This window comes from Panicum virgatum, chromosome 2N (assembly GCF_016808335.1).
Source record: "Panicum virgatum strain AP13 chromosome 2N, P.virgatum_v5, whole genome shotgun sequence".
NCBI lineage: Eukaryota > Viridiplantae > Streptophyta > Magnoliopsida > Poales > Poaceae > Panicum > Panicum virgatum.
The window spans coordinates 45540096-45601300 of record NC_053146.1 but is presented as its reverse complement, the minus strand read 5'-3'; the positions used below and the strand labels follow the sequence as shown (position 1 = coordinate 45601300).

The window sequence follows — 61205 nt, the reverse complement described above, 5'->3', positions numbered from 1 at the left end:
TCAAGGTAGTAAGTCCATGAATGACCATATAAAATTCATTTAGCTAAAGAATGCCGCGGACCTCAAAGTGATGCTGAAAGGGATTTCAGCATCTTCAGTAGTTTACTATCAGAAACTACAAAAGTACACCAGAACTATTTAGGTTTACATTGGACATGGCTTTGCTCTCATCGAGTTTCAGATTAAAAAATCAACATTTTTCTGAAATTTACAAGCCAGCTCTTTTTGATCTATTAGTTGTTACTGACAAAAGACAGATAAAATCCACTCCTTCCATCTGATAGGAAATGATCAGATACAGCCATGTCCGAATATGATGCCAAACAATTACAAGAAATATGTGCAAGCATGCTGACAAAAGAAACACACATACTCAAATAGTTTGTCCACATACTCAAATAGTTTGTCCATAAGTTGTCAAAAAGTGTTCTGACAGTGTAAGTACAGGTCAGTTTGCTTAATACAAAAGTAACATATCCCTTCGAAGTTCCAGATCTTTTTGGTACTATAGAAGCTACAAAGCACAAGGATTCTAGACACCTGATCCTACATTAATCTCAACTGGCAGCATTTTCTGCATATGGATCATAATGAACTACAATACTCATTACTGTTGTTGCAAAGAATAATACACAATTACAACAGGGCAGATCTGTGTTTCCAATGATGATTTGGCTTGAACATTTCACAAGATTCATGGTTGTAACATGTACTGAGCCACTGAGGTAACTAGAAAAGCTACAGTTAAAAGGAATACACTAGAGTGAACCTCACTACTCACGTTACAGCTTATGCCTAGCCGAAGTGTTCCAATTCTGCAAGGGCCTATTTGTAATAAACTAAATAAATTAACAAGATTAAAATGAGTTATCATCTTTTCCAATCTTATTTTGGGGGCTTGTACACGTTTTAGAAGGTTGGTCTTTTCGCCTTCATGTGTCAAGTTATTGGCTGGTGTTAACATGAGATGAGACCACCTCTGACTTGCTGAAAAAATTTACAGTTTAAATGCAGTTAATTTTCACTATTTTAGACTTACATGGCATTTTCCTCATGTCTTGGCCTAAGGAAATCTGTTTGAAATTTCGATCAATTTCATCCATCAGAAAAGAACGACAAAAACATAAACGCTGACATAAATTATATGTTCTCACAATAATATGATACATTGTGCTTTGTGCATATGAAATTACGAGTAACTTAAATAGGTAACTTAAATAGAAATAGTAACAATCATTTCCCTGAATAGGAGTATGCATCTTCATCTTTTTACGTACAAAACAAGAAACTGAATGACAAACGACATATCCTAATTTTTTGCATGTAGCACATTGCGCAAGAAAAGATGCAGAATACTGGAGGTAAAATGTACGAGATAGAGTGAAGTACCTCTTGCTACTCATATTCTTATTGAAAAAGGTATATTGAATAATTAACAAGATGTCACAGGCATGGAATTGATGCAGTTACAGGAAAATAACAATGCCATAGTTACATGTGAAGAATATGGACACAGGTACATACAATTAGCTAGGTTACTGTGAAATTGTAAAATTTACACTATGATTGATTTCCTTAGCTCATTTGTCAACAGGAGGCACTTCAAGCCACTTGGCACGAAACCCAGTCCCTTGGCAATCAGCACAACTTGCAAAGCCCTGAGATAGAAGAACATCATATGTAAAATTTTAATAGATTACATCATAGTCATATCAAATGGACATGTTCATGGAACACCAAAGTGCTGTGCAGTATATGTATTTCACATGGTCTGAATTTAGATGTATTTGCAAAATCTGTAAATGAATAGCAAGGATATACAACCTTTCCAGAGCATATCACACATTTTGTATTTCTTGGCGGTACTTCACACAGCATGTTGTTGCCAAGGATAAAGAAGCCTGTGCCTGCACACCACTTGCACTCCACATGGCCAGAAGATTGACAGGAGGAGCAAGAAACTGGTCTTGGTTGCTGCATACCAGATCGTGGATGTTAGATGGCAGCATAAGACTGGGCAACTAATAAAGAGCATTGCTGCAGATAGAATAAAGATCAGATTTGCCCACTTCTGATCGAATTTAACTCTCTTATGTAATCACCAGCCTTGGGTGGTGAAATAACAAGAAACTTGGGATCTTTGTTTAGCTGCCTTTTAGGCAAGGAGTCCACAATGTAGATTTCTAAATAATGCAATTATGACTTTTAAGCAATGTGCATCCTGTAACAAACACTATATCTCTTTTATTAGTAATCAATTATATTAGACAGAGATTTGGACAATTAAAAGCAAGCAATTAGGATAAGTAGCATTTCCATATCCATATCCATCTTCTCCAAATTAGGTTATTGTCACATACATGGAAAAAACATTCAACACCATGCTCTTCCAAAACTTTGGAACACTTCTCTTTATTGTGTATGCATAAGTAATTGGATTAATCAAATGATACAAAAGCACTCCTATCATATCAAATATGCCTTAAGCTGAGGATATCTATTTGTGAATACAAAGCCACTCTATGCAAAGCTATAGGACTATAGTATTATCAATATTCTACATAGCTTAAATCAACTGGTAGCTTAAACTCCCTCAAATGGTGTGGGTCCTTGGGCTTCACAAGTAAACAAAGTCCTCTAAATTTAAAAAGTTGAAGCCCTCTGCTGCCACTCATAGGAGTTAGCTAAGCTCTCACACGTGAGGGTGTGGATTCTCAACTAAGCTTAAGAGGGTGTTTGGTTCACTATCATGGTTTGCCACAACAATAGGCAAGGGACACAAGGTTGACCAAGTACAACTATTGTTTGGTTCATGACTAAATGTGTGGCTTGCTGCAATTTCTTAGCTTTTAGCCCAGCAGCCATACACCCTTTCTAGCCATAACTTACTGCAATATGGTCAAAATTTTGTTTCCCATGAGTTGTGGCCTGCCACAATTTTGGCACGAGGATTTGGCAAAATGTGGTGAGGAGTTGAAGTCCTTCTCCACCAATTTCTCAGAAGAGATGGCTAGGCTCCCCAAATTAGCACCTTAAAGATCTGTGCAGGAATTTGACGTGAAATGGTCCAACTTGTAAAGAAAGTCTTTATAAAAGACAAGGATCATTACATCTGAGTCATTCCTCATTAACACTACGATTCCTAGTATGTCTCAGTCTAACTGCACGCAACACATGCCGGACGGATCGAACGAAGAAACATCACCGAAAATAAGAGTGATTAGGGAGTCTGGGGAACCTTAGAGATGAGCCAGGCGCGTTCCATGCGCTTGGCGAAGTCGGAGGAGCTCCCCGGCGAGTCGACGGTGGAGGCCAGGGGAGCGACGAGCCGGGGCCCTGGCCCCCGCGGAGAAGGCCCAGGAAAGGGCTTCCTGAAGCTCTCAGGAGGGGCTGCGTGGCGGGGGGGGGTGGGGCGAAGGCGGCCGCGCGGGCCCCGCAGGTGGTCGCCGGCGTCTGCATCGGTCGGAAGGGCTCCGCCTCGGGTCGGACGGAGAGGGGGAAGAATGCAGAGGCTGGGGAAGGAGGGGAAGAAGGAGGCTCTGGTTCCGTGGGCCTGACCGGGCTGAAATCTAGTCATGGTCCGTCACTGACAGGTGGGCTAAAGATAGCAGTAACGGGTCGTGTCGTCTTTAGCTGGCTGTGGCGTCCCGGACTCGCGCAGATGGAAATTTGCTGCACGAGTGCGCACCGTAGCGGGAAGAGTCGTCCTCTTCTTCGAAAAATCTACTCACTCCGTTCCAAGAAAGTTCGCAACGGAACGGAGGGAGTAGCGGCCAAGAGAAGAAGAGAAATTCAAACCTAACATCAAAGTGAAGATATTTTTTCATCTAAATCTGGCCAGCTGAAAAGCAAATGCCGAGAATTTAAAGGAACTCCGGGGGCTGTAAATGGCATTTCGGGCATCGTTCTTAATCTGAACGTGCTTTAACTGACTATATAGGAATGTGTGTTTTGGGCAATAATCCCATCAACATGCATGGGTGGAGAGAAATAGATGGCATCTTATTTGCACATTGTCCGGCTATTTAAAATTACAACATAAAACCTCTCTTAATTCAAACATAAAAGTATTTACAACTTCTAAGAGTTGCAACTTGCAACGAGTATATCTCTTTGAAACAATAAGTGCACTAGACAAAACAAAAGACAAACTTCTACCATTGTACTGTACGGAACTGACGGAGCCTAAAGTTAGCTATAAGCTTGAAATGAGTATATGTAGTTAGTCTGTAAAAATAAAGTCCGCATAATTTTTGTGTGTGGATCGGTGACCATAAAAGTCCATATGGATCCTCTTTAGTTCAATAGTTACCGCTCTCTACTATACTGTTTCAAAATGTAAGATATTTTAGTTTTAGCCCAAGTCAAACTTATCTAACTTTGACTATATTTAAAGAAAGTGTGCCAATATCTACTATATTTACATCTGAGTCAATCAATTATATTTTAACAGATACTTATTTGAAACCAGTCTAGAATGAAGTTTTCATATGAGCACAATTATAACATTATGAGTATTTATTATATAAATAAGGGAACATAGTAAAGTTTTAAAGTTGAGAAACAGTTAATCAATAGCATGTATACATCAATACATGCAAATCAAAAGTACAATCACAGAGAAGTAGAGGAATAGAAACCCTTTTTTTTTTGGAGTACGAAATGCAGGCCTTGTACCACCCTCAGTTTATAGATGGAAAAGATAAGCCTTTACATGTTGGGCTAAGCCCCCTTCTGATGGGCTGGGTTGGTATCTTAGGTAGATTCCACTTTATCATGGGCTAAGGCTGTTGTATTTATATAGCCTCATGCTTGTGACCAGCTAAGGTAACTCGGTATATGTTAAATAAATAATAAATCTTGTAAATACCAAAAGAAATAGAAAACACCATATTCTATTTGGATGAAAAGCTAACTCAAGAACAATGACATATCCTCAAGAACGATATAATATTCACCGGTCAGTTTTGAAATGACGGATTGGAATGAGATGATCATTAGTTTCATATGAACGATAATTAATGTTCTAAATAACTTGTATTTGAAATCACAGTACTTTGCATTCACTATAGATTTTTTTTAACGAACCAGCCAGGAGAGCTGCCGATTACATTTAAAAGAAGAAACAACACCCAGATTGGTCACAACCAACAAAGAAAAAAGATGCACCTGCCGGTTGGATTGGGACATCAACACAGCCACACAACTCCACTCAAGCTTTGCTCTACAAGACCACCACTCCACGCGACGACGGAAGCAAAACTGAAGCACTACCACAGCACCCACCCACAACCCACACTCATGTAGTCGTCGAAAACCTCAAGCGTGACCACGCTGCAGTAGAAGTCGAAGGAGGCAGACAACACCACACCAAGAAGGCCACCGCCATGCAAGACCCATCACCGCGATGCCGCTGCAACAACACATTCCACCCGACGGGGTGAAAAACATCGGATCCGAACCACTCGCAGGCTGCCTCGCAGTCGCCACCACGACAACACAACGCGCGGGGCCTCACCGCATCCGCCGTTGGACTCCACCTCTCTCTTGTCGCCTCGAGGAAAACACTGCAGACGGGGGCCTTGCCACGCCCGTCACAGTACTCCACACTCCGGATCCGTTTCTTAAGTCGCCGTCGAGATGGAGAGCAAAGATGCCCCACTCCCTAAGATCTCTAGCAACAACCAAGCCATCGCCGCAGGTCGACCTCACCTCGTTGCTTCACCATCGCAGCTAGCGACCACCGCCAGAGTAGTGAGCCAGAGAAGTCGCTTGCGCCATCTTCCGATGTTGTACCGCACCAAGTGGCCCAGCCATGCTGAGCAACCCGCTGCAGTCCACTACAAGCCAAGTCAACCCACGATGCCATTGCGGCAAGCGCCGTCTTCCGACGCAGTCCCACACCGCACTGACAGTCGCCAAGCAATGCTAGCCGCCGCGGTCCGCTGCAAATAGCCAACCAACAACCATGTGCCAACCCCTGGCCGCCACCAAGACCACGATTGCCGCTACGCGGGCTCGGCAACACCCTTCGAGCTTGTCACGCGGCGGAAATATCGACCCCGGCTCAAGCCCCCATGGACAATGGGCCGGCAATGCCACAAACCGAGCTGGGTCTCTAGAGACGACACCTCCAAGGAGGGCACGACGCCGAAAGCGCCGCCGTCGCTCGTCTAGGATATGGACAGGGTTTTCACCCAGAGAACCCCGTGCGGCAAAGTTAGAGCTCCAAAATGATGCCGCCAATAGGGAGAACGACGTCCAGGGACACCGCCGTCATCCCATCGGCAAGAACGTCGTCAAGGGCTTTCGCCCGAAGCAACCAAACCCCATGCTGCACGTGCACGGCGCGACATTCGGGCACCACATCCACGACAGCCCTTCCGGGGCGATGCCGCCACCGTGCTTACACGCACCATGCCGTCGTAGCTCCACATTCGCTTCGTCAGCCCCAGACGACTTCGGCCGCAGGACCTCCTCCACGCCCCTGCTCCCGCGCAAGGCCACTGCCAACCGGTACCACGCCCACGCCAGCACCTCTGCAGCGCCTCCCGCCGGCAACACCATGCTGTCTCCCCGCCGCCCCGGGCCTCGTCGCAGCTCACCACTTGCAGCCCGCGGCCGGCCGTCGTCGCCGCGAGACCCCAAGCAGCCTCCACCTCCTTTGCTGTCGCGCCGGCCAAGGCTGCAGTCGCTACGGCCACCGCCTCCTTGTCGGTCCTCGCGGCGACCGTGGCCGCGAACCAGCTCCCCGCCACGCGCGCCGTCGCCGCGCTCCATCCCGCGGCCGCCCCCGCGTTCGGCCGCCGCGCGGCAGCCCATGGCCGCCCCTCGCGCGCAGCCCGCAGCTACCGCCGTCGCCGACCCGCAGAGACCGCGTACGAGGATGAAGGAGCGAGGGAGGCCGCGGGCACGTAGATCCGGTCCTGCGGTCACCGGATCTGGACCCCAGGACGCAGGAACCGCCCCCCCAAGCCCGGCGCCGGCCGCCCGGACACCGAAACCGTCGCCCCCAAGCCGACGCCGTCGCGATGCAGCAGGAGCCCTAGGCCGAAAAATGCCCCCCCCCCCCGCCGCCATCCTAGCAGCGCCCGGACTTCCGGAGCCCAGCTCCGGCTGTGGCGAGGAGGAGGGGAGCTGGGAGGGGGGGACGGCGAGGGGGGGGACGGGGTGCCGCCCGAGTCGCCCCAGCAGAGGGGACGATGAGGGGGCCTATTCAGAACTCCTGCCACCGACTACATTCACTATAGATTAAAATGGAAGTTATACTATATAGATGGAGTTGGACATAGAATGATTTGAGGTGGGACTATCCTAGAAAGTAAGATACCCATTGATGAGGACATCAACACCATCGATACATCCACACCGGCACCGCCGCCGCTTGGACCTATTACTCGTGCTCGTGCCCGTCAACTCAATCATCAAGTAAGTTCATTCTTAACCTCTTGTCCATTATATTTAAACAATGAAAACGCGCGTACCCTTGTTTTGCTTAGGAATGATGGAGAGGATAAGAAGGGGAGCGGCTTTGCGTGGGCTGGTTTTGGACAGCAGGACAGTACCAACTTATAACAGTGTCCACGACTTCATCCGGACTCTATCATGTGGTAATCAGAGCAAGGTATTTCGGTGAGAGATTCTACCCATCCTTTACCTATAGTCAAGAAAACTCCACAAAATAGGCTAGATCTGAAATCCCCAAAACAAGTTTGAGCCTTGCTGATATGCTTAGTTCTTTGCTTGTTGAGTTTTCGGTTGCATTGGTTGGACTTGTTGTTGGTTCTTAGTGATTCAATCTTTAGAGTTTTGAGTTCTGGTCACATTTTAGTCACCACGAAATCCACCAAATCCATTCATATTTCCGCTGTCATTTCTACCACCACGAATCCATCTTCCCAGATCTGAGCACTGGAAGAAAATAGTCCTATATCTTGTGTTGCATGTCTGATTCAAGTGTTTAAATACAATCTGGAAAGCTTTATCTTGTGTTCTTTCCAATCGATCTAACTTGCTCCCAAATTCCTTCTGAGCACTTCGCAGTAGCGCTTGAGATTCGCGACCTGCTGTCTGTAACTTGAGATGTTGATCTGATTTCAAAGAAGTTGTGTGAAGTAATCCCATTGTTTGAATAGTTTTAGCCCCTAAAAAAGGAAGAAACAAAGAAAGAACAAAAAAAAGAGAGAAGAAAAAAAGTGAAGGGGGGTAAAGCTGTTGTTTCTTGCATTCCTTGTTGTTTTGGTGTGTGACAACATTTGTGCTTAGGCTCACATCTCTAGCTTGATTTGGCACTAGGACCAGTATAGGACCATCAATGAATCATTATTCAACTTGATTTGACTAACGTGGTTCTAGCTGTACCTTGATTTGTTTTCTTTGCAGCCACCTATAGCTCCACAAATTATCTACTACATCACAAGGTTGTGCTTGTGTAACCATTTGTGTTGTTCTTGCTGGCCGCCAACCCCTCCTGTTTAGCAAGTTGAGAATTGGTAAGAACTTGTGTAACAGGTTGCGAGAGAGGGTCTCAAATTAAGCACCTCTAGTTGTAGGGAATTTGTTCTACTTCACTTCTTCCTGTTTGCTCTTGTCCTTTTACCATAGCAGGTTTGCGGGGGGAGAAGATGAGGATGATGGAGGCTCTCTTACCTCATACCAAGGGCATCACGCAGCATTTTCAGAGGCAACTGAGGGAGTACACTGATGGGATTGATAATGATTTGCATGTGATAAATGAGAAGATTGGGCAAATGGAGGCCGCGTAGATTGCCAACAACACCAAGCTTGCAGGGTTGGAGACAACGGTTGGTCGCATGGACAAGAGTCTTGCTGCTCTTTTGAGACGCTTTGATGAGCTCCACGCAAAGACGAATGATCAACATAGAAGATGTGGCCAAGAGGAAGAGGACGGCCCCAAAAATTTAGGTGCTAATTATGCTGCTGACACCGAAGTTGAGGATCGAGGTCAGCGACGTCTATGCCGTAACCGTCGAGGTATGGGTGGACAGCGTCCACATGAGGTACATAACAATGACACTACTTTTAGTAAGATATAATTTAAGATACCCTCTTTCGATGGTAAATATGATCCTGATGCTTATCTTACTTGGGAGATGGCTGTTGAACAAAAGTTTACTTGTCATTATTTTGCTGAAAATGCATGTGTTAGGGCTGCAACTAGTGAGTTCACTGATTTTGCTTCCGTTTGGTGGATAGAACATGGCAAGAAAAATCCTAATAACATGCCACAAACTTGGGATGCTTTGAAACGGGTCATGAGGGCTAGATTTGTTCCATCTTACTATGCACATGATCTATTAAATCAGCTGCAGCAATTAAAACAGGGTACTAAAAGTCTAGAAGAATACTATCAAGAGCTGCAAATGGGAATGCTACGCTGCAATTTTGAGGAGGATGTGGAACCTACTATGGCTAGATTTTTGGGCGGGTTAAACCGGGAAATTCAGGATATCCTTGCTTATAAAGAGTACACTAACATAACTCATTTGTTCCATCTTGCTTGTAAAGCTAAAAGGGAAGTGCAGGGACAACGAGCAAGTACCAAGACTAATATTTCTGCAGGAAGGAATTTTTCCACGCAGCCCCGTTCAAGCATTCCATCCACTAGGCGTGCTGCTGCACCATATTCATCACCAGCTCGGACAGCACCCCCACCTTCTAGCGACAAGTCTCGTGACAGCCCCACAAATTCAGCAGCAAAGACCACGCAAAAACCTGCTGCAACCACTTCATCAATGGCATCCACGGGTAGAACAAGAGACATTCAGTGCCACCGCTGCAAGGGATTTGGACATGTCATGCGTGACTGCCCAAGCAAACGTGTTTTGATTGTAAAAAATGATGGTGAGTACTCCTCTTCTAGTGAACTTGATGAAGATACACTTGCACTTCTTGCGAATGACCATGCAGGTAGTGAGGAGTGTCCAGAAGAACATATTAATGCAGATGCAGCCGACCGCTATGAGAGCCTCATTGTGCAGCGTGTGCTGAGCGCGCAAATGGAGAAAGTGAAGCAAAATTAGTGCCACACCTTGTTCCAAACAAAGTGTGTCATTAAAGAGCGTTCGTGTCGCATGATCATTGATGGCGGTAGCTGCAACAACTTGGCCAGCAGCGACATGGTGGAGAAGAATGCGCTCTCCACCAAACCACATCCACATCCTTATTACATTCAATGTCTGAATAACAGTGGTAAGAAAAAGGTAACTAAGCTTGTGCGAATCAATTTTGCCATTGGATCCTATAAAGATGTTGTTGAATGTGATGTTGTGCCTATGCAAGCTTGTAGTATCCTGCTAGGACGACCTTGGCAATTTGATAGAGATTCTATGCATCATGGTAGATCAAATCAGTACTCTTTCTTGTACCATGATAAAAAGATTGTATTGCATCCTATGTCACCTAAAGCAGTTATGCAAGATGATGCTGCTAGAGCCAAGAAAATCAAATCTGAAGAGCATGCTAAAGCGGAAAATAAGAACAATGCCAAATCTGTTTTTGATCGAAAAAGAGAGATAACTTTGAAGGGAAAATGCATGCTAGCTACTAAATCTGATATTAATGAATTGGCTGCCTCCAAATCAGTTGTCTATGCTTTGGTTTGCAAAGATGCTTTGATTTCCCTTCACGATGTGCAGCATTCTTTGCCTCCTGTTGTTGTTAACATTTTGCAGGAATATGCTGATGTGTTCCCAAAGTAGGTACAACTAGGGCTACCCCCACTTCGAGGGATCGAGCACCAGACTGACATCATTCCTTGTGCCTCATTGCCAAACCGTGCACCATACAGGACCAACCCAGAAGAAACCAAAGAGATTCAACGTCAAGTACAGGAATTGCTCGACAAAGGTTACATATGTGAGTCTCTTAGCCCTTGTGCTGTCCCGGTTCTTTTAGTGCCAAAGAAAAATGGATCATGGCATATGTGTGTGGATTCTAGAGCAATTAATAATATCACCATTCGCTATCGACATCCTATTCCCCGCTTGGATGATATGCTTGATAAATTGAGTGGCGCTGTTGTGTTTTCAAAAGTTGATTTGCGTAGTGGTTACCACCAAATTCGCATGAAATTGGGAGATGAATGGAAAACTGCTTTCAAAACTAAGTTCGGGCTGTATGAGTGGTTAGTCATGCCATTTGGGTTAACTAATGCACCTATCACTTTCATGAGATTAATGAACGAAGTTTTGCATGCTTTCATTGGAAAATTTGTTGTTGTCTACTTTGATGATATATTGATCTACAACAAATGAATGGATGAACATCTTGATCATTTGCGTGCTGCTTTTGCTACTCTACGTGATGCACGTCTTTTTGGTAATCTTGAGAAGTGCACATTTTGCACATATCGAGTTTCTTTTCTTGGTTTTGTTGTCACTCCACAGAAGTTCAGCAAGCCAAAGTGGAGGCCATTCAGGGGTGGCCTATCCCCAAGACTGTCACCCAAGTGAGAAGCTTTTTGGGACTTGCTGGATTTTATCGTCGTTTCGTGCAGGATTTCAGCACATTGCTGCACTGTTGCATGAATTAACAAAGAAGGGGGTTTCTTTTTCTTGGGGCGAAGTGCAAGAGAACTCCAACATTTTGAAAGATAAGTTGACACATGCATCTCTTCTCCAACTTTCTGATTTTAATAAGACTTTTGAGCTGGAATGTGATGCAAGTGGGATTGGATTGGGTGGTGTTTTGTTACAAGAAAGAAAACCCATCGCATATTGTAGTGAGAAATTGAGTGGTCCTACTCTGAATTATTCTACTTATGATAAGGAATTGTATGCTCTTGTGCGACCATTAGAAACATGGCAGCATTATCTTTGGCCCAAAGAATTTGTCATACATTCTGACCATGAATCTTTGAAACATATTCATAGTCAAGAAAAGTTGAACCGTAGGCATGCTAAGTGGGTTGAATTCATTGAGTCTTTTCCCTATGTCATCAAACACAAGAAAGGGAAAGAGAATGTCATTGCTGATGCTTTGTCTAGGAGGCATACTTTGTTAACACAGTTAGACTACAAGATCCTTGGTCTGGAAACAATTAAAGAGCAATATGTGCATGATCATGATTTTAAAGATGTGTTGCTGCATTGTAAAGAGGGTAAAGCATGGAAGAAATTTGTGGTTAATGATGGTTTTATGTTTAGAGCTAACAAGCTATGCATTCCAGCTAGCTCTGTTCGTTTGTTGCTGCTACAAGAAGCACATGGAGGTGGATTGATGGGACATTTTGGAGCAAAGAAGACGGAGGACATCCTTGCTGGTCATTTCTTTTGGCCAAAGATGAGAAGAGACATGGAGAGATTTGTTGCTCGCTGCCCCACATGTCAAAAGGCTAAGTCTCTACTAAACCCCCACGGTTTGTATATGCCTTTGTCTGTTCCTAGTATTTCTTGGGAGGATATATCTATGGATTTCGTGGTTGGTTTGCCTCATACTAGGAAATGGCGTGATAGCATTTTTGTGGTGGTTGATAGATTTTCAAAGATGGCACACTTCATACCTTGTCATAAGATAGATGATGCTACGAATACTGCTGTTTTGTTCTTTCGGAAAATTGTGCATTTGCATGTTGTGCCAAATACCATTGTTTCAGAACTGGATGCTAAATTTCTTAGCCATTTTTGGAGAACTGAAGCGCCTCGACCCAAAGATCAAGGCTAAACCATGTATTAATTACCGAATTAAGTCTCCGGCACAATACATGTTACATCAAGTGGAGTCCAGAGTCATACAGAGCTTTTATTTAACACGTACACGAGAAGTAAGGTGACAACACAAAGCTACACAGAACAATCATAGGATAATAACTATCATAACGATATGCAGGACTAACTCTTCATCCATCATGGCTCCACTCGATCAGCTTGGGTGCGGACACGATCTACTCGTAGTCTTCCGGCACAAAGTCGGGATCCTCTGGAGATAATCAACAAGGGTTGAGTACAAAAGTACTCAGTAAGTTCCACCTCGCCCTACGGGAGGGGAATGACATGCATGATACACATTAAGCACAATCTAATAGCAATGCAACTAATGGTATGCAAATCCTTCCAGACACAACCCATAGTAGGTAGCTCACTAGTTGTCAGGACCACACCTTAGCTTGCCCATACCGTGGGCACAGACCATTCAAATGGATTATACACTCTGCAGAGGTCGTACACTGTACCCACACGCTCGACTGTCCGAACGGACAACCGACATAGCCGACACCCAGCCGTGGTCACGCCCCAGCCCGGCTGCACAAACCCTCGGGCCCTGACTCCAATGGTCTATACCCGTAAACCATCCATGCGACCGTCAGGCTAACCAGTGGGATTACGCTAAGTCCGGCCCATACTGGAACCTATGGTCGTACTAAAATAAGCTAGGTGAGATGTCAAAACAACTCGGTTCTTATGGTTCACCAGGGCAGCAACCATCCCTCAACATACCAACTCGAGCCTACCACCACGGTAGCACTCACCCGCCAGTTTACCACCACGGTAGCGCCAGCTCCAGCACACCCAGCTGCCCTGATCTCAGCCAGATCCCTTCGTATCATAGTCTCAGCTCTGGATATGCATGACTACTCAGATGCATGCATGAGCACACTCAATCACTCAAGTACTGGTATATATAATCGATCCTAGACCCAGGCTACAGCTAAACGTCCTCACATAGATGCAACCGCTCACGTAGGGGTCGATGAAACTTGTCTTCGCTTACGTACGAGTCGGCGGCTTCCTGATCGCGGTACGGGTCTTCTGGCTCCGGCTCGTAGTACTGCTCCTCAGCGCGCTCCTCCTCGATCACTCCGTCGCCTACGGACGGGAACGACACCACCGGCAAATAAACACAAGCAAGCACAAACATTAAATAAAATGAGCTCAAATGGAGATGAAAATAGGAGTGGATAGTGTATGATTTTATAGGAATTTAGGAAGAAGAATCATTTGAATCGGAGTTTGGATGAGTGAGATATTGTAACTACAAGATTGATGGCTTAAATAAATCCGAAAATGGATTAACAAAAATGAAGGGTGCTTCACGGATTGGGCTGCTCGTGGTTGGTTGAGGGACTGCTTGTTTAATTGTGGGCTGGACTGGTGGGCTTGCACGGGACTATAAGGTCCATAAGCTTTTAGCTGCTCGCTGCTCACGGTAGAGGGGCAGAGACAGGACGTGGTGCCTAGGCGGCGGCGCCGCCAGCACCCACGGTGGCAGCTCACCGGAGCTTCGCCGGGATCAAGCTTCGGTCCACCGTTTCCAAATCCAAGGGCACGAGGAGAGAGAGGAAGATAAGGGGGTTCCATTCCGGCGACTCCGGGCATGGGAGACGGGCTGGGAGGAGGCCGGCCATGGATGGCCATGGCGGCGGCTCTGGAAGCTCGTGGGGGGCTCGCTGGTGGAAGGGAGAGGGAAGGCCGTGGGTTGGGGCTGGTGGAGGATGGTGTGGGGGTGCTCACCTCGAGATGAATCGGACCAAGATGGCCTGGGCGAGGAGATCCAATATGTTCTATTCTTCAGCTAGAGAAGAAGAGTTCGGTATGTGGCTGGTGTGCACGGCGACTAGCTGCGGATGGTGCGAGGCGTCACGGTATTCAGCTATAGAAGAAGAGTTCGGTCTGTGGCTGGTGTGCACGGCGACTAGCTGCGGATGGTGCGATGCGTCATGGTACAGCACCCGGCTCAATTTATAGGCGGCTAAAGTCGGTTCATGGCGAGAAAAATCTTGGCCGGCGAACTGCGCGCGGTGCCGAAGGCAAGCGACGTCGTGGAGTTCCGAGGCTGGCAGGACGGTTCGACCTGCAGTGGGGGCACGGCTCAGGCGTGGATTGCGGAGGGCATCGTCGAGCAGCGCGAGCGACGAGGGCGGGCAGGCCGGCGAGCAAGGCTGCAGCGGAGTGGGGGCACAGCGCTGGTCAGCACGGTGTGGTGCCGGGTGTAGCGTGCGGTCACGTCGCGGGCCCATGTCGTCGGGCGTGCTTCGTGTGGGAGACAGGCAAGCGTAGGAGACAAGCAAGCGTAGGAGACAAGCAATCCTGGTTTGTGAGATCGTACGTGGAGTGGACTCAGCAGCAGCTCGAGCATGTGCGTACTGCAAGGATTGTTTAGCAGTTTAATTATGTAACACCTCATATAAAGATAATATTATTATATTATTTTACGTTGCCTGTTTAATCGCAAAATAAGTTTTATTTTGGTAATAAAAATAGGGATGTTACAAGAACCTTATGGGCTAAGTTGGGAACCAAGCTTTTATTTTTTACCACTTGTCATCCCCAAACTGATGGTCAAACTGAAGTAGTGAATCGAACTTTGTCAACAATGTTGAGGGCTATTTTAAAGAAGAACATTAAAATTTGGAAAGATTGTTTACCTCACATTGAGTTTGCTTATAATCGCTCGCTGCACTCTACTGCAAAAATGTGTCCTTTTTAGATTGTTTATGGCCTAATTCCTCGTGCTCCTATTGATTTAATGCCTTTGCCAACTTCTGAAAAATTGAACTTTGATGCGACACAGCGTGCTGAGTTGATGTTAAAACTAAATGCAACAACTAAAGAAAACATAGAACGCATGAATGCTAAGTATAAGGTTGCGGGTGACAAAGGAAGGAGACAATTGACTTTTGAACCGAGAGATTTGGTTTGGTTGCATTTGAGAAATGAGAGGTTTTCTGAATTGAGAAAATCTAAGTTGATGCCTAGAGCTGATGGACCTTTTTAAAGTGCTGCAACGAGTAAATGAGAAGGCAGCTTGATCTTCCTGTAGTTTTTGGGGTTAGTCCCACATTTAACATTGCAGATTTGACACCATACTTGAGAGAGGAGGATGAGCTTCAGTCGAGGACGACTCAAATGCAAGAAGGGGATGATGATGAGGACATCAACACCATCGATACATCCACACCGGCACCACCGCCGCTTGGACCTATTACTCGTGCTCGTGCCCATCAACTCAATCATCAAGTAAGTTCATTCTTAACCTCTTGTCCATTATATTTAGACAATGGAAATGCGCGTACCCTTGTTTTGCTTAGGAATGATGGAGAGGATAAGAAGGGGAGCGGCTTTGCGTGGGCTGGTTTTGGACAGCACGATAACACCAACTTGTAACAGCGTCCACGACTTCATCCGAACTCCGTTTGGGGCGTTCAAGTATTTCACGGAAAGCTTATGAAGTCTACTTTTAAATGGATCCAGACACATGATGATATCTGCTCGGAGTTGGGCGCAGTCGTCATTTCTTCATAAAGACGGTTCTGCCCATGGTGCTGCGACACCCTGTTTTGGCCCAATGGGCCGTGTATCCTGTTGAGCCCACTATGGGCACGTCCTAGGATTTGTAGGTCGCCCCTCCCAGTACTTGTACCCCCAGCCGCCACTATGGAGGGGTGGGTTTTGTTTTCATGAACTAGCACTTGCTATTTCTCCTGGAGCGCGCGTGCTGATCCAGCCGCCCGTCTCTTTATATTCGGAACCCCACTTTCGTTCAATCCAAGGCTGAGCTCTTGTTATTCCCCTTGAGATTTCAGTTCTTGTTTATTTGTTTTTGCGAGTTTTTCGATTTGCTTGCAGGTTCAAGGTTGTTCTTGGTTCAGCAAGAACAACACAAATCGGAGGTGGTGTAATTGTCGCTAAGACGCAGTGCTGTCCTTGTGGTGTTGTAGTCGGGCAGCACAATGTCGATCCTCCTCAAATCGAGTTATTCCCCACTCTCATTGAAAGATCGGGAACAAACCCAGCGGGTTCTATCACCCATAGCCAATTAGTCACATGTAACATGACTCCCATAGTTTTTCTAACTTCACATTGGCATGAGTGGTTAGGCAGACTCTTTTTCACTTTTAAGGAGCATCTTTTACCGGGTCACAAACTCTTCATTGCAAAAACAAAGACCTCGTTGGTCATGAGCCGGAACCCACATCAAATTCACACGCCTCGCCAACTCCAACGGCCACCGACCGGGTGGGAAGCCACACGGACCCAACCCAACCGACCCCATCGTCGGGGCGAACAAAACCGACGCGCACGGGGCACGCCGCACCCCCCCCCCCCCCCCCCGCGGCTGTGTGGCTCCCCTTCCCCTCTCCCCCACACCACCACCGCCGCGCCCCCGCACTCGAATGTGTTGAGGCTGACCTCCCCGCACCCGCGATGCCCGCGCCGCCCGCCGAGCCGGCGCTCCCGGCTGCCTTCCTCTGCGTCCCGTCCCCGCTCCTATCCGCGCCCCTCCCGGGCGCCGGCGCCGCCTCCGCCTCCCCCGCGCCCTCCCCGCACCATGCCTCCTTCCTCCCGCGCCCGCGCGGCGGGCCCCGCGCGCTCTCCGCCGCCGTGTCCGCCCCGGGCCCTGCGTCCTCCGCCGCGTCGCGCTTCCACCGGATGTGGGGCGAGTTCGCGCGGTTCGTGCGCCTGCACGGGAACCAAATCGCGCCGCTCGGGTTCGCGTCCCTCGGGCTGGGCTTCGGCGGGGGCGACGGCGGAGGGGGTAACGCCGGCGGTGGGGGAGGGGGAGGGGGCGGAGGGGATGTGGATGGGGTAGGCGAGGTGGAGGAGGCCGCGGCGCGGGCCGAGCCCCCCAAGAAGGTGCTGATCCTGATGAGCGACACGGGCGGCGGGCACCGAGCGTCCGCCGAGGCCATCAAGGCCGCCTTCATCCAGGAGTTCGGCGACGACTACCAGGTGCGGTTTCACTGCCATTTTCTGCGTTGATAATTTACATACAATTCATGTTGCTCTCTAGGCTCCGCGTTCTATTATACTAGACATTACACTAGTACCAGTGTTGCAATATATGTGTGTACACTCTTAGTAGTAATCACCGCATTATACGTTGTACAATGTATTATTAAAGTCTAGAGTATTGCTTGAATTATCACGTTATAAGCTGTAAGAACTTGAATGGAGCAATTGATTGGTGATTTGATTTTGCTGTTGTCTGCTTGGCATTTAATAAGGTTGCCCTACCCTGTTAGGTCGATGTGCTCACAACCACTGATTGTGATTAAATGGTTTCCCACGGTATTGTCTGGGTTCCGCTCACAACCGCTACTTTTTCCTGATGCTTAGTATAATGCTCTGTTGGCGTTGTCCTTTTAGTGGAGAAGAAGGATGTCCTTTTGTTTGCTTATGTTAGTGCATTGGTACCACCGAGTCACCTATCTATGTTGGAATGATAAAAATAGTCAGTACTCATATGACACATATGATTTAGCTTAACTTTAGTGCTGTCTTTGCTGTATACAGTAGAATGGGGAGTTTAGGCAGTTGGAACTTCTCCACTTATGGTGCATGTGTCGTTCTGTATTGGCTTAATTCTTAGATGTAGAATAATAGAGGTACAGATTTATGTCTTGTTCAGAACTTTTGTCAACATTAATAACTAATATTTATAGGTTTTGTTATTTGTAATAAAGGAACTTTGTTGCAGGTATTTGTCACTGATTTGTGGACCGACCACACTCCGTGGCCCTTCGTTTTGTTATTTGTAATAAAGGAACTTTGTTGCAGGTATTTGTCACTGATTTGTGGACCGACCACACTCCGTGGCCCTTCAACCAACTGCCTAGGAGCTACAGTTTTTTGGTGAAACATGGACCCTTGTGGAAGATGACATACTATGGTACTGCACCGCGTGTAGTTCATCAGCCACATTTTGCTGCAACATCCACATTCATAGCAAGGTTACTAGTTAAATCACAAACAGTTCTATTTTACATTATGGAAGGGTCTCCATAGTTTCCTCGTTACACTCATGAATTACTAGGCTTGTACATTTGAAGAATAAGGTACATTGTTTTCATATAATTTTACTTAATACCTAGTGCTTACACTTGAAGATGCTGTATGGTGGCACTGAGTAACCACTACAGGATGTAGATCAGGAAAATTTGTTATGTACCTTTTTTTTTTGTCTATTTCTATTCTTTCCCTTCTATATGTTTCTTTTATCTGCTTGAGTATTTTTACCCCAAATTTCCTGCCTCATTTCTAGACTCAAAACAAAAATGTACACGCCTGCAGTTTTTGACCTGTATTGCCCATTATGAACTAATGTTGTTCTCTTAATAAAAATTGTCTGAAGAACAATGATAAGTTGATAACCATGAAGAAGAACGATGGTCCCTTTCGATATTCCAGATTATATTTATATCCTAGGACCTTGCCTTTGATGATTTGCATCAGTTATATGTGATTTTCAAATTCTAGTTGAGAATGTAGACCATGATTGCTTTGTGTAAGTTGTGTCTTTACTGTAACTAGCTCTTGCTGCTTCTCTTTAGATAGCTATATTGTTTTGAAATTGCTACATTTTTCTGCAGAGAGGTTGCAAAAGGTCTAATGAAGTACCAACCAGATGTAATTATCAGTGTACATCCTTTAATGCAACATGTGCCTCTCCGAATTCTAAGATCCAAAGGTCTCTTGGATAAGATCCCATTCACTACAGTTATCACAGATCTCAGCACTTGTCACCCAACATGGTATGCTGACTTCAATGTTTGCATGAATCAACATCATCATGTTTTTTAGTTTCTTGCCAAAATGTGACATACACTCTTACAAAGAAATAGTTGTCCTATTGTTGTCCCTTAGGTTCCATAAGCTTGTCACTAGATGTTACTGTCCATCAACTGAGGTGGAAAAGAGAGCACTAAAAGCTGGATTGAAGCCCTCACAGATTAAAGTATATGGCCTCCCTGTCCGTCCCTCTTTTGTCAAACCTGTTCGACCAAAGGTACACAATTTCTTCAGCTATTGACAGTGTTGCATCCTACTATTTTATGATTTTTTCTTATTTTGAGTACTGACTGCAGTATCTATGTTATCTTTAATAGGATGAACTGCGAAGAGAGTTAGGCATGGATGAAGATCTGTCTGCTGTTCTATTAATGGGTGGGGGTGAAGGGATGGGTCCTATTGAGGCCACTGCTAAAGCGCTTGGTGATACTCTGTATGATGAAATCCTAGGCGAACCCACTGGTCAGATACTTGTGATTTGTGGGCGTAATAAGAAGCTGGCTAATCGATTGCAGTCAATAAATTGGAAAGTTCCAGTTCAGGTACTTCCCTAAAAGCTGATTTGTAACATGCAATAATTTTAACATTATGACTGCTGCCTTTTCAGCTTCTTGATGTTGCTCTTTCCTCAGCAAGAGCATTTCTATCCAACCTTTCCAACTGCATGTAGTTTCAATGAACATAAGCCAAGCCACATTGTTGGCAAGTAGCAATTGCATATTATGAACTTAGAATACACGAGCATGTTCTGTTTACTGTGGCCAAATTTATCTGCATAGATTGAGCTGAAAATATGTCTCTTAACTAAAAGTGTCTCTTGTATTTCAGACCTCCAGCATGCTATACCCAGATTTATTTAATCCTTGTTTTCTATTTAAAATCTTAGGTGAAAGGTTTCGTTACAAAAATGGAAGAATGTATGGGTGCTTGTGATTGTATCATTACAAAGGTATGCCTTACGTTAGCATCTCATGTTCAAATCAAGCACTTTGTATTTTGAATACATGATAGTATGCTACAACTTTCATGATTGGTGGCGATGTGGTAATAGATAATTTATTATGTCGGATTGCAGGCAGGGCCTGGTACAATTGCAGAGGCGATGATCCGTGGATTACCAATTATTCTAAATGATTATATTGCTGGGCAGGTATTTTCTTTAGCATCCATTATAGGGTCCGCTTGATTCCGTTTTCTTTTCATGGTACTGATCTGTATTGTTGTTACCATGTGCCATTTTGGCATTTGGCTGTCCTTAGATATAGGCCATCATAATAATAACCTTGAATCGCCTGGGTCATTGACTCATTTCTATGTTTTTTTTTTCTTTTGAGAATTCATTTCTATGTTAAATATCTTGAGAAGTGGTTAGTGAAAGTCACTTAAATAGCAGAATGCGGTACTGCCATAGATTAATGTACCACCAAGCGCAAGCTTAGCTCCAAATCATGGCCTATGTTCTTTTTATGGATAAATATCCAAAATTTACTTGCCCATCAAAGATTATGATCTGATTGCTTCATCCTTGTGCTTCATGCCACATGACCTTAAGCAAAGTCACAGGTATAAGTAAGCAATAAGCTTGTAAGCTTATACCCTTGGAAGGCTCTTACGGCAGGGTTCAAGGAAAACACCGAAAGCATGTCTATGTTCTGTTGAGACCAGTCAAATTGAGGACATTGGTTTTCTACAAAAGGGCCAATTCAGGACATCGTTAATCCTTATCCTTATCCTTAGGCAGCTAAGATAATTAGTTACAATGTTACTTCTTGGACATAACCCAAGTGGCAAAGCCTCAAATCTAAAAAAGAAACCTTGAAATCTAAGGTTCAGGAAATGGAAAACTTTAGTTATCGCTAATTGCTAAAGATCTTTCTTTGTTCGTTATAGGGGATAGGATCCATCTGTGGGTAGGAATCTTCCCCTTTTTTTTTGCCCGGAATACAACTTGCTATACCATGCAATATCACTTATTTCTGTATGCATCATCAAAGGCTTATTTTTTTATTTCTTTTCCCCAGTGGATGAGGTATTTTATCGTGCCAAGAGTGTCAAATATATTAGCAACCTAGTACATCATCTCAATAAGCCTATGATCATTAATCTTGTGTTAAGCATGATATGTCTAATCACTAAAATAATTTATTCACTCAACAGGAAGCTGGCAATGTTCCGTACGTTGTTGAAAATGGATGTGGGAAGTTCTCGAAATCTCCGAAACAGATTGCAAAGATAGTAGCCGACTGGTTTGGCCCAAAGTCAGATGAATTCAGAGTTATGTCCCAAAATTGCCTCAAACTAGCTCGACCGGATGCCGTGTTCAAAATCGTCCACGACCTGCACGAGCTGGTTAGGCAAAAATGTTTTGTACCCCAGTACGCATTAACGCATGTGCAACATAGAGGTTGATTCTTCCATTTTAGTTTGCATTTTTTTCTCCCATGCGGCACTAGTTATAGCTGATTGTGAGGATTGGAAATATTGATTGATTTCAAATGTCTCCATGAGAGAAATGAAATTGTTTGAGCGCTCTAGTTTTGTTCCCCCCTCTCAGTTGACTCGTGTGTTCAGATCATTATTAGTGTTGTGAAATGTCTACCGGAGCTTGGGAAACTGCAGGAAAAAGGACGCTACCGATCTGAGGGCTCTCAAACTCCCTCCCAGAGAAATTTCCAAGGGCTTATATGGAAGACATGAATTTTCTTCGGATCACCAGGGTAACCAAATTCATTTGCTCTCATAAATTATTTGAAGCTACAGAATCTAATCCTCGAGAGGTCGTGGTAGGATCTGGTCAAGTCAAACATGGGGCCTCTGTCCATCGGCTTCTTACTTGACTGACACTTCCCTGATTCCTCAAGCCCATCACCCATTGACACTATTCCTGCATGTGGCAAATCCTCTGCCCTCTGATCTCAAGTGTCAGGCGCTCATCTTAACACCTCTAAAAAAAATACTAGGGTCGGTCACTTGCTAAGTCCCAGCACTCAGCAGCCGTGAGCTGGAGGATACACGCTGTTTTTGGCACACAGCCTGTTGGTCGCTTGCGCTGTCCGCACCTCTCACCCACCGAAAGGGCGGCTCCGGCACGCGGGTCAGGATGGGGGACACCGTCAGGTCAGGTGAGCTCGTTATGCTTAGCGACTGTGCTGTACTGGTTTCACGGATTGTGCGTCCGTGATTGTACGATAACTCTCTCCCTGTTCCTTGTTCATCTTGTACAGTTTTTGTTTTCTAAAGTATGCGTCTGTTTTCAAATGCTAGGCTTGAAATGGGAAGTACTCCAGAGGCGGAGCTTCGTGAGGGCCAACGGGGTCCATGGCCCCCCTGGCTTTTCCAATTCTACACTATATGAACAGTGATTTTGATACTGTTCATCACTGTAGCAAAAGGTTGCCCCCCCTCATTCTTCCGATTTCTTTGATCAAACTCCGCCAGTGAAGTACTCTGTCTTTTTAACATTCCATGGACTCTCTCCTGTAAAACAACTCTCACTGGACTATGGAACTTCTGCCATGCCCATGCATTGATGTCAAGTTTCACGGCTTTCCGGCACATTCAGGGAAAAATTAAATATACATCTAATATCTATGATCACACATATGCTATTCTACGGAGGTAGCTACATCTAACTAATTACTAAATAACTATTGGGTATGATTAACGTGATTTATAGTACGATAGGCCAGTTTAATAACTTTTATAGTTACTTTGATCAGTTATTTGGTTGATCAGTTTAATAACCGTTGCACCTAAGGTGCATAATAGTAGAGCTATCTACAACCATTGAATATTCTTATGCGAGAATTCATATTATTACTGTAATTCGTACTCCGATTAGCAGTGGTGTCGGGTTGAGATTCACCGATGTGAGGCCAGATTTTTCTGCAGTTTCTTTTGTGATACTGATGGAAACCATCATGCGACATGATATGATCTGTATTCTGTAGCATCACATTCCTGCACAGTGCGTGTGTATATATATTCGGATATATCCCTCCCTGCGCGCTGTTTTCTTGCAGGTGTCTTCAATTGGAAAGCCCGCGACACCCTCCATGTCTGAAATTCTGACCACTAAAGCCCCGGCATCGCCTGATCTCCTTTTCAGTTGCATAAACTTTTATAGTACCGCATCACTCCCTCATGTGGCTGTCGACATGTCTCGTACACTTGTCAGGGCATTGCATAGCATAGCTCCTCTCGTACTAATCTCCACCTTTTCACCAACTTGTTTCTGGTAACAGAGAGGCAGGCTATATAAATCGAAATAAGCTGAAAGCAGACAAGCCGAATTGGATGTTCTTGCAGCACGTTTAGCGGACAATTGCCCACCTACATTACCTACCGGTTACAAACTTAAGGCGTGTTTGGTTTACGGCCATCGGTCACCACGCCACGGCGTGGCTCGCCACAGGTCTGTGGTGGCCGTTTCCTCCCTCATAAAATACTGTTCCGTGGCGAAAGTACTTTGCATGTGGTAATGAATGGCTTCCCATCAAACATCCCTTTAAACCTAAAACTCCACTGGTTTCTTTTTTTTTCGAAGAGGAAACTCGAGTGGTTTCTTGCAAGGCAACTAATCTTAGATGAAGAGCAAAAGAAAAACAAAACATGTATAGGAGAAGCAAACATGAATGCTTGTACATTTGCCAGCAACCGAATACTGTATTACCATTTGCCAATCACCACTTCACCAGAGGTAATCTCGAAACAAATCTGCAAGTATAAAAATATTCACATATATAGCTAGCTGGTGGCTGCCCCCCATCCCAGTCAAAGTCAAATGTACCCACAGGTCTCCTGTGCAAACCCGACCTGAGACGCCGAGGTGTCGAAGATGACCCTCAGGTTCCTCTGCTGGTAGTTGCCGATGATGGAGGTCTCGTACTCGGACCTCAGGGCGGCCATGGCCAGGCACACCTGGGAGGAGTCGCTGCTGACCAAGTAGAGCACGCCGCTCGAGTCCACCTCCACCTCCACGCCGCCGTCGAACACGAGCCTCAGGCTGGGCACCTGCACCTCTCTGAACCCCGTCATGTTGAAGCAGGTGTCGAGGATGGAGAACGCTGGTGCCGGCGGGTACTCGGCCAGCTGGCTCAGGAACTCGGCCTTGACGGCGTTGTAGATGGACGGCACAAGGCTGGTGATCACGGTCCCGGAGTCGACGATCACCTTGTTGCCGGCCGCGAAGCCCGGGGATTCCACCTCCTGGCCGCCGACCGTGATCCCGGTGAGGTTGAGGAAGTAGAATGGCCCTTGCAGAGGGTCGGACACCATCGAGGTGTACACGATCGGAGTCGAGTTCCGGTACACCGACGAGTCGTCGCCGAGCACCAGCGAGCCCGACGAGCCGGAGTCCTTGAGTGGCAGGCAGTACGAGAAGACGCCGCCGAACTGGCCCGCGGTTTGGGAGACGAGCGAGAGCTGGCTCCGGCCGAGCCCCATGAGGCCGGAGGTGCCGCCGAACGGCGCGCCCTGGTTGCTGGTGCCGCAGCCGAACACGAAGCCGTCGATGGCCTCCCCGGCGAGGCTGAGCTTGTCGCGCGCCAGGACGCCGCGGGAGTAGGAGCCGTCGCGGTAGCTGAGCGTGTAGCTGCAGGCGGGCCGGCCGGCGCCGCACGCCGGAGACCCCGACGACATGCCCGTGGCCACCTGCAGCGCGTCGCAGGAGGGCGAGTCGCACGGCACCGCGGCGTAGGACGGCGACGAGGACGGGTCGAAGAGGGGCTCCTGCTGGTCGTGGCACGAGTCGCACGGCTCGCACTGCACCCAGGTCAGCTCGCTGGCCGTGTCCACGATCACCGTGGCCTCGCCGCCGCCCAGCCCGACGGTGGCCACGTAGTTGAGCGTCCGGAGCTTCGCGCCGGAGGTGACGGGAACCTGCGCCTTAGACGCCGCCGCCGCATCCGGCGACCCGATCAGCCTGTACTTCTCGATGCGCCATTGCAGCGACGCGACGCGCGCGGCGTCGGAGGACAGGACGGCGTCGGCCTCCTCCTCCCGGCTCTTGCTCGGCGCCGAGTTGAAGCTGTGGTGCCTCAGCTCGAGCACCGTGGCGCCACCCACTGCTCCTGAACATTGCAACCAAATCGAGAGTGAACACCATGGGGGTGAGAAGAGCCATGAGAGACGCATCTCTCTCTCTCTCTCTCTCTCTCTCTCTCTCTCTCTCTCTCTCTACTTCATCAGCAGCTGAAAAATCTGGGATGCTGTCACCACCTACCACATGGAAATTTAGTAATTTACTATTCTTATGGTTGTTTATGTAATCCGTCCACATAAAAAAGTACTTGGGACGTGCTACTTCAGGCAGTGCCGGAGCCGCGAGTCCCCTGACCCCCAGAACTGAAAAAAGCACCATGGAAATCGCATTGCATTCCTCGTGCAGATCCATCTCGGCGGCCTCCATTTCCATGGCTGTTTCTACTCTACTCTCCAATTATAATGTGCCTTTCTAACAGTAGCACCTGCACAGTTCCAATTAAATGCATTTCCAGAACGGAAGTAAACAGAATCCACAGCACTTCACCAGGAACTGAAAAGTTCGGAACTATCCTGAATCGAAAGGGATTGCCATTGCTGGCATTACACATGTCCATTGGGACTGACTGAATCTTTCTGGTTTCCCCGAGCCCCAACCCATTGATCGATTCCTCCGTGACAGTCCGGAGGAATCAGAGGCAACCGAGCAGAGAGAAGGGAGGAGGAAGGATTGTGATTCATGAGGGAAACTAACTTACTTGACCTCAGGTGGTGCCTCCCCTGCAAGGCTCTCCTGCTCCGGCTCGGGCTCGGGCTCCCCTCCTCCAGGCAATGCACGCCGCTATTACCACCTGCTGCGGCAGCAGCAAGAAGAAGAAGAAGCAGCAGGGGCAGAGCAGCAATGCGAGCTCCCCATGCCATCACTCGCTCGCCCAGCCGCGGTTCTCTTCCACTTCACTCTCAAGAAGAGAGAGAAAGGGGAGGAGGGAGGGAGGTCAGCAGAGGAGGGGGGAAGAAGAGGGAAGAATGAAAGATTCTCGGTGGCGTGAGCTCGAGTGAGAGGTGAGGTAGGCCTGTTGCGGCGCATGGGAACAAAGGCGCAGCAGCTGGCGGCTGGCCGCCGGGTCGGGGCCGGGGGTGGGGGCGCGGTGGTGTACTCGCTGCGGTTTAGGGGAGGAATTATTGGGGGGCTTCACATGCATGTCCTCTTGCCCGGCCGCAGCACCAGACAGTGCTCACAGCGCAGCGCACACACTCACGCTCCCCACTCTCTCTCTCTCTCGCTCTACACCTCCCCATTCTCTCTCCTCCCTCCCTGTCGCTGACCAGGTGGGGTCCAGGCCCTCGCCCGCCGCTGACACGTTTCTTTATTACCAGCGCAGCAGCAGCATAGCAGTTGTAGCCATGTTTGATTTGCTGGCAAATCAAAATTTCACAACACTGAACCGACGAATCTAATGACGATAATTAATTGATGATTTGCTACAGTGATGCTATAGTAATTATTCTCTAATCACGTGGTCAAATACCTCATTAAATTCGTCTCACGATTTACACGTGGGGTTGTGGAGATGGTTTTGTAATTAGATTTTATTTAATATTCTAAATTAGTGATCAAGCCCGTGTTTAGATGCAAAAAATCAAAATTCCAATTTTTTACGGCACCTGCATGGAGACTTAAATCTAGACGAAATAAAAAACGCATTGCGACTGTTGCCTGTAAATCGCGAGACGAATCTAATGAACCTAATTAGACTGTAATCAGACGTTAAATTGCTACAGCAATACTGTAAATAACCTCTAATAACGGGTTAATTAGGCTCATTAGATTCGTCTCGCGATTTACAGACGAGTTCTGTAATTATTTTTTTGATTAGTCTATGTTTAATACTTCAAATATAAAAAAATATTTTTTCAAAAACTTTATGGACCACAACTAAACACGGCCCAAACATATAAAAAGTTTTCACGAATTTTTTTTTGACAAAACCAAACACGGCCCAGGGATGGATGGAGGAGTATCTTGCGGCGAGGAAACAGAGGCGGGGAGTTTAGTCATCAGAGTGCGTGGGTGGACGCATTGAAAACCTGGCGTGAGTGACATTAATGTCCGCGGCAGGGCGAGGCGCGCCGGTCAGCGAGCGACGCAGCCTTGTCTGGGCGGGCCGCCGCGGAGAAGAAGATGCCAGATGCCACGACCCCAGCGTGCGAGCCCCTGGGTCGGAGGAAGACGACCGGCACCCAAAGCCAAGCCAAAGGGCCCGAGGCGTCGCACACTGTAGTACTTGGAGTGGAATTGTTAAGCTCGCATGCAGGGATGAAAACGGACAGAAAAACCTCATTTCCATTTCTGTTTCTATATTTTTTAGTAGAAATGGGATCATATTTGGAAAATACGGGTAGTACAGAAAGGACACCTTCAGTACTGGTTGAAAATAAACTTTGGTACCGGTTTTACAACCGGTGCTACCAAACCGAGACCAATATGACTGCCTATAATACCGGGTAAAACACCCGGTACCTAAGGTACCCTTTGCTACCGGTTGGTTAGCAACCGGTACCAATAGCCCCCACGCCTGTTCCGCTCACATCGCTCGCACCCCTCCTGTTACGCTCCCCGTTACACTCGCATCCTCTCCCGTTACACTCGCACCCTCACAGGTAGTACTGAATCAACCACAAAAATACTAAATCCATCATACAAAATTTACGGATCCCACAAATCATTCGAAGAATCAAACACAAATACTGAATCGATCGATACAAAATTTATAGATCCCACAAATCATTTACAAGATCGATAATTTACAAGATCGATACAATCCATACGATCCCTATTTCAGAAAAGTTTCAAAAAAGAGGAAAAATTCACCAAGTCCGTCTCCTCCGGCTTCTTGTCCGCCGCTTTCGCAGCATCATCCTTGCCGGCGTTGCTGGCACCTTGTGCTACGCGGCGTCCACCGTCACGTTCTGCACACCTGGAACCAAAAACACAAACTGAGACCACCGCGATTCATCAGCAAAAACGCCCTAAAATGCAAGCAAACCAGGACATCATCGAGCTAGCTAGCTAGGCACGCACCTTCGACGCTCTTGAGCACCCTCCGGACCTTCTTCTTGCAGCCATGGCAGTGGATGGACACCCTCAGCACCACAGTCTGCAAAGGACGATGCGCGAATCAAGAGGTTAGCATTCAGCTAGCAACCCAATTGGCACCTCATATGAGACTGAAGAGCACTCTGGTTCTCGGGGGAGAGGAGAAAGGCACGGTCGTGGTGGGTGCTCACCTGAACGACCGGGGACGCCGCAGCTCCCATCACCATGGGGAGTGCTTTGGAGACCACTCTGTTCGGCTGCTCGGGGAGCAGAGGAACTCGGCTTTGTGGCTTTGGCTGCCGTGGCTTTGTGGTGGGGTGGGGTGGGAAGCGGCCGGCGGAGGCCCGAGCGCCCCGCAGCGGCGGCGGCCCGTGCGCCCCGCAGCGGCGCGGCGGCGGTCCGCGCGCTCCGAGCGCCGGCCAGCGCTCCCCGCAGCACTCCAAAGGAAAGGATAAGGTAGAGAGCCGAGAGGAAGAGAAATGAGAGCGGTAGACTAGAGAGAGGATGCCCGAAAACTTATAAATATCTGAACGGAGAGGCCGCGCACCATCTTTGGTACCGGGTGGTGGTTTCCACCTGTACCAAAACTCGACTTTTAGTACCGGTGTGTGTTATCACCCGGTACTAAAAGGTATCTCTTTCATTAGTTCCGGGTTCTGGTACAAACCGGTGCCAATTCTTAATCATTGGTACCGGGTTGTGCCTTGACCCAGTGCCAAAGGCTCTCCTGGCTATTGGTCCAGATCAAAAGTACCAGCTGGCCGTTGCACCAGGTACTGATGCTCATATTAGTACCGGGTGAAACAACAAGTGGTATTTTTGGTCTGAACTGATGGCCCGTTTTCTAGAAGTGTACGGACGTTGAGCTAGAAAGAATAACGCGATCAAATATTCTCGAGTATACATTAACATAGTCACAAAATAATATACACGTACGAAGTTATTAGTCCAATATTCACTAGTATGCCATGTGTTAACATGTTAACATACATACTTAGTGATTGATATGTTTTTGTATGAAAGGATCTTAAGATGCCTAGAGGGGGGGTGAATAGGCAATCTGCAATTTAAAAACACTTAACAAAAGGGTCAGACACAGACTATCCCGGATACTCCGGGTATATGCCCGGATACTCCGGGTTTGGTGGTCCGGAGTATCCGGAGCTATATCCGGAGTCTCCGGGTTTGAACAACCTGAAACGAAACTGCAAGTATCTCTGTAAGAAAAGTAGATCGAGCTAGATAAAGAGCACCAGGGGTTCCTTAAGGTTGATATTCAACAAACGAAGTTCACTAGAAACTCGTGAGTGAGTAGATCGAGCTCAAACCCTAGAAAAGAAGTCTCACAAGCAAATGACAACGAAATCAAGTAAACTAAGACAAAGGAGACAAGGATTTGTTTCCCGAAGTTCACACCCGAAGGTGCTACGTCTCCGTTGAGGAAGAATTCGAGAGACGGTGCTCAAGAACCCCTATGCTCCTCTCCCAAGGGCGAGATCACCTCTCAAGGCCAAGGTTACTTACTATGGATTCCTCGGCGAGGAATGAAGATTACAAACTTCTTGTGCAGCTCACAATCTTGGTTGAGCAATCACAAGCACGCCTAGCCGTCTAGGAGCACAAGGCTCCAAGAGTAACAAACTTGAATCCGCGAGCTTGACCAAAACCAAGTGCTCAAGAGATGGAAATGGGGCTCACTAGCACTAATCCTTGCTCTTGCTTGCTTCTCACTCGAATCCCTCAAGGGAATCACTCAAGAATGAAGAAGGGAGAGTGAAGGAGCTCTTTTTGGCTTAGGTTTGAGTTCTGTTCGTCCAAAGTGGCAAGAGAGGGGGCTGAAGGGGTATGGGGGGTATTTATAGTCTTCAGCCCAAAAATAGCCGTTGGGCGAAAGGGTACTGAAGCGTCCCCTCATAGGAGAAGACTTAAATGTGATACAAAGCACCAGTCCCAGGAAGCCGATGCCACATTTATTACATCAGATGGTTCAAAACCGTACAAACCTTGGAGGACACTCGATACAGATGATGATAATTATTAACCAAGCTACAACATAACACCAGACCGCAAACCACATAGGGTCTACTACGGGCTCAGAGTACTGCGACAGCGGAGGCATCTCGACAGGGCCGGTACCACAGGCAAGGTTGGGTGTAGAACGGTAACCCTACTCGGCGTCGTCTGGCACGAAGTCTGGATCTTCTTCTGTAAAAAGTAAGAGTGGGGTGAGTACAAACGTACTCAGCAAGTCCAACCACACCCACGGAGGGGGTTATAACAGAATAATATGCATAGGTAAATCAAGGATAATGGTTACGGTTTAATTTGTAGTAAAACGACATTTTATGCAGGGGTTTATTTTATAGAAAACCATTTAGAAATCAGTTTTTTGCAGTAACATAGAGACCAGATTTTAAAACTGCTACCGGACTCCCCGTCCGTCGTAGCACACGGCACAACTGCCGGACACGATTCCAAAACAACTCACACCAGCCCATCCCAGAGAAATACTAGTTATGTGACCACACCATAACTCGCCCAATACCGTGGGCACAGACTATTCGAATAGATTCTTAACTCTGCAGAGGTGTGCAACTTTACCCACAAGTAGGATACCACAACTCGAACACCGTCGCGTCGGTGTAGATCCCAACATAGCCATTACCCACCATAGCTAAGCCTGACTAGCCATCACGGGATGCACCAAGGGGTCATTGACCGTTCACTTAGGTATAACCGGGCATAAGTCACTCGGGGCTTATCCCTTTTCCTTAGTTACCCGTTGCTCTCAGCTCTCCTGATGGCTACCACACCAACTAGTGGGATTTATGCTACGCCGTTGCCCATTCAACGGTCGAGTGGTTTGCACGATAGTAGAGTTAGGTGAGATGACACACCAACTCGGTCCTTAGACACGACAAGATGGATAACTCCCTTCTTTGCCCTGCCACACAGGCATAAGCACACCAATCGGCAATTCACACAGAAATGCCGTCCATCCCGTCCATACTCATCTTTCGAAAATCCACATTTTATTCCCTTCCCACACGCACACATTTTCTTTATCAAATAAATTATATTATGAGTAGAGTCCTAAGCGTTCTAATATCGATTAACGTCCAAGCAAAATCAGACATTAATCTAGGTGGTCAAGGAATAGTCGTCACAAATCAAGGGGTGGCTATCCAACCGTGTTTTCATGCAAGTAAAACATATGCAACTTTATAAAACAGGCCATTGGGTTGTGTTCCTAAAAACTAGGACAAAAACATGCATCAAAGGATGGGATTGAACTTGCCGTCTTCGTAGCCTTCGGGGAAGTCCTGTCCTTCGGGCTCGGGGTCGTGGAACTGATCCTCGTTCCCTTGCTCGCAGTACTGCTCGTTAGCGGGCTCTCCTTCGTTCACACCGCGGTCTACAGCACACACAACAAACATCCAATCAATACAAAGATCTATCGTTGAGCTCGAAACGGAAACACATAAAATATGGAGATAGAAGTGGCATCCTTGAGTGGTTTCCTAACAACATGGCCGGAACTAAGTTAAAAGATACTGGGTAAAGTTTCGGGTTGATCAGAGCTCGTTCGATACATGAAATGATAGGTTTTGTAAGGGTTCAGGGGCTAGATCAGGAATCAGGGACCTAGTGGTAATTATTTCTTGAGAAGGCAGGGGCCTAACTGTAATTTCTAGAAACCTTTGGACTAAACTGGAAGGGTCAAGGGTATACTTGGAATTATGTTTTTATGTGGAAGGGTTCACTTGGAATTAGAACAAAGGGCAGGGTTCTTTTTGGAAAAAAAAAGTTATAAGGGAAAAGGGTCCTTTAACAGAATGGGAGGAGAGGGAGGGCCTAAACGCAAAACGGCCACTCATCCCCTTACTCCCATCGCAGAGCAGGGGAAGGGCGCCGGCTCGCCGGTGGCGGCCCGATTCGGGAGCGCTGGGCTTGGGCGGCGGCCGGGAGTGAGGGGGAAGGGGAAGGGTGGCGCTCTGGAGGGGATCCCGGCCTCACCTTGGGCTGGGATGGCGCGCAGAGGCGGGGCGACGTGGGCCGGCGGCGGTGGGCGGGAATGGCTGCGGCGGCGGCGCTGCAGGTTAGGAGAGGGGGCTAGGGCCGGCGGGTGAGGTTGTGGGGTTGGCCGGGGAGCTCGGGGCCCCTTTTATAGGAGAAATGAGGCGGTGGGGGTAGGGTGAGCCGGTGGCGGCCGGTAGGTGCGTCCAGCGAGCGGTGCGGGGCGGAGTTATGGCGCTCCGGCCGCTTGCTGGCGTCGGGACGCGGCGGCGCGGCCGGCGAGGTGGCACAACGGCGACTTGACCACTCGGGCAGGCGGCGAGCGGGACCAGCGGCGCTGTGCGACATAGGGGGGGCGGCAGCAAAGGTGGCGGGGCGGCGCACGTGGCTCGGCGGAGCTCGCGTCGCTGCGGCTCGGCGGCTGCACGCGGGCACAGGGCGAGCGGGGCCGGGGCGAGACGCCAGCGGCGGGCGTCGCGGCGTGCGGTGGGGCGGTGATGGCGGGGCGCTGGTCAGGCAGCCGCGTCGTGGCGCGCAGGGGCGAGGTGGTGCCGCGCGTGCGCGCGAGCGGCGCCGAGCGGGGCAGCAGGCAGCAGGCGGCGCAGCGACGAGCGGTGCGCGGAGCTCACATGGGCACGGCGAGGCGTGCGCTTGTGTGCACGCGTCGGGGCAGGAGCAGCAGCGTGCACGCGTGCGCCGCGTCGGTGTGCGCGGCGCGGGCGGCCGTGTCGTGGCGGCGTCGCGGGCAAGGGCGGTGCGCGGGCTGGGAGCGGGCGCGGGCGTGCGGCCGTGCTCGGGGAAGGGCGGGTGCGTGCGGGCAGGCGGGCCAGGGCAGGCCGGAGAGGGAGCAGGGAGTGCGTGGAGGGAGCCGGCCTGGCGAGGCTCGAGCGAGCGGGAGTGAGGCAGAGGAGGGAGAAAGGAAGGAGGGAGGGAGAGAAAAGAAAAAGGAAAAAGAAAAAAGGGGAAAAAGGAAAAGAAAATAGGAAAAAGAATTAAAGAAAAAGGAAATGGGGAAAAGGGAGGGAGAGAAAGGAAAAAGGAGGGGGAGGGGCGGTGCGCGCCAGCGGCGACCGCGGCCGCGGTCGGCCACGCGTGGCGTGCGGGCCGCGGGAGGTGGGGCACGCGGTCGGAAAGGAGAGAGGAAAAAGGAGGGGGCGGGATTCGCGGCGTCCGGTCGCGACACATCGCGCCAGAAAAAAAAAATGGGTGGGACGCGAATTGAAACCGGGTGTCGGGTTGTTCAGGAGAATTTCTGGGACTTGGGTTCAGGGTTTAAGGGAAGTCGAGCTCAACGAAAAACAACTTAGCGCATGATTTGCTTAGTGAAATTTCAGGATATTACAGGTACCCGGAGACTCCGGGTATATGCCCGGAGACTCCGGGCAACCCTGATTTTTCAGACTTTGAACAGAGCCCGGACACTCCGGGTAACGGGGTCCGGAGTATCCGGCCCTATACCCGGAGTATCCGAGTATGGCAGGGAAAAACACTGGTTTTTGCTCCTTTGAATTGTTTTGTGGCTCACAAAAGTTTGTATAGGTTCTCTTGAGCACAAGATCAAAATCAAAACCCTTGAACCAAGTCCCTCTTGATAGTACAGCATTCCTATACTCAAATTTCAAATTCAAAATCTAATTTCTTGAGTAAACTTGAACTCCGCCTTTTCATTTCCTTTTTGAGAGTCGTATATCGTTACTTGATTCACCTATACATGTTCACCACCTGCACACATGCTCAATTACACGATTAAATGCACATGTGTTTTGTCATTAACCACCAAAACCCACTTAGGGGCCTAGATCACTTTCATTGTACATATCAATTTTTAGACATATCTTATGTAGATTAAAAACGGGATAAAAAACAGAATAAATACGGGTCAATTCTATGTAAAAATGGGATTCCTCGGAAACGGACGGAAAAACCTCATTTCTACTTCCGTAAATACGGAAACGGGATCCCACAAATACGGAAACGGACGGACAAAAATAGAAAACAGAACGGGTCGGAACAGGAATATTTCCATCCGTTTTCAACCCTACTCGCATGTGCTGCTCTGCCTCTGATCTGGTGTGCAAGAAGAAAGACATCGTCATGTGAAGCTGGAATTGGCAAAGAGTAACCGGGACAGATGAGACCGGTGACATTTCTTATTCGGATGGTAATGGTAGTAATTAAGGAGGGATATGGATGGCTGAACATTAAAATTATACGGATTCGTATCCACTTAAAATGATAATATGGATATTCATATTCGTATGCGATTTAATATGGATGCCATATGAATGTATCCGAATTTGATTTTCAGAATTTTTCTATATCCGATTTCGTATTTATATTCGAAATAAATATGAAATATCCGACCATATCGAATCCGCAAAGAAAAATGACTAGTGAAATCATCTTAAATTTATCTCTATGGCTAATTACTTAATGATGTACACCATTTAAATGATTTAAGAAGCTAGATGACTAATAATGTTAATTCCAATATTGTTAATAATATAAAAATTAAATTTAACTATTTTAATATATTTATTTAATGACAAAAAATATTTTATATGATTCAAATTACTTATTTATTTTATGATAGATTATATATATTAATTATTTAAATATTTATTGAATATTTATTTACTTTGCATTTAAAATAATTTTATATATTTAATATAAAAGCTATACATAAATCAGTATGTTCTTTTTTATTAGCTATCTACTAATTTTTTACTCTCTACTTGTATAATGATTTCGATCTACTAAAAAAATCGTTAAAGTAAATTGATACATGCTACGTTTCAAATCGATAAAGTATCCGCATCCGAATCCGAATTCAAACTATCCGTTCTATATTTATATCCGAGAAGAACAGTATTCCCATTCGTATTCGGATTAAAATGTGGTAAAATATGACATTCAGGTCTAATTTTATCGGTATCCGATCCGAAATCCATCCTTAGTAATAATGAAGGGTAGACTTGGTGTAGCAGTAGAGCCTACTGTAACCAGAAGATCCAGCCTCTGCGTATTTGTCCAGGAAAGACTTGTGGTGGCTTAAAACAATCATTCCCCCAGGCCCCACACAGTGCGGGGAAACCCACAGTACTAGATACGCCCTTTGATGGTAATAGTACCAATGGATCGCGCCGGCTGGTACAACTTCGTGTCTGCTCGATAAGAGTGAGAGGTCCATGATCTTATAAGGCTTTCTCCAATCATTCCTCCCATCCAACTCCCCCCAAACGTACTATTTACTATATTTTACTACCTCCCTCTAAAAGATTCCTCCCCCCATAACTCCTTCTCTCCAACCATTCCCCCATATCTATTCCCCCTATATACTATCACTCATTAACTAACTATTTATTTAACGTTTTTGAATTAAAAAAATCATACAGTATTTGTACTTTCATAATACACATTATCATCATGTTACGGGGCTCAAACGGGATTAATATCGTGAAGAAACGGTGTGATTAGAGATATAGGGGGAGTTGGAACTCACTCTATATGTGGGGGGAGTTTCAACTCCCCCCGTATATAAGGGGAGCTATAGGGGGAACCGTTGGATCGGATTTCCCCCTATAGCTCCCCGGATATGGGGTGGGGGGAGGGATGGGGGGCACCGTTGGAGCTAGCCTAAGCTCGATCAGGAAATTAGGAAGAGAAAGCCCACCGTACCTCTGCTCCAAGTGGTGCAGTTTGAGATCTACTCCCTCTGTCCTCTTTTAAGCGTCGCTAGGAAACCGTGATTGTGAGAAGATCACATTTGCGAACGAGCTGATAGCTCGGTGGTGAGCGCTGGCGGTGGCCAGCCCGCCCACCGGGGTTCGATTCTCGTCGGGAGCAGCCCCGGTGTCGCACGGGGGTATTTCCCCAGAGGGGACCGGGCTCCGGGGTTCGATTCTCGTCGGGAGCAGCCCCGGTGTCGCACGGGGGTATTTCCCTAGAGGGGACCGGGCTGGTGTATATGTGTGTGGGTGTGTGGGTGTGCGTGTGTTGTCTGGTAGGCGCGTTCCAAGACATCTCTGACAGCCTCATCTATGTCTGAGCGTGCGGTCAGCATAGATGCCCATTCGAGTTCTTAAAAATGATTCCCCAGTGCTCTGGGTGCTTAAAAAAAAAAAGAGAGAGATCACATTTCTCAAGCGACAAACAAAAAAGGACAGAGGGAGTACTAGGATGACAGAATGCAGTGATGTGACACTAGCCATGCATGACCATGGTCCATTGCTCAATTCGCCCGTTTTTTCATTTCCTTTTGTACACAACAACGTGGATCATATGTCATACATCGTCGGTGTGGGAAGTGAGCATCGCGAGCTGGAGCCTCTCCTCCTCGCCATCGGCCACGGCCGCCGGCGAGCTCGCCAGGAGCTCGCCCGGCACCAGCACGTCCGTCTGGTCAGCCGTGGGCACGAGGGAGATGGCCCCCAGCGTGGCGAGCCTGAGCACGTTCCTGAGCAGCACGGCGAGCCAGAGGTGCCCGAAGTCGGCCCTCGTCACGCGCAGCGCGCGCAGCACGGCGGCGCCGCCGGCCTTGGCCGCCAGCATGCCGAGGCTGTCGATGCACATGAGCAGCGCGAAGAAGGTGCCCTCCACGCCGGGCGGGCACAGCTTGGTGCTCAGCACCATCATCGGCATCAGCCGGACGCGGCCCACCACGCGGGAGACGCACTCCTCCAGGGTCACGAAGGCGGCGTCGGGCACGCCGAGCGCCAGGTTCCAGCGGAGCACGAAGGTGAGGTCCAGGAGCCCGGAGGCGCCGTAGAGGAGCTGCGCGTAAAAGAGGATGCTCCGGAACGGGTAGTCCTTGAGCCACTTGTGGTAGATGAGCACGCCCACCATGGACGCCACCGCGCCGATGGCGTGGACCAGCCCGACGAACTCCTGCATGTATATGGAGATAGGTTCAACAATGATTTCATGCAAATGTATATACTGTTCTCGTTCTCCTACTTTCACTATGGCTAACAATTGGCATTGCTCTTATGTTCTGTTTGGCATTGGCTGATTTTTTTTCATTAAATACACTTGATTTATTTTCTCTGTCCTTGAAAGCATATCTCCTTGTTGAGACAAGACTAATCTGGTGTTGTACCTCAGTGTTCTATTTTCTATTTTTCGTTCTTGTGTTTTGTAATGTCTTAAGTCTCTCATCACTTTTAGTATTATAAGGATAAAGATATAAATATGCTTCGGAGATTGAAAGGTAACTGTATATAATAAAAAGTGAAATTCACCATAAGATGAAGATGTGGAGAAAGTAAGCAAGGAAGTAGTATGCCTACTACACAATGCCTAAATGTTTTCAGAGAAGTATTATAGAAAAATCAACTCCATGTCAGGACCATATCAACGACGAATGAACCACATACACCAAGTTTAATTTAACTGGTATTATTCTACTTCCAGTTTCCAGTTCAATACACCCCTTTCCTCCTCACCTGTATGACTACAGCAATTAATTCAACTGAATCTTTCGCTAAGATCCTGCGCGTCTACAACTGACTAGCAGTAGAACCCGTTGATCTATTTACTCTAAAGGCACTTCGAGATGCATGGGGCTGCAGGTGCTATAGTATGGCCTCCACTATCAGAATCCAGCTAACTACTACTATGAACTGCATACTCATTTTTCTGAACATTCTGTAGTTCAGGTTCTATATTTGGGTCATGCATGCCATGGAGATTCAGATGGTGAAGGACCAAGCTATTATGTTGCAGATCAAAGTTATCATTGCTCCAATTAACAGATCTGCTAATTAGCAATGTCATTAAGGAGGTAAGGAGAACTACTTTTACCTGTGAAAATCCAGGATTTGGTGGTGTCTTGTTAGTGTACCAGTAGAACTGCCCCTCATGGGTGCTGATACTCAGAGCCAGAGATAGGAACATGTAAAGAGATGGTTTCCACACTACTGGATACTTTATAGTCCGAACCATTCCCTTCACTGCCCCACTAACTTTATTTAAAACCTGCATTTCATTAGCATATCAATTATTCTCCACTTTTGATGTATCTTTCATCACTACAGATTCTTATTTCTTCCCCACATGTATGCATCTACACCTGTTCAGTTAACTCTCTATGTCCACTTGACGTTCAACTGAGAAATTGTGAATTTATTTAAAATTGACTTGAAGAATATCAAATAATGAAGTATCAGATTCATATTATTCTGAATTTTCCTAGGAGCAGGTATCCCAGAAGGATGGTATGGTATAGAAAACCACAATTCAGCTTGGACAAACACAAGCAGCATGAGGTGATGTCAAATAGAACATCATGTTTGTTGATGCGCAGTTCTCCTGCGCGTTCGAGAAAAAAAAAGAACATCATGTTTGCCAAAATGAAGCAATAAAAGAGGTTCAAATTTAAAATTCCTGTGCAAACAAATAAAAACGATCACAACTGAATGGTGCAAGATCGGTGATCAACATACCTTCTCTTTAACACTATGTTGATACGTTTTCAGCTCATATATAAAAAATCCAAGGAAAACCACTGTGGCTGGAGGTATAGCCATCACACCTAATGCACCCTATGGTGAGCAAAAATTCATTCAACATATAATTCTTCACTGAACCAAGACAATGAAGCTTAGCAACTTAGAGCATTTGGCAGAAACTGACCTGGGCCCCAAGATGGTGGACAAACATGCCACTTGTGGCATACCCAATAAGTGCACCTAGAGATGATGATAATGCACAAAGACTCTGCATGTCTGGAGCCAACGCCGGCTTATCAATACTGTTCTTTGCGATGCAAGCATCTATCGTTACATCAGCAATGGCGACTGCTGTTGAGATTCCCACCAAGCAAAGTACAGCAGAACTCACTGGGAGTCCGGTAGCCATTGCAACAATAGTAGCTGAGACTATTCCAAGTATTCCTACCACCATGAAAAGTAAATGAGGATTTATCAGCAAAGTCTAAATTTGATGCTCTCAATAGGGAGTCCGACTGTTTCCCACAAAAAACCGTCTATAATTGCTGCTACCATTGGCCTACTACGGCAAAAACATAAAGTAACAGTGATAAAGTAACCTGAGAATCGGTAACCAAATATGCAGCTATAAAGCAGTAATCTATTAAATATCTTTTTTTCTGGGGCAATGATAGAGTAACACTATGACTAACAATTATCTTTGCATTTTTGTCCTATTTTCACCTTAAATCTACTAGAATAATATGTAAAAACAACTAACTCCTACTAATTTATTACGGCATCATGTGTTACAGGTACATCATTCTGAGAATCAGTATCTAAAAATTAAGAAGTTAAAGGCTCGTAAAAAAAGGTCAAGAGTTTAGCTTAAATGTTCCTGTTGCTCAAATGACTCAAGGAGAATAACAATTTTTCATTACAAATTAAACTGATAGGACAATGCTCAAATGAATAATAACACGGTGGTCTCAAAACTGAAGACATGGATTGAAGTGTGTACAATGACAAGGTTACAACACACACGGCTAGACAAGATCTAGATAATATATACTGAAACTGGGCCAGGAATAACTAAAGAGGCTGAAAGTGACATGCACCAAATAGTCCCCATAATGAGGGAAAAGCACCACCCATAAATTTTCACTGACTGAATAAAAACAAACATGTAATAAACACGCACACATCGCCAATGATTTAAAACCTACTCCACACCAGTATGTCACAGTCGAAACACTATCTTACCATCCTTTTTACCCTCACATAGAGACCAACCAGCAACTGTTAAGTTAGATTAGAACTATGTTTCAGTTACAACAAATAAGTAGATAAGCCCTGGACTTTGAAATGCTGAAACTCTGCTGTAAGTGACATGTACCAAATAGTCTCTTTCGCTCCCATAAAGTGGGCAGAACCGCCGAACACCACCTCATCCATAAACTTTTCTCCTAATAATTTAGATCGAACATCCAATAAATAATGCGCACACTGCCAAGTATTCAAACCCACTCCACTTCGGTAAGCCATAGTCAACAAAATCCTTTTCAGTCCGCATAGACATTAGACAACAACCAGCAATGGTCAAGCTGAATTTGAACTACCCGCAAAAAAAGCTGAATTAGAACTATGTTTTCTGTTAAGCCACAACATCTGTGGAATCATTATCAAGCAAGAACATAGACAATTGCAACCAGCTAAAATCTCCAAATTCAAAGTGCTTAATAGTAAAGCATAGGTAAATCATGAACTAAATCTGTATTTGCATAAGCACAGTACTGAAATTAGTATATACTAGTACATGATACTAATAGCAACAGATAAAAATCATGCCTTTGAAATGATTCTTTTGAAGGGAAAATTTATCTATGTAGATGGATACCCGGCCGGGTGGCTGACCTGAGAAGAGGAAGTACGGGCGGCGGCGGTACCCGTGGACGGGGAAGACATCGGTCATGACCCCCCAGAGCGGCTTGAGCACCCACGGCACGTAGAAGAAGACGGAGAGGAACTGCACGGTGGCCGGCTGCACCCGCTGCACGTCCTTCCAATAGTAGTCCGACGCCACCCTGAAGAAGGAGCCGGCGAAGCCCTGGCTGAGGCCGTACACCAGCACCACCCCGGCCACGAACGTCGCGCCCAGCTCCCGGCACAGCATCCGCACCCACCGCACCGGCTCCAGCACGGCCGCCGCCCAGGCCCGCTCGCCGCCGGGCTGCTGCGACGGCGATCCCGGCTCCTCGCCGACGAGGCGGTCCGCATCCATGGCGGCGTCCTCGTCCAGGTTCAGCATGGTCTCTTGGCGAATTACTGATGGTTTCTTGGCAAGTTCTTGAGCGCGGGGCGTGCTCAGATGGAAATGGGGTCGGAAATGGATTTAGGAATTGAACACGAGCTTGGCATTTGGTATTAGGCCCTGTTTAGTTCCCTTCAAAATTCCAAAACTTTACAAGATTCCCCATCACATCGAATGTTTTAACGCATGCATGAAGTATTAAATGTAGCTAAATAAAATAACTAATTACACAGTTAGATTGTAATTTGCGAGACGAATCTTTTGAGCCTAGTTAACCCATGGCGGGACAATAATTATCAAATACAAACGAAAGTGCTACAGTGTTTTACACCCAAATCTTTACGCAACTAAACAAGGCCTTAGTCTATGGAGTTTGTTGGGGGTTGGAGATGGAGTGGACCGGGGAAGATTGAGCTTGGGAAGGTGATGAAGCTGAGCGTCCGTGCTGACCAGCAGATCTCAGGTGGATGCGTTGACAAATTGGTGGAAGGCAACAAGCGTAGCAGACATATGAGACAGGATTTTCGCCAAAAAAAAAACAGATTGATGGAACGTAAAGTGCAGATGCCGTAGAGTAAGGACAAATTGGTGTTGAAGAGACGAATTTGTGGAAGTGCTGAGGCAGATTGTACTCATTCAGTCACGGAAAGACTAACTAGCAATGCCCTCTTACTCATATCCATTATCTATCTGTTTATTCTAATGTTAATATTTAATTTAATCTCTAATCTCTAATCTCCACAACACGAATCATATTTAGTTGAAATAGTCATATTTGTTCCACGAATTGATAAATCTTAGAAGAATACATGTTGACTTTGCACTCGAGGTGTATGATAAAATGTTTGTAAGAGCATGGCCATGCGCGCGTGGCGCATCTAGTTCTGCAGATCGGCTTCACAACGAGTCGTAGCTTTGGGGGCGGCAGCTTGACTGCACCCACGGCGAGGTAAAGAAAAATGGGGTGGGCCACGCCGATGGGTCCACGGGCAACACGTGAATTAAATTCTCACTTAAATTTTTAATTTGATCTGTCTTATATTGTTGACAGGTGAATCTTAGTTTATCTTATATATATGCGAGTCGAACTAGCTCTCCATCCACAACTCGATCATGTAGATCTCTATAGACTAACATACGAGCAATTATATTTATCTGATATTTATACCAACTATATATATATTTTTTAGAAAGAGGTAATAAAGAAAAAAAGTAAAGATTAGCCTCCGTTTGGATTGCATCTGTTCACTAGCAATTGGATTGCATCTGTTATATCAATCCTAGAAATCTTTGAAATTTAAAAATTAAATAAATGGAACTATTAAGGTGAGAAATTTGCAAATTTGGAAGTAATATCTATTCATCATCGTAAAAATCTTAGATTGAACTAAACGCCGGTTCCAATTACATTGCAGCCTCAGAGTTTCTTCCTAACTTGGTAATAATATGTGGAAATAGAAAGCACAATTTTCCAAACGAGGTGTACATCAGGTTTCCTAAAAAGCAAAGGGGTGAATATGAGGTATGGAGGCGAAAAAGTCTGTAGTCTGATGGTTGCAAGAGCCTCAGTAGCACCTGAGGTCTTGGGTTCGACTCCCCTTGTGAGAAAATATTTTGGGATTAACGATATTTTGCATTCAGCCTAAGGATAGGATTTGTGTACGTGTGTTTATAGGAATATGAGTGTGCGTATATTGTGAGTATCTAAGTTGTACTATGTAATCTTAAAGAAAAGAATATGATGTATGGAGTGCAAATGAGAGATTTATACTGCACGAGCTGTGGCCATGTTCTCCATGGCGCGCAAAGGGTGAAGGATAGAGCCCGTGTGCAGGTCCAACAGCGCCGGCCTGACGGCTCTCACTCTGCCTCACCGAGCACCTCGCCCCTGCTGCCGCTGGTGGTGAAGCAAACCTCACCTTTTCGCCAGCGGCCATCTACACCGCGGCGGCACGCTCCAGGAGATCATGGACGCGTTTTTTTTCGAAGGGACAAGGATCCCCGTTTATAAAAACTGGGCTTTTACAACCAACACCCTGGAAGAAAGGAATTTTACAACATAGTCCATAATCCCCATCGTCCAGAGGTGTAAATTTGCGTACAAGACCCTCAACCCACTCAAATTTGAAAGCAAAGTCCTTGGATCTTCACGCAGAGAGCAGCTCGCCCAAGACACTCGACGAGACCCCCAGCTTGTGGAGGAGACCGCAGAGGACTTACTGCTAAGACACTCGACGAGACCCCCAGCTTGTGGAGGAGACCGCAGAGGAGGACTTACTGCTAGGCACCGAAACCGAGTAAATGGCCTCCCAAGCACATCGGCCATCATCGTCGAGAGCGAGGAAGAGCAGCAAGAGATTTGAAGCGTCCCCTCGTAAGAGAAGACTTAAATGTGATATAATATAAGTCACAGGAGGTTGATAACACATTTATTACATCAGATAGTACATCACCGTACAACTCTACGCGTTAATGGACAGTGGAGCGCCACTATCGCGAGGATAACAACTAAAACCCATACAACAACATTAACTACGAAGAGGTCATCAGAGTCTTGCGCCATACGGAGCTTCCTGCGGGTGACCCTATCCACAGGCAAGGTTGGGTGCAGGACGGAACTCCTACTCAACGTCTTCGGGAAAGAAGTCTTGATCTTCCTCTGTAAAAATTAAGAATGGGGTGAGTACAAACGTACTCAGCAAGTCCAACCACACCCACGGAGGGGGGTATAAACAGAGTATAATGCACAGGGTAAATCAAGGGTAAGGCTAGGGTTTAAATTGCGAAAAGCTAATTTTTATGCATGGGTTTATTTGAAAGAAAGGGGTTTTCAAAAGCCATTATCTCGCACTGAGTAACACGTAGGGTTGATCCACATAGGATCCCGGTTTTAAATTGCTACCGGACTCCTCATCCGCCATAGCACACGGCACAACTGCCGGACACTTTTCTAAAACAACTCACGCCAATCCATCCATTCCCAGAAGATACTCTAGTTGTATGACCAAACCGTAACTCGCCCAGTACCGTGGGCACGACTATTCGAATAGGTTTTACACTCTGCAGAGATGTGCAACTTTACCCACAAGCGGGGTAGCACAGCACGATCACCTTAGTGTCGGTGCAGATCACAACAAAGCCATTACTCACCTTAGCTAGACCTGACTAGCCACCACGGGATCCACCAAGGGGTCATCGACCTATCACCAAGGTTTAACCGGGGCATCAGTCACACAGAGCTTATCCCTTCTCCTTGGTCACCCGTTGCTCTCAGCTCTCCTGATGGCTAATAGACTAACTAGTGGGGTTTATGCTAAGCCGTTGCTCATACAACGGTCGAGTGGTTTGCACGGTAGTGGAGTTAGGCAAGATGACACACCAACTCGGTCCTTAATTGTGACAAAATGGATATCTCCCTTCCTTGCTCTACCACACAGGTACGAGCACACCATTTGGCAATTCACACAGAAGTGCCATCCATCCCGTCTAAACTCATCTTTCGAAAATTCCACATTTTCTCTTTCCACACACACTCACACATTTTCTTTATAAAATAAGTTATATCGTGTTTAAGGTCCTAAGCATTCTAGCAGCGATTAATATCCAAACAAATCACCTTCAGACTTTAATCTAGTTGGTCAAGGAATGATTATAACAGATCAAGGGGTGGCTATCCAACCATGTTTTCAGCAGTCAAAACATATGCAATTTTGTAAAACAGGTCAATAGGTTGTGTTTATAAAAACGGGGACAAAACATGCATCAAAGGCGCGGGATTGAACTTGTCGTTCTCAAAGCCTTCCGGGAAGTCCAGATCGAGGTACTGTCCTTCGGGTTCAGGGTCGCGGAACTAGTCTTCGTTCACTTGCTCGCAGTACTGCTCGTCGACGGGTTCTCCCTCATTCACACCGTGATCTATGACGCACACAAGCAAGCACACAATCAAGAAAATGAAATAAAGGTTTTATCGCTGAGCTCAAATCGGAAACAATTAAGATATGGAGATAGGAGTAATATTTTTGGACGGTTTTCTAATGACACGGCCAAAACTATGTTAGGAACGGCGTAGTAAAGTTTCAGGTCGATCGGAGGTTGTTTGGCGCATGAAATGATATGTTACAAAGAGGTTTAGGGGTTAAACTGGGGTTCAGGGGCCTATTTGTAAATAGTTTTGATGGTGGAAGGATTTGATTGTAATTTTAGAAAATAACCGGGCTATTCTGAAAAGATTAGGGATTTATTTAGAATTAAGTATATATGGTGGAAGGGTTTATTTTAAATTATCCACGGTGCTTTCTGTAAAATTGTGGGGATGTGCAGTGCTTTCTATTAATATAACTAGCCTTATAGTCTGCGCATTTGCGTGGCTAGTATTGAAAATTCAAAAATTCTCATGTCCTTGAATCCTTACTTAAAGATTATACTATTTTTTACAATACATCACCCTATTCATTATCGTAAATTATATTTTATTGTTGGTTAAAACAATTCAAATATGATCTACCTATAATAACAATTTAATTTGTCGAGCTTTAATAATATTATACATATAATTATTCTTATTTTTATTTTATTTTGATTGATTGTTGTTAGCTTTAGTTTTTATTAACAGTATATGTTTGTAGCTGATATATAGCTAAATGATATTTTATATTTAATTTTTCATAATGTCATTGGTGGGTGATTTTTAATTAGGCACAGGGGTATTTTAGGCTAATTTCTATTGTAATGGCAATGATGGGTAATTTTTATTTTTTTTATTTTTCTACAATTAATGTGGGAATTTCTAGATTTTGAGAGCGAACGTGGAGGCTCCGTTTGTTGGCCAAATAATAAGATAATAGATTCTCCTTTTCACAAAAAAAAAACTCTGCTTTGTCTATTTGCTTGCAGATTCCACGGCTCAGAAACTAACATGCACGTTATCATTGTAAATTTCCCTGACCCGACATATACCACTGCAAAAGGTTTAATTCAGTTTATGCCGGAATATTCGAACTTTTCCCTTTTCCGCATTGGTGGAATAGTGCCGGAAAAAAATCTAGAAATTAAGCATGTTTTGAAGTGGGAATGGTAGGGAACAACTGGGAGTCACAAGAGTGTCCCACTAGATTTGGTTAAAAGGGAAGGCATGATATACCTAAAAAACCATTTAATAATATCATTTAGATGTTAGCCTGATCTTTCTAGCCAGATCTCTACTTACACATAAACAACATGTCATAGGTTAAGCTTTCGGGACCCCCCACTCGAGTGTGGTATAGGTCACGCTTGTAGGCTGGCATTCCATATGCTGAGGCATGGACCAAACCGTTGAAAAGCTAATATGTGAATCATGTGTGTGTCTAGTGAAAGCTAAGATTACTCTATGGTGGATGTGCATGTTTGACACAGTAAGATGGGACCATACCTGGGAATTCTCTGATGACAACAAGGATATCAATGATGTCCCCCCAGATGTTACCTGATAGCCAAGTCAATGACCGCAACATACTCCCTCCGTCCTGAAATGTAGGGCACTCTAGAATTCAAAATTTGTTCACAAATATAAGACGATTATAATTGTGCATTGTTTTTCGATATTTCCCAATAGGAAGACGTGCATGCAACCATGTAGGGGGAGATGCATGTTGAGGAGGTGCATGGAAAAGAGCATACTACTTTAATTAGCACATATTTAGTGACCAAATAGAGTCCCAATGCTTAATAATTAGAGGTAGAAGAGTCTTTTCTACACATCCATAATCTATCATAAAAACTCCAGAATGACCTACATTTCAGGACGGAGGGAGTATCTAAAACTGAGGTTGTGTTTAGTTCGCGAAAAAGATTGGGTTTTGGTACTGTAGCACATTTTGTTGTTATTTGACAATTAATATCCAATCATGAACTAATTAGACTTAAAAGATTCGTCTAGTATGAAATAGTTAAGCTGTGTAATTAGTTATTTTTAACAACTGTATTTAATACTCTATGTATGTGTCCGAAGATTTGATGTGACGGGCACTGTATGAAATTTTTTGGAACTAAACATGGCCTGAATTTTGCCTGCATTCTCTGGTAGTGTCTCCCCAATTTCTCATAAAGTCCCTTCCAATCATGTGATATAATATTCTTCAGAAAGCCTAGTTATTATCTGCGCTCTGAAACATAATTAAGCTGCATTTTTTCTTTTTTCTTCTCAACTTGTTGCGTGCATGCAAACTCAAATTTGCACCATTTATTCAAAAATTACATTAATAGACTTGCCAGATCAAAATCAAAATAGGATAGCTAACGCCAGTGAACAGTTCTTTTTCTCTCTTATTATATATTTTTTGCGAGGTACAGCTCTCTCTCTCTCTCTCTCTCTTATTGTCTGAAAACTTTTGAAGGTGCAGTTAGGACCTATTAGGATGTATGGGCTAGTCTATTTGCTAGTTAACGGTGAAGTTGGGATGTTGATAAAACGTCACAAGGAACAAGATAAGGAATATTGTTTGCTCGCTTTTTCTTTCTGGACTTCTCCCCTTTTTTCTATGTTTCTGGACCGGTCTATTGTATGGTACACAATATAACTCAGACATTCGTAATATACGCACACTCACTCCTATGAACACACGTACATAAGCTCTGCTCCTATGAGTATCTTCGAACACCGAGCCGACAGATCCTTGACATTGATGAAGTCACCATATGCGTCTCGCTGTTGACGAGAACGTTGCTTACCACTGAAAGCACACGCCAATAAATCTTAGAATATTCGCTCTCACAGTAAGTCGAATTCAGGACCTAAGATGCTACTGAGACTCCTATGACAACTAAACTACATACACTTTCGCAGGTTTTAGATATTTGGTTCAGCTGATTCTGGCAAGACATGTAGCAGGCGCTGTTTGGTTTGGGTCCTAGCACATGTAGCACAAATTTTTACCAATAATTAAAGGTATTAAATAAACATAGTTTACAAAATTAACTCCGCAATTCCTGCGCTACTTCGTGAGACGAATCTAATGAGATATTTGACTGCACGATTAGATGATGATTACTGTAGCCAATCATCGATTAATCATCGATTAGAAGGGCGGGCCTGGTGCAGCGGTAGAGCCTACTGCCTGTAACCGGAAGGTCCCGGGTTCGAGCCCCAGCCTCTACACATTTGTGTGGGTAAGGCTTGGGGCTTAAAAACAACCCTTCCCCAGACCCCGCATAGTGTGGGAAGCCTACGGCACTGGGTACGCCCTTTTTAGATTCGTATCGAAAAATTACACCCATCAGTGATAATAAGATTTTGCAAATAAACTTTGTTTAGTACTCCATGCATGCAAAAAAAAATTCGTACTAGGAACTAGCACGAATAAACCAAACGGGGCCATAGGTATGTGAGGTTAAGTGACTATGTAACATACCAGAAAGAGAGTTCATCATTATAGTCTGTTTAAAAGGACCATGCAAATAAAAAGGACCATGCAAATAAGCATGGAAAGTTTCTAAAAACATTGGTGGTGTAGAATATGCTATCATGAAGCATCTCAGGGTTTCAGCTCAATCAATGACTTTTACAAGAGAAACCGAAAACTGAAAAGAAAAGGGACAAATGTGAATGCTCATTATTTTATTTTCCCGAATCCCAAAAGGTGAGGTTTTCACTTCCTGTAGAAGTCGTCGTTGCTTGATAAGGAGCATGTTTGAATGCTTAATACTGCGCATGGGCCGGTTATTTTTGTTGACCTGTCCCTGTAAGGTTTCAAGGCTTGGGATAGTTCCTGGAGTCCTGGACTTTTTATAATGCCGGATATGAAGCTGAAATGCTTTGACAACGAGCGGGAAAACAAATTATGTTGCCCAGGCCACTTCAGATGAGCTTGGCAGGCACCACACTCCACCCTATATATACCCTGAGTCTATATCTGATTATGGGCCACCCGACCCAACGAACTTGATCTGGTCCATCCGAGAAAACCGATCTAACCCCACAAATGTATGGGCTGGGTTTGAGCTGAAATTTTTTATCCAAATCCGTAAAATTTATTCATGAAAAATATCGAGTTTTACCCAACCCGACCACGTTCTGGGACGGGTTCTGAAATTTTTTACCTGAAATATGAAAAAAATCCGACCCAACCCGATCTAAGCCAATAATTATATAGAAAATCGAGATTTACCCGACCTGATCCGACCATGTGCCGAAGCTATGCTTGGACCGAAAAATCCAACCTATGTTTTCTTTTGACCCGATGCGAACCCGACGGATCATCAGGTCTGTCTTCAGACCTACTAGCGCGCTCGCGCCAAGTGCGGCGGCAAACCTGAAATCCAGAGCCCTGTTGCTATCCATCTATCCCTCCCGCGCGGTGATCGCCGGAGCCCACCACCGGTGCCGCACCCTTCCTTTTCTCCAGGGTCGCTGTCCCCTCCGCGCGGGCGCGCACACATGCTCCCCGCGACGGGCTCGGTGACTCTTGTGCACAAAGCTGAAAAAAGCCGCACCTTGTGCGCCGCGCAATCATGGCCTCCCCGGCCGGAGACTCCATCCATTAGGCCGTTCCAGTTCCAGCCCAACCTCACCTCAATCTCAGCAGACCCGCTGCAGCTCCAATGCTTTGTCCACTCTCCCTGGTCGTCGGCCAAGCTCGACTAGATCATCTCGATCGATCGAGCTAGCGGATGACTGATGCTACTGCCATGTAGCAGCTAGCTTAGGTGCAAGCTAGCTAGGTTGTTGTAGGTTTGGTCATCGCCACCCCAGTGGGTTACCCGTGCCGCTGCACAAGTGCCCTCCGGCGAGGACAGGATGCGGGTTCGCACGGCCATCCTCCTCCTGCTGCACCTTGCTGTCCTCTCCCTGCTCGCGGCGTCGACGTCGTCGTTGGCGGACGGGCAGCAGGCTGCGGCCGCGCGGCATCGGCGTTGGCATGTGCTGTTGCGGGAGAAGGCCACCCTGCTGGCCCTGAAGCGGGCGCTCACGCTGCCGCCGGCGGCCTTGCCGGACTGGAACGAGTCCAACGGCCACGTCTGCAGCTTCACCGGCGTCACCTGCGACTGGCGGCGGGAGCACGTCGTGGGGCTCGCGCTCCCCAACATGAGGATCTCCGGCGCCATCCCGCCGGTCGTCGGCGAGCTCTCGCGCCTCCGGAGCCTCGACCTGTCCAACAACAGCATCTCCGGCGCCATCCCGTCAGCCCTCGGCAACCTCTCGCGTCTCCGGAACCTCAACCTGTCCGAGAACAGCATCTCCGGCGCCATCCCTCCGTCCATCGCCAACCTGACGCGCCTCGAGAACCTCATCGTGTACAAGAATGTCCTCTCCGGCGACATCCCCCCGTCCATCGGCAACCTCACCAGGCTCTACGAGCTCGACATGTGGAGCAACAACCTCACGGGGCGGATCCCAGCCGAGCTCTCCAACCTCCGCGGCCTTGGCGTGCTTCAGCTCGACAACAACCAGCTAGGCGGTGCCATACCGCCGTCCCTCGCCATGCTGTCGCGTATGTACTACCTCAACCTCCAGCATAACAACCTGTCCGGCCCCATCCCAGCAGCTATCTTCCTCAACTGCTCGATTCTGGGAGTCATCGACCTCGGCAACAACAATCTCTCCGGCGAGATCCCCAGCGCCGCCTCGGGCACCCTCGCCGACTCGTTCGCCGCCCTCAATCTCTACTCCAACAGGTTGACGGGGAAGCTCCCGCGCTGGCTCGCCAACTGCACGTATCTGATGGAGATAGACGTGGAGAACAACTGGCTCGACGATGAGCTCCCCACCAGCATCGTCTCGGGCAAGAAGAACCTCACATACCTGCATTTGTCCAACAATAAGAATTTCCGGAGCCATGACAACAACAGCAACCTGGAGCCATTCTTCGCCGCGCTCTCCAACTGCTCGTGGCTGCAGGAGGTCGAGGCCGGCGCCGTGGGGATGGGCGGGCAGCTGCCAGGCCGGCTCGGCTCCATGCTGCCTCGCAACATGTGGCACCTCAACCTGGAGCTGAACGCCATCAGGGGCCCGATCCCAGCGTCCATCGGCGACATCATCAACATGACGCTGATGAACCTGTCGAGCAACCAGCTCAACGGGACGATCCCGACGTCCCTCTGCCGGCTGCCGAGCCTGGAGCGGCTCGTGCTGTCCAACAACTTTTTTACGGGGGAGATCCCGGCGTGCATCGGCAACGCCACGCACCTCGGCGAGCTGGACCTGTCGGGGAACGCGCTGTCAGGGGCCATCCCGAGCAGCATCGGGGGCCTTGCCGAGCTCAACTACCTCTCCCTGCAGAGGAACAGGCTGTCCGGGCCGATACCGCCAGGCCTCATCAGCCGGCATGCCAATCTGCTGCTGCTCGACCTCTCCAGCAACCGCCTGACCGGCGCGATACCGGAGGAGGTCGCCGGCATTGCAAAGATGACGCTTAACCTGTCGCGCAACCGGCTCGGGGGCAAGCTGCCGAGGGGCCTCAGCAACATGCTGGTGCAGACGATCGACCTGTCCTGGAACAACCTCACCGGCGCGATCTTCGCCGGCCTGGGGGACTGCGTCGAGCTGGCGGTGCTCGACCTGTCGCACAACTCGCTCGCCGGCAGCCTCCCGGCGTCCCTCGGCCGCCTGCAGAACCTCGAGAGCCTCGACGTCTCCAACAACTCCCTGACCGGCGAGATCCCCCTGAGCCTGACCAAATGCAACATGCTGGAACATCTCAACCTGTCGTACAACGACCTCAGCGGCGTCGTGCCCGCCACCGGCCCGTTCGTGAACTTCAGCTTCCTCTCCTACCTCGGCAACCGCCGGCTCTGCGGTCCGGTGGTCAGGCGCGGCTGCGGGACGCCGCGCCACAAGCGCGCGTGGTACCAGTCCCGGAAGTTCCTGGTCGTCCTGTGCGCCTGCTCCGCCGCGCTGGCGTTCGCGCTGACGATCCTGTGCGCGGTCGGCGTCCGCAAGATCCGGGAACGGCTCGCGGCGGTGCGGGAGGACATGTTCAGGGGCCGGCGCCGCGGCGGCGGCGGCTCGTCGCCGGTGATGAAGTACAAGTTCCCGCGGATCACGTACCGGGAGCTCGTCGAGGCGACGGAGGAGTTCAGCGCGGACCGGCTGGTCGGGACGGGCAGCTACGGGCGGGTGTACCGCGGCGCGCTGCGCGACGGCACCATGGTCGCCGTGAAGGTGCTGCAGCTGCAGTCGGGGAACTCCACCAAGAGCTTCAACCGCGAGTGCCAGGTGCTGAAGCGCATCCGGCACCGGAACCTGATGCGGATCGTGACGGCGTGCAGCCTGCCGGACTTCAAGGCGCTGGTGCTGCCGTTCATGGCCAACGGCAGCCTGGAGCGGTGCCTCCACGCGGCGGAGCTCAGCCTCGTGCAGCGGGTCAACATCTGCAGCGACGTCGCCGAGGGGATGGCGTACCTGCACCACCACTCGCCGGTGAAGGTCATCCACTGCGACCTCAAGCCGAGCAACATCCTCATCAACGACGACATGACCGCGCTCGTCTCCGACTTCGGCATCTCCCGGCTCGTCATGAGCATCGGCGGGGTGGCCGACGTTGGCGCCTCCACCGCCAACATGCTCTGCGGCTCCATCGGCTACATCCCTCCAGGTACGGAGGCATCAATGCAAATTTGCTTCCTTCCTTGTCGTGATCAAGCAAGCAATTCACTTGTTGCCCTGATCTCCTCAATTGACTTCCATCCATGTGGTCCGAATGAATATGAAGAGTACGGCTACGGCTCCAACCCGACGACCAAGGGCGACGTGTACAGCTTCGGCGTGCTGGTGCTGGAGATGGTGACGAGGAGGAAGCCGACCGACGACATGTTCGAGGCCGGGCTGAGCCTGCACAAGTGGGTCAAGATCCACTACCACGGCCGCGCCAACGCGGTGGTCGACCCGGCGCTGGTGCGCATGGTCCGGGACCAGACGCCGGAGGTGAGGAGGATGTCGGACGTGGCCATCAGCGAGCTGCTGGAGCTCGGCATCCTCTGCACCCAGGAGCAGGCGTCCGCGCGGCCAACCATGATGGACGCCGCCGACGACCTGGACCGGCTCAAGCGGTACCTCGGCGGCGACACCACGGCCACCTTCGCGTCGTCGCTGGGGTTTTCCTCGACCACATTTGAAGACATCGATTGACTAGCACTACATACGGATTTGTGATGCATATGGCTAGCTAGCTTTATTCCTCCTGGAGGTTATATATGATTTTATTTTTAACCGCTAAATTAATGGTGCAAGAACATATATAGGATTAATTCTTTGAAGGTCTCTGACTGATGTAACATATGTAATAAGTCTTGTCTTGGCTATAGATCTATCCAGAATGTTTTATGTTTTCCATCTTTTTTTTTCATATAATGGGAATGGGGTTTTATTTGGTTGTTTGCATCTTAAAATTCAATATCACATCATTTGATCATGAATGACCAAAAGGAAAGCAACAAGAAAATAAGTATATATAACTTATAACTAATCCGCCATCCATTCTCGATGATAATGTCCATGGCCTCTATGTCCAAAGCAAGACACGCGTTCAGGATGGTCATCCCCACCCAAAACTGCCTCCAGAATTGATAAGTGTTCTATTGGTTTCAGCTGAAGGATGCATGTCTTTTGAGTATATCATTATCTGAATAATTTCACACTTCTTCTCTTTCTACAAAGGATGCGTGCATAAGATGCAACACAAGGTCACCATGCATCTTTCTGCATACTAGTAGGCTTTTACAAAAGATCGATTAGCATCGGCATGATCTAGTGCAGCAGCATAAAGGTTGAGATTTTCAGTCTGAAAGTGTGGCCTATTAGAATATATAAAACGAAGAAGGCCGGTGCCAAAGTTGGATGGAAAGTTGCGGTCGTGTGATTCGGATAAAACCGATCGGGCTCGGGCGTGCGCAGCAGCGATGCCTAAACTGGACCAACCTAGCAAATATAATATGTACCCCAGCCTAGCACTCATGCATGGAGTCTGGAGCTGATGCAAGAGTCGTACGTGTTGTGTGCTCTTGGCCAAATCCATTAGGCTAGGCTAATGCTGGTGCACTTCCGATTCTTCTCATTGGGTATTAGTTTGGATATACCATATATTGAGCGCAATCCCAGAATATAGCTAGTTTTAAGTTTCTTACAAGTCAAACCTTTTAAACTTTGACTATAGATGGTAAAAAATATAAATATTGATAGCAAGAAAATAATATTAGTTTATTCATAACGAAACTAACTATCATAATATGTAATATTTTCTATTTAAAATTAATTGTTTTTAAAGATATTATTGGCAAAAGGTGAAAATGTTTAACTTGACCAAGTCTAAAAGTTGCTATATTTTGGGACGTAGCTAGTATACATGGTATCTACTCCGCGGATTGACATTTACACTACCGGACTCGACTACTTTGCGAGTGCCTAGTACACTCTGCAAAGACCCTTTTGCACCCGGCAAAGGTTTTGCCGAGTGTGGCACTCGGCGAACAGGACTCGACAAAAAAGTGACGGCGAAGCCCGCTTTGCCGAGTGCCATATTTCGGGCACTCGGCAAAGTCTTTGCCGTGCGCTAGAAAGCCCTCGGCAAAAAGGGTAGGGAGACAGGCCATTTGACCGTTAAAGTTGAGATTTGCCGAGTACCGGACGAAAATGCACTCGGCAAAGTTGTCTTCTTTGCCGAGTGCCAAAGCCAAAACACTCGGCTAAGTCGGTTTTCCAGGTAAATACGACACCGGAATATATATAGCGCAAACAGTTATTATATCATATATAGAGCACAAATACGACATCGGAATCACAAATATCACATAATAGCACAAATATCGCTAGGTAAATACGACAAGTCCACAAATATGACAAGTAGTACAAATATCACAAATACGATAAGTTCAACACCGATGCCACAAATCCAACGTTTCGGGTCACATAATAACAAGTCTAACTTAACCAACAAGTTCAACACCGCTACAAGTCCAACAAGTCGAAATACCCTCACCGGTCAGATCCGGATCCCCAAGCTGGCCATTGCGCCGCTAGCAAGTGCTCGTCCGGAGGCTCAATCTATGCCACCCTTGATTGATTCTGCAAATAGGAGAAGATACAAGATTACATTTCTGGGTCAATATTTATGGTATGCGCATGAAAACAAAAAAAATCATACTCACAGGAGTGACTGCAGGACCGGGATGAAGATAAGTGATCGGTGCAAAGGTCATCTGTGGCACCGTAGGCGGTGGTCGATAGTTTACAGATGCGCCAAGAACTTGAATGAAGGCAAACATGGTTTGCATCTGTTGTTGCGAAGCCTTGTGCCTCTGCCACTCAGCTTCAATCATCTACTGCCACTCCTAGTGCCACCTCAACTCCTGCTCCTCCCTCAGCTTCCGCTCCTACTCCAACCTCGCCTCGATCTCCTCCCGCTTCCTCCTCTCTTCCTCCATCTGGGTCTACAAGATTTCACTCTAAGGTTACAATGCGAAGCAAAGGTGCGTAAAAAGCAAAGACCGATAATTGAAACAGAAGTAACCCGGAGTGTGCGCACATTGGCCACTGAAGTCTCAGGCCGAGGGCGTATGGGCAAGGTCGAGTCGGTGGTCCTTTCCCGAAGCTACGAGAGAGTGGGCGTACTGGCCGTGTCGACTACGCTGTTTGCGATCCAATACCGGCCGTGCTTCTTGCCTCCTCCCACCCTCATGATGGCTTCTCCATAAAGTGGCGCGGTGTCCGGATCCCAGGTCTCCCCGTGGAGCGCCCTTCCCATCTTCGTGTACTCAGTGATGCGGGTGTGGACGCTGGGGTTGCTGTAGGCCTCTGGTGGGTCCGCCGGGTTGTAGGAGATGTCAGACGTCGCCTTGCCCTTGTTAGCCATGGCGTATGTCATGAACTCGTTGCGAGGCTGGGCTTCATGTGATGCCGACTGCCAAGAAAACAAGATGATTAGTAAGAATGCAAAATTTAGCGTTAGAAAGAATGAATAAATGAGTTCATTTTCCCAAACCTCCTGGTACTCGGAGAGGCTATGGCTGCCTTGATGATGTGGTGGACCCAACATCATCAAACGATGCTCCTAGCATAAACTGTGCTTCTGGGCCCACTCCTCGCTGATCCCCTTGTCCACCATCATAGTATAGCATGCGCCCTTGCCGGCGCACCAGTTTAGAGGCACCTAAACATAATAAAGTGTATGACATATTATAATATCAAGTTCAAGAGAAATGAGTAGAGATGTTATTTATTTATCTTTAAGTACTGCTCCCGAATGAGAAAGAGATTCCTTAAATCTTCTTTCTTGACCAACCTTTTTTTTTGTAATCGGCGCAGTACGAAACAATGTCCTGAACACGCGCCTCGTAGTGCATGTCCTTCACCAGTTTGTAACAAGCTGTGTGAGCCACCTGATTCGCCAAGGCCTCTTGCCCTTCCACGCACCTGTAGAAATTCTGTATATAGACCCGATAATTGCAATTATTATTCCAAAAATTGAAATAGAATGCGATATATTGACCAGTTTAGTGCGAGGATGAGTTACCCACAATTCTCCGACCACCCGCCTCGCTTTGGTGCCGAAATTCCTACCTTCCCAATCTTCTGTGTCCGCGACGTCGATGTAGTGGTCCCACGTGTAGGCCGGCTCTAGGACCCCTGCATGCATCACGAGCCCGAGGAAATGCATACTGGACAGAAGATCCAAGATACCATTGGGCTTCCGTTTGTGGTCACCAAGCCGCACTAGGATCCAATTTCTGCAAAAGTGTTTAAGATAAAGTTTTAGTTAATATTGTGATTTTCAACATATCACATAAAAGAGAAGTAACAACATACTTATTGAGGCCCTGCTGGTCGAATCATCGGCCGTCTCGCTAGAGGTATCGGCCGCTGCGGGAGTTGCGAAGGTCCACGCAACCACACCTCCCGCGTACCTCTTGCCGACCCCTCCTCCTCCGCCTCCTCCTCCTCCTCCTCCCCCTACACGTGCTCCTCCTCCTCCTCATCCTCATCCTCTACAGGAGAAGGTTTCCTCTCCCTCCTCCTCCTCCCCCTACACGTGCTCCTCCTCCTCCTCCTCCTCCTCCTCCTCCTCCTCCTCCTCCTCCTCATCCTTGTCCTCTACAGGAGAAGGTTTCCTCTCCCTCCTCCTCCTCCTCCTCCCCCGCTTCCCTCCTCCACCACCTCTCCCTCCCCCTCCCTCTCCTCCACCACCCCTCCGTCCATGACAGCTCCCGGACGCCTCTAGTGCATCGGACCCCTCAGATGCCGCTTGCCTTAACTACTACCCTTGTTCAAGGTGCTCAGGAAACTCATCTTGCCACCGCCTGGCATCTTTGTTTAATTACCTATAATCAAAAGGAGTGAACAAATCAGCAAAGATAAACAATACTTACAAATAGATGCAAATGAAGAAAATATAAATAGAAATTAACATAATATATATTAAATAGTGTGAATCATACACGTATTAGAAATACTCATCATAATCGGGATTAGCTGGATCATAATCCTCATCATCACTATCAGCTATGTCAACATAACCAGCAGTATCCGAAGGAGGAATGTCATCTTCACTGTCTCTGCCTAAACATAGTCGTTCTAGTAATTGTAAGTCATGAATATTTTCAACCTCATCTCCAGCTTCCTCCAACAACACTTTCATTGTCGACTTATATTCCGATCACGTTGGATAAGTCTATCTCGAAACTCCCTTCTACCCCTCTTCTTGAGAAAGACCTCTCTATCATTGTTGTAATCTTCATTGTTTGGGACAGACAATTTGCCGTGTGGCGATACTTTGTACACAACATCCCAACCCTGAAGACGTTGGTCGATTTGGCATGAGTATGAGAGATTTAAACTTGTATGGCTTGTTGAGCCACAATATAGACATCATCACCTTGTAACCAATGTTTTCCTAAACGGCCATGTAGGCCGTGTAGTCGGCGTGTAAACGGTACACGGCGGGTTAGCGCATAGGTAGCCTCTAATCGGTGGATTAAACGGGAGAGCGTTTAGTCGGTCAAGCGAAACGGTTGTTGCACACTTTTGCATGGCGAGTAGGCCGACTAGCTCAGCGTCTCGGCGATGGCAATGCAAAATCGATGAGGCGGCGTCGCGGGTCTGAAATTTTGGGCGCGCTGGGCGAAGGCGATGGCGAGAGACTGAATCCTTTTCGCGCTCAATGGCCAGGCACTGGGTATAAAATGTAGCTAGGGTTGCTGCCTCATTTCCTAGTGTCACCGCCGTGCCATTCTCGGCTCCGCCCCCTCCCCAACCAGCAACTCCAGCGGGTGGAGCAGCCTGTGTTGCGGGCGTGCGTGCCCCGCGGCCGCGCGTGCCCTATGCCACGCCGTCGAGGCAACGCTGCAAGCCCGCGACACACAATAGCAAGGGTGCCGGCGCCCGGTGGTAGTGTTTTCTGCGTGGCTACCTCCTGTCCGGCAGGATAGCAGTAGCACACCGACAGCCGTTAGATCCAGGCGTCCAGCTCGAGCTTCGGCCCTCCCGCTTCCTATCCAACACTCTTGCACCATCAATTTCTCTCGCTAGGCTGCCAGGTACTGCTCCAACCTCCAGTACTCCTTCCTGTCCTCTTTGGACCTTCAATCTTGTGCATTTGATTGTGCTGTTAGGATGCTATTGCCTATGCAGGTGTGAACCTAGCATGAATGCGTGGTTGATTTTGATTTGTAGGCTTGTAGCTAGCTGATTTTGGTTTTGATTTGTAGCTAGCGTGAATATGCTATATGCTCTGCTATTCTTTTTCCTATATACTCTACTCTGGCTCTTCTCCGAACGTTGTAGTATTCTCTGCTATTCTTTTCCGATATACTCTGCTCTGGCTCTGTTCTGAACTCTGAAGTATTCTTGATTTTGATTTGTAGCTAGCGGATAGATGTCATCCGTTGCATCAGCTCCTTCCACCAACAACAATAGCCATGCCTTGAAGAGGAATTCTGGTGACATTGGTTGGGATTATGGAGTTCTAGTGGATCCAAATAACTTGAATGTGATCAAGTGCAACTTCTGTCCCACGATTGTGAAGACAGGAATTTATAGGCTGAAATGTCATATTGCTGGAATTCGTGGGGATGTGAAACCTTGCCCTAGTGCACCAGATGAGGATAGAGAAAAGTGCAAGAAAGAAATAGAAGATTCAAGGAAAGCTAAAAGGGCAAGGATACAAGAGAAGGAAGAGTTCAGAGATGCTGTGGACATTGAGGGAGCACCAGACGATGAAGATACCACCATTGTTATACCATATGATACTGGCCTTGATGAGGTAGGAGAGTCAACTGCAAAAAAAAGGTCCTATGGATAAGTACACATCGCCTATGGATCCCAGCTCATTGGCCAACACAAAGGTTGTTTTTCAACAAAAAGTCACTGAAGCAATAATGAAAGACAGAATGCAAAGGTTGAAGAGATACATTGCCAAGTGGGTGTATGCACACGATAATAATGAGCTAGTGCCTTGCAACAATGCTGAATTATTTGATGAATTCTAAATTACTAACCCTGAATTGTTTCAATTTTAGGATTATCTTTCAATTCCATCAACAATGATGAATTTGACCAGCTGTTGGAAGCAGCTGGCCGCTTTGGCCCAGGAGGAAGGAAACCAAATCAGCATGAGCTGCGAGAGAAATTTCTGCAGCTAGAAGTGGAGGATACAAGGAAGATGTTGAAGGTGCAAGAAGAGGAGTGGGCAAAGAATGGGTGCTCCATTATGACAGATGCATGGACTTATCAGAAGAGGAGTATAATGAACCTATGTTTGCATTGCAGTGTTGGCACAAGCTTTCTTGAATCCAGAGAGGCTTCAGATGAATCACACACTAGATAGCTTATCTTTGAGTATGTAGATCATTGCATTGATGTTGTAGGTGTTGAGAAAGTTGTTCAAGTTGTCACAGACAATGCTTCAAACAATATGGCAGCAAAGGACTTGTTGTCTGTGAAGAGGCCCAATATATTTTTTAGCTCATGTGTGACTCACACCCTCAATTTGATGCTAGAAGGAATTGGAAAGTTGAAGAAGTTCAAGAACACAATTGATCAAGCAAAGGCATTGACCATCTTTATCTACTCTCACTACAAAACCTTAGCTTTGATGAGGAAATTTACAAAGAAAAGAGATATTGTGAGGCCGGGTGTGACCAGATTTGCTTCTTATTTTCTCACTTTGCAAAAGCTTGTATGAGAAGAAGGACCAGCTTAGGGCAATGTCTCAATGTGAAGAGTGGGATAAATTCTGTGGTACGAGCCATATGAAGAAGAACAGCAAGGCTAGGACAGCTACGGGTACAATGGTGAATCCTGCCATTTGGAATGGGATTGCCCTTTGCTTGAGAGTGTTTGAGCCATTGATCAAAGTACTTCGTATGGTTGATAGTGATATCAAGCCAGCAATGGCCTTTCTTTGTGGAAACATTCTAAAGGCAAAGGAAGAGATCAAGGTGGGCATTGGTAAAAATGATAAGAATGGGAGTCTCTATAAGAGTATCATTGACATCATTGATGAAAAGATGAAGGATAGGCTAGATAGTCCCTTGCATTTGGCTGCATATTTCTGGAATCCTTATTATAGCTAGAATGATCCATCAATCTTTGACAATGAGCAAATCATGGATGGATTGATCTCAGCTATTGGAACATTTTACTATGGTGATTATGACAAGCAGAGTAAAGTGCTCAATGAGGAGTTAGATAAGTTTAAGGACAAAGATGGTCACTTTGGGAAATTTGTTCCAAAGGCTGGCTGCAAGGATTATGATTTCAACCTAGGTATTTCAGATCTGCTTTAGTTTCTTTTTTCTTGTGCTGCTCTGCAAATCAGCAAATAAAACTCATGTTAACTTCATATGTATGGCTTTATGCAATATAGGCAAATGCT

The 61205-nt window shown here is 47.0% G+C and overlaps 4 protein-coding genes, 1 long non-coding RNA gene and 1 pseudogene across 5 annotated transcripts; 2 read left to right on the top strand and 4 right to left on the bottom strand.

The window, feature by feature from the left end:
* Positions 1-1376: 1376 nt before the first annotated feature.
* Positions 1377-3541, bottom strand: LOC120660704 (annotated as a pseudogene).
* Positions 3542-12652: 9111 nt separating this feature from the next.
* Positions 12653-14718, bottom strand: LOC120658851. Its single transcript, XR_005668866.1, has 3 exons — positions 14472-14718; positions 13736-13826; positions 12653-12939 (listed from the first exon to the last, which is right to left on the bottom strand). It is a non-coding gene; the product is annotated as an uncharacterized LOC120658851 (long non-coding RNA).
* Positions 14719-17090: 2372 nt separating this feature from the next.
* Positions 17091-22072, top strand: LOC120660703 (probable monogalactosyldiacylglycerol synthase 1, chloroplastic). The gene is made up of 8 exons (XM_039939326.1): positions 17091-17690; positions 18519-18691; positions 19331-19492; positions 19605-19746; positions 19847-20071; positions 20416-20478; positions 20605-20679; positions 21687-22072. The coding sequence occupies exons 1-8, from the start codon at positions 17166-17168 to the stop codon at positions 21936-21938; spliced, it is 1617 nt and encodes a 538-aa protein (XP_039795260.1). The 5' UTR covers positions 17091-17165; the 3' UTR covers positions 21939-22072.
* Positions 22073-24118: 2046 nt separating this feature from the next.
* On the bottom strand, positions 24119-26628 carry LOC120660702 (aspartyl protease family protein At5g10770-like). Its single transcript, XM_039939324.1, has 2 exons — positions 26270-26628; positions 24119-25600 (listed from the first exon to the last, which is right to left on the bottom strand). Exons 1-2 carry the CDS (start codon positions 26430-26432, stop codon positions 24309-24311), a joined length of 1455 nt encoding a protein of 484 aa, XP_039795258.1. The 5' UTR covers positions 26433-26628; the 3' UTR covers positions 24119-24308.
* Positions 26629-36776: 10148 nt separating this feature from the next.
* On the bottom strand, positions 36777-41980 carry LOC120660701 (probable folate-biopterin transporter 6). Its single transcript, XM_039939323.1, has 6 exons — positions 41728-41980; positions 40968-41481; positions 39259-39518; positions 39069-39167; positions 38428-38601; positions 36777-37512 (listed from the first exon to the last, which is right to left on the bottom strand). Exons 2-6 carry the CDS (start codon positions 41359-41361, stop codon positions 36910-36912), a joined length of 1530 nt encoding a protein of 509 aa, XP_039795257.1. The 5' UTR covers positions 41362-41481; positions 41728-41980; the 3' UTR covers positions 36777-36909.
* Positions 41981-49807: 7827 nt separating this feature from the next.
* LOC120660700 (putative leucine-rich repeat receptor-like serine/threonine-protein kinase At2g24130) lies at positions 49808-53708 on the top strand. The gene is made up of 2 exons (XM_039939322.1): positions 49808-52934; positions 53052-53708. The coding sequence occupies exons 1-2, from the start codon at positions 50138-50140 to the stop codon at positions 53465-53467; spliced, it is 3213 nt and encodes a 1070-aa protein (XP_039795256.1). The 5' UTR covers positions 49808-50137; the 3' UTR covers positions 53468-53708.
* Positions 53709-61205: the final 7497 nt, after the last annotated feature.

Coding starts and splice junctions, on each gene's coding strand:
- LOC120660703 (XM_039939326.1), top strand. CDS start 17,166: ATGCCCGCGCCGCCCGCCGAGCCGGCGCTCCCGGCTGCCTTCCTCTGC. Junction 17,691..18,518: donor AGTTCGGCGACGACTACCAG/GTGCGGTTTCAC, acceptor ACTTTGTTGCAG/GTATTTGTCACTGATTTGTG. Junction 18,692..19,330: donor ACATCCACATTCATAGCAAG/GTTACTAGTTAA, acceptor ATTTTTCTGCAG/AGAGGTTGCAAAAGGTCTAA.
- LOC120660702 (XM_039939324.1), bottom strand. CDS start 26,432: ATGGCATGGGGAGCTCGCATTGCTGCTCTGCCCCTGCTGCTTCTTCTT. Junction 25,601..26,269: donor GAGGCACCACCTGAGGTCAA/GTAAGTTAGTTT, acceptor TGCAATGTTCAG/GAGCAGTGGGTGGCGCCACG.
- LOC120660701 (XM_039939323.1), bottom strand. CDS start 41,361: ATGCTGAACCTGGACGAGGACGCCGCCATGGATGCGGACCGCCTCGTC. Junction 39,519..40,967: donor CCCGTACTTCCTCTTCTCAG/GTCAGCCACCCG, acceptor TCATGGTGGTAG/GAATACTTGGAATAGTCTCA. Junction 37,513..38,427: donor CAAATCCTGGATTTTCACAG/GTAAAAGTAGTT, acceptor ATATACATGCAG/GAGTTCGTCGGGCTGGTCCA.
- LOC120660700 (XM_039939322.1), top strand. CDS start 50,138: ATGCGGGTTCGCACGGCCATCCTCCTCCTGCTGCACCTTGCTGTCCTC. Junction 52,935..53,051: donor CATCGGCTACATCCCTCCAG/GTACGGAGGCAT, acceptor ATGAATATGAAG/AGTACGGCTACGGCTCCAAC.